Source organism: Pan troglodytes, chromosome 22 (genome assembly GCF_028858775.2).
Source record: "Pan troglodytes isolate AG18354 chromosome 22, NHGRI_mPanTro3-v2.0_pri, whole genome shotgun sequence".
NCBI classification, from domain to species: Eukaryota; Metazoa; Chordata; class Mammalia; order Primates; family Hominidae; genus Pan; species Pan troglodytes.
Genome location: NC_072420.2, coordinates 20,374,754 through 20,446,842, shown reverse-complemented (window position 1 = coordinate 20,446,842; position 72,089 = coordinate 20,374,754). Strand labels below are relative to the sequence as shown.

Sequence of the window (72,089 nt, the reverse complement as noted above, 5' to 3'; positions counted from 1 at the left end):
CAAGCAGGTACATATTAGCAAATAGAGAATGTTTGCTGGCATTTAAAGACAAGTCAATAACAACAGAAAGAAAATGAAAAATAATCAGATTTCAGATACAGAGCTGGAACTCTGACAACATCATATGAGCCTCTGGAAAAGGCTGACTGAAGCCAGACGTACTCAGGTACCTTCAAGTTACACTAGCTAATAAATCTTTCTCATAGATACTTGAGATCATTATAATTTGGAATAAAAAAGCATCTCCAGTATTTTACTTTGAAGCTTACTCCAATTATCTTTCCATATAATTATTTCATAAAACACTATTGGCTTTGTATTTGAGTTCTCCAGAGAAACAGAACTGATAGATAGATAGATAGATAGATAGATAGATAGATACATAGATTTATTATAAGCTATTGGATTCACAGTTATGGAGGCAAAAAAGTTGCATGATATGCTGTCTGTAAGCTGTAAGATTAATATTTCAGTTGAGAGAGAGAGAGAGAGAGAAGAGAGAGGAGAGAGAGAAAATGCAAATCCAACATTCCTCTGCATTTTTTTTTAAGGCCCTCAACAGATTATATGTTGGCCATTCACACTAGGGAGGATTATCTGCCTTATTCAGTTTACCAATTTAAATGCTAGTCAGCAAATACTCTCACAAGCACACCTGGAAATAATGTATAAGCAGTTATCTGGGCATCCTGTGCCTCAGTCAAGTTAACAGATACTATTGACAATCATAGGACTCTACTAGTAGTGATTAATGCAATGATTGTGCCATTTTGGGAACTTATTACATGTTCAAAGGAAAAAGTAAACATTGATTATAATAAGAACCATTTTAATTAAGATGTAGAGTTTCTTTATATATTTCAAAAGTGGAGTGTAATAAAAACAGATAAATATAATTAATAAACAGAGCTTTTAAAATTGACCACATAAAGTGTTTTTAATATTAAAGGTGAATATAATATAATAGAACACTGTACATAACTATTTGCTTATAAATTCAAATATGTGCATATATAAATTGTAGCAAAATTTAATGTGCCAAATTGGGGTGAAGAAGAGATAGAAAACTAAATAAATAACCATTGAAGTCATTGAAATACAATAAAAAAGTAAATACCAAGACCAACAATTTTGTAAAATAAGTTTTATAAAAGAATTTTAAACTATCTCAGAGCAAACAATCCCCAAATTAAATAAACTATTTGAAAAAGTGGATGGGCCAATAAACAACAAAAACATAAAGCTACTAATTAACCAATAAACAACAAAAAAGTAAAGCTATTAATTAAATTGCATAACCTTAATACCTAAGAGCATCACAGTATATAAAATGTAAACTAGAAACTAATCTTACAAGCATTAAATTAGCAATGTTGAATATAACTTTAAAGCATAGTTTTTTTGTAGCTATTTGAAAAATTATGATCAAGACGGGTATGTCGCAGGAATGTAAGAATAGCTCAACATTAGAATACCAATTCATATAAAATGTCATTTTAAATGAATAGAGAGAAATGATCACAGCACGAAAATAGTAAGAAATAGAAAATGTTCTACTAAGCCACAATTATGATAAAAAATAAACTATCACAAAATTCAAATAAATTTCTCTGGACAGATTACAAAAGTATAAACCATAAAGGAAAAGAACCTAAGACTACTCTTCCTGCTTATAGGGCGCCAGTTGGCTCATATTTGCTATTGTCAATATGGCTGCTAATAGTTATTATCTTTATTTACTTTTTCCTTTGGACATGAAATAAATTCCTAATATGGGACTGGTATTGCATTAATCACAGTAAAGATCTGCAATGTTTAATTTTATATGTCAACTTAACTGGGACCCAGTATACCAGATATTTTATTAAATGGCTTGATTATATTGCAATTAAAATATTTAGAAAAACAAAAAGAAAAAGAAAGCCAATATAAATGAGTAAATCACAGACTGGGAGAAATTATTGTCAGTTTCCAATTAGAAAATATATACAGAATAATACACTTCAAATCAGTAGCAATAAAATAAGCCAATAGAAAGATACACAAATGAATTGGACAATTTACAGAAGAGTTAATACAAATGCTAAAATAAAGTATATGCAATACTGAGCCTCAAAAAGTGCGAGGAATTTTGAAAGAAAAAAAATCATTTCAATCTCTTCAAAGCTACAAAATGTTAAGCCATAAACAATATCAAGCGTAATTAAGGACATGCAACAATGAGAATCAACACGCCCTTCTAGAAAGTGGGGTTCTATACAATTGCATTAGAGTTATGTATCTATTATATTTAATTTCTTTGAAAATTTGACATGAATTTCTCATAAGATTGAGAATCCACATGCCCTTCTAGAAAGTGGGGTTCTATACAATTGCATTAGAGTTATATATCTATCATATTTAATTTCTTTAAAAATTTGACATGAATTTCTCATAAAATTGAGATTTGGTAAAGCTGGCAAGTGGAAGTATGGTTGTTTCCATTTTTTTACAATAAATGAAACATTAAAAAATAAAAAGGAAAACTGATTTCAGAGTAAGACTGGCATTAATATCCATAGGGCCCTTTTAGGAGATGAGGTCATAGTAGGAATCTCTAGATAGCTACATTTCCAGAAGTCAGTCAAGCACTTAATTTCAAGGGATGTATCCCTCTCAGTATGGTTATAATCACTGATTGGGTGAAAAGAGAGGGATCACATCCAAAGAATGGAGAGGTGGCTAAATTGAAGACTGAGGAACATAACCTGGGACTACTGTTCCTGGTTATAGGGCCCCAGGTTGTTCTGTCTGCTACTGGCAATAAGGCTGCTGGTAGTCAGTGCTGCATAATGGCATTTCAGTCAATTATGGGCCACATATCTGGCCGTGGTCCCATGAAATTATAATACCATATTTTTAATGTACCTTTTTGATGTTAGATATGTTCAGATACACACATACTCGCCATCATGTTAGGATTGCTTCCAGTATTCAGTAGAGTAACATGCTGTGCAAGTTAGTGACCTAGGAGTAATAAGCTATACCATATACCCTAGGTATGTAGTAGGCTATGGTATCTAGGTTTGTATACGTACATTCTATGATGTTCGCGTTCAACAATGAAATCTCCCAACAAAGCATTCTCAGAATTTATTCTTATCTTTAAATGACACATGCCTAATTATACCCAGGCCTGGATATAATGGTTCAAGAGTAAGGAAGGATATGTCTATAAGTCAACTCTTAGACTTCACAGGTCGGCACTACAGTTAGAAATTTAAAGAAACAAAAGATACTGTGCTGATTCATGGAAAAAATAATTGAGTTCGTATAAAAGCTAATTACAATTAAAATATTTATATTGCTGACAATTATTTTGATAAATGGAAATTAATATTTTAGGTTGTATATTATTAAAGTGTTAGTATTTTAATCCGAGCATTACGAACCTTAAAGGGAAATAAAAATGGTATATATATATATATTTTTTTTTTTTTTTTTTGAGACAGAGTTTCACTCTTGTGGCCCAGGCTGGAGTGCAATGGTGCGGTCTGCACTCACCGCAACCTCCGCCTCCCGGGTTCCAGCAATTCTCCTACCTCAGCCTTCCTGAGTAGCTGGGATTACAGGCATGCACCACCACGCCCGGCTAATTTTGTATTTTTAGTAGAGACAGGGTTTCTCCATGTTGGTCAGGCTGGTCTCGAACTCCCGACCTCAGGTGATCTGCCCGCCTCATCCTCCCAAGGTGCTGGGATTACAGGCATGAGCCACCGCAGCAGGCCAAAAATGGTATAATTCTTAAATATGTGTCTGTGTATGCCAATGAACAATTGTAAACCATATTTTTATTTAGGTCATGCATCTCATATTTTCCATGAAAATTATATTATATCATAATGTTCCAAATAAAATAACTTCAGATTGCCCCATCTTCTATAGACATTCAGTTTTTTTCTACCTCTGAAGAAATAGAGAAGAGTATTTTATTCTTTGATTTGTGAGTCAAAGAATTATAAATTAATTCAAAACTGGCTTTACCTGAAATGCCTTTGAAATAATGCTATTAAAATCATATGGCATATAATATAGATGAATTGAACAGATCAGATATAATACTGTTTTATATTTCTAAAATTCTAGTGTGTATATGAGCCAAGTTCAGTGTGGTAAAACTTTAAAAAATCACCTACAGCAATAAGTCTAATAGATTTTAGATTTTGCAGGATTATTTTTTAATATAATATAATTCCTAAAACTGGAAGATTTCCACTGAAATCTATTTGCCTGTCTTATTCTAATGTAGTGTTCATTTCTGTGATACTTTGAACTTCTGCATAGCACTCATTTCACTGGATGATTTAGCTTATTCTTTTCATAAACTATGTGTTCTTGACATGCCTTTGATTAATTCAACTAACACATGGTCAGGTGTATAAGTTAATGACATGTATATGTGTGTGTATGTGTGTACATATGCATTTATGTGCACTCACCGATATGTTAAAATATCTAAAATAACTTACGAGAAATTGTATGTTTCACTACACATACACATATTTCATAGTATAAATATTTAGCTATTTTGTATATATAAATATTCAGGCAAGGGGAACCATTAATGGGTTGAATTGTGTCCTCTCAAAAAAAGGTATATTGGAGTCCTAGTCTCCAGAATGTAACCTATTGGAGACAGGATATTTATAAAGGGAATCAAGTGAAAATAAGGTCATTAGTTTGGACCCTAAACCAATATGACTAGTGTCCTTATAAATAGTGGTGATTTAGATATAGACACGCATCATAGAGGAAAAACTATGTGAACAGAGACCAGGAATACAACCATATACAAGCCAACGGGCCTGAAACAGACCTTCCTTTATAGCCCTCAGAAACAACCAACCTTACTAATGCCTTGATTTCAGACTTCTAGTCTCCAGAGCTGTAAGACATTACATTTCAGTTCTCGAAGCCACTCTCTTTGTGGTACTTTTTATGGCAGCCCTAGCAAATGAAAACAGAAACTTACAAAAACACAACAAAATATTATTTGTTTCTGTTCTTTATATCTAGAACCTCCAAGATTTTCATACACATGGAAAATGCAATAGCTATTTTTTCATAATTATAGCACATATATAAAATCATTTTATTTACATTATTTTATTGTTCAGCAAGAAGTTGAGAAGTTAGACATAAAACACATTAATTAAGTGTAAATATGGCACCAGAGTAGTTCATTTTGGGGCAAAATTATTGCATGAGAACATTATTTGTACTCCACAGAAGAATGGGATCTCCTCAACTTTTTCTGCCCGTAATATGTACTCATATAATATCTGCTATTCATTACATCACTATGAAAATACAGTCTAGATGTATATGGGCAATCTCAAATTTAGTACACGGTGAGAATTTAAAAACTGACCAGTTTTTCTTCTTTGATATATTCTTACAAATATTTCCAGAATTATTGCCTTTATAATCAAATAAAAACTTTAAAAATTATTTTCGTAAATCAAATGTGGTTATTAATAGTTAAGTATTTTTATGTGACGTGTACAACTACAGTCTTGAGTATATAATGAACCATGTCTTTATATTTCTATTACATTTTACAGAATAGTAAAATCCAATAAGGTGTGGGAATAGGAGCCGAGTTCTCAGCCTCTAAATATTTAAAATATAATTGTGGCCCTTCATTTTTATTTCAAAACTTAAACAAAATACTCTAGGTGGAAGAAATCTTAACCAAGTTGTAGTTGTTCCACTACGATGATTAGACTGCTTAAAATTCTTTAAAAACTAAACACTAAAGGTTTGCATAGGTTTGTTTGACTGCTTCTTGATTATTGGCACACTAAATCTGACATGGTTGCAGTAATAATATAGCACTGCAGTTTATTGAGTTTATTAAAAATAAACATTTCTCAAAATGTAATTGCACAAAAGTGAAATAAGGTCTTACAGAGTCCTGCCTTTCAAGAATTGTCATAAGTATTTTGTCATAAATATCCACATTTAATATATAACTATCTATCTTAGCAGACTTTAAGAATATTTATAGCATGGGTTCAAGAATCTTTACATATTCTAATTACATTCAAAATTAAATTGTACCTATATTATCTAAACTTTCTTCAAAAATAAGAGAAAATAAAAAAGTTTCTCATTTAACCTTTATGGAGAAATTTTATTTCACATGAGTATTCCAGTCCTTGGCCTTAGAGATAACAGCCCTTTTCAGCCTATTTATTTATTTTCAGCCTTTGTATTATTTTTATGATAATAGCCCTTGTGGAATAAAATCTCAAGCTACTATTGAATAATATATTATTCTTTAATATTTATTGAATATTCAATTGGAATAGCCGATAATACACTGAGACAAGAATTAGAGAATAAATATGTGTTTATATTTTAAATGGTAATTCTAGCAATGTAAAAATCGAAAGAACTGTAGAATTCATTAAGTGCAAACAAAAAAGCTAGGTTGAGAGAAATGTATCAGTAACAAATTAATTAATTTGAAGCCAGATACTTTTTATATATTGCCTTAGATTTCATGTTGAAATACATTTCCACTTGAATATATAGCAAATTCCGATTTATCCTTAATGGAGAGAGGGTAGTTTTTTGTTTTTAAATCAAAGATACCGATTATTTTCAGCTTACTTTCAGAGGAGGATACACAGACAAATGAAGTTAGTTTCAGTGTTTCTTACTTGGTCAGGCCTGTAGGAGTTACACAGTATTCTACGTGAGAAGGGAAGTAGGTTGCAGTCAGAAGGCATTTCTATGCTAGCATTTCTGCTGGATTGTAATCATTTGATGTGGTATTCATTTCTTATTTTAAATAAGTATTATATTTACTAAAAGTTTAATTTTACAATTTTATGTCTTTATTTCTTAAATAAGTCATCCCCAAAGTATATAAGCTTCATGCTCCACTAACTGGATCTATACTGGGTACCTGGTATTCACATTTTAAAAAATAATTTGATTGAAAAATGTTTAATACTTAACTACTCTAGTAAATAGAATTTAATTATATATAATTACTTTTTAATACTTTAAAACTTTCCATACCATTTGGTTACCGTTGTGAATATCATTATCATAGTAACATACTGAAAATTTTTAAAAAGGTGAAAACGTTTTGGTGATCTGTGATAAATTCACAGTCAAGAACTTGAAAACACACATACACATACACACACAAAATAACAATTAATTTAATTAAGCTTTTCATATACTAGTACAAAATAAAATTGTGAAATTGTTTTAATTCTAACATTATAATGAAAGGGTATTTGCGTGTGGTGGGAAAGGCAGCAATAGGTCAACTTGCAGTAATCAAAGTGAGGAATTCAACTTAAACAAAATTGTGCTGTAATTTGTCATTGGAAGTGACATAATTACATTTGCTAATGAGCATTACAAACCTAAAAGAAAAATGAACAACAAATATACATGCACAGTGCTCAAAATCCATCACTTAGGCCACACTGAAACACACATGAAATAAGGGCCAAGTAAACTTATAATTTCCTTTACAGATTCACCATATCAGAATCCTTAATGAACAAGAAATCTTTTATCCAGTTTTGCCAGTTTTTATCCAGATTCTATAAGTAAGAAAGTATAAATTGCACAGGTAAACACTAGCTGTGGTACACCTAACATGCATTTAACTGGAAGCACTTTTTTTGTCCTGATGGCCCCAGTGCTGAATATAAACAGGTAAGCCAAACAGTTGGCTAATTGTTTGGTAATTAAATGTTCACAAATCTTTATATGTGTGTATATATGTGTACATATGTGCACATGTGTGGTTTGTGTACATTTTCATCTATGCAGATACTTACTGACTCATGGAATTTCCCTGTAGCTGACATTTCTTAAAAAGGCAAAATCATGAGCATATTACATTGTGTTCGTTTTTAGTTTTCATTTCCCAAGGCAAATTGCTTTGATTATAGCAGTAAGAAGTTTAAGCGTTTTTCTGTTTCATAATACTTACATTTTATTTCAAGAGTTTTGGCTCAGCAAGAAACTATTTGCAGAAATAGAATGGAAAAAATATGCAATTTGCTCATCAGTTAGAGATGAATTGTCATCGTATATTTTTGATATTATAGCCATTCTCTCTTTCTTTCATACTGGCAGGATGACAGCCATTTTCTTTCTTTCTTACTGGCAAAGCCTTAACTTGTTCCGGTATATACATCACATGCATGTGATTCATGGGCAAATCCTAATTTTTTAAGTCAGTTATATGGTGATCTTGTTCCCTTGAAGGTACATGCTTATGAGATGGACTTGTTATCATTTTCTGACATGTGATATGTGATGGAGGTCCGCTGGGGGTGGTATGTCTTCTTAAAGTGTCTCCCACCACTTAAAAAACACAGGAACGTATAATCTTTTTCTTATCCCAGAAATTATGTCTTGATGCGGCATGTTGCAAACATTAAGGAAAATAGCCTGAAGATCAAACCAATGCACTAAGCATAAGACACTAGAAAGATGAAAAGCTCTTCTGATGATAGCATGATGTTGACAAAATGCCTAATTAGTAGACTGAATAATACAAATATTCTAGAGCTTTTTGTTATATGTGACAATGAATGTTGTCATTGTTTAAGCCACTTTAACTTGCATTTTCTACTACATGCAGACTAATGTTTTCTGATTGAAATGCTTCTTAAGTATGACCCAGTGTGTCTGTGTACACATTTCTATGAATTCATTCTCTACTCCTCCATTTTTTAAACAACTAAAAGTAACCAGAAAGAATGTTATTAAAAAAATCCTGAAAAATATATTTTTAAAATCAGAAAAAAATGATACATATTTGGCTTCATGACATTTTTAGACCTAAAAATAAATATTGAACAAAACCATGTTATTAATATCAAATAATAAATTTTTTCCTTAATGACTCCTCTTTTGACTTCCTCCCAAGCTCTAAAGAAAGATACCCCATGCCAAAGTTATATAATCTATGCATCTTTCAGAAGACTTTAATAAGAGTTCCCAAAATAAATTTTTTTTAAATTTCTTATATCACTTCTAGAGTAACAGTCCCTTAATAACTCCAAACACATTGTATCTATCTTGTTGTGAAATAGTTTCTTTTTCTTGTGGCCATATCATCAAGAAAGAAATCTTCAACATTTATTTTCAAGACTTCTTTTTTTTTTTTTTTGAAACAGAATCTGGCTCTGTTGCCCAGGCTGGAGTGCAGTGGCACGATCTTGGCTCATTGCAAGCTCCGCCTCTCAGATTCAAGCGATTTTCCTCCCTCAGCCTCCCAAGTAACTAGGACTACGGGCATGCACCACCATTCCCAGCTAATTTTTGTATTTTTAGTAGACATGAAATTTCACCTTTTTGGCCAGGCTGGTCTCAAACTCCTGGCCTCAAGTGATCTGCCTGCCTCGGCCTCCCAAAGTTCTGGAATTACAGGCATGAGCCACCACACCAGATCTATTCCCAAGACTTCTATAATTTGAATTTACCTGGCCTAGTGTATTTATTTACATGATAGTACATTTTTAGAGTAACAACCCTAGATGTTATACAAAATAACGTATGATACCATCTACAGCACCCATTGTCTAAGGAGCATGCATATTGTATTTGAATATATTCAGTAATGGGATACTATGTCCTTATTATAATGCCGTTTCTAATGTTTCACTCTATGTTATTTATTATTTTTACCGGAAACCAAATTACGTGTAATTCCTATCCAGTTGTTTTGATTTTTCCCTTTGGCATCATCCATAACAACCTAATTTTTTTCATTACAGTCCTTCACATGTTAATACCAAGTTTTGTATTTCTTCTTAATCTTATATTTCCAGAAAAACTATCAGTATTGTAACTAAAAATTATTTCACAGAAAAAGGGAATAAATATAATTTTAACTTTCACAAAAATTGCCTTATCTTCAATTTATTCCATATGATATCTAGATTTTCTTCACTATACTGATTACAAAAGTTTACATTTTCTTTGTAAAGCTTCAAATATTAAATTAAAAGTAAATATGAAAGTAAAAAATATATAACATAGTTGACAAATAGCACATCTGAGCTGGCTGCAGTAGGATGCCTAGAGTCCCAGCTACTTGGAAGATTGAGGCAGAAGAATCACTTGAGCCCAGGAGTTCAAGTCCAGCCTGGGCAAACATAGTGACCCCTGTCTCTAACGAATTTAAAATAATTTTAAAAAGTATTTCCTAGTAGTGCTGTGTCTCATACTGGCTTCCACATCATTCATTCAAGTAGCTTTCATTTCTGTTACTTACAAATTAATTTTTTTTCTACCTCAGCAAGTTTACTTATTCTCTTTACCAAATTGGAGGCACTTTATCTTTGCTCTCCAATTAAGTCAATTCTATATATCCCTAAAACTGGACTCAAGTCATATTTCCTCTATTAGCATTTCCTCTTTACTATACCTAGATGAAAATTCCCCTTTTTTGAAGACCCGTTATTATTAAGCTTGAATTACAAAATTTTTACTACTTGTATTCAATACTTCTTTCTCTCTTTTCCCTTCTCATCTCTACCCTCCTCCTTTGTCTCTTTTTTCTGTCTCTCTCAATGTCTGTCTCTTTACCTCTACTTCTATCTATCTTCCTTTTTTGGAAGCTTTTTTTTTAATTTTAAAAAATAGGAGCAGCCCCATGCTTCTTTGACCTACTTCATTTTCAATGACATAGCCCTAGGCCTCCGCCATATACTCAACAATATCAGTTACTGTAACAATAACTAAAACGTATTTGTATTTCTGAATCAAAGACAGTGTGATTCAGAAACAAGGAACATGAAAGAAAATAGACGTTTTCAAGGTCCTAGTCTGCTAAAACCCTGACATTTAAAGAATTCATTTATTGAACAAAATAGAATTACCTAATGCTTTGTAGCATAGTGATTAAACTCCAGGGTCTCTACAAACTGTAAAGTAAGACCTTTCTTCCTGACCTGAATGTAGGGCAATCGATAAACATGATGCCTAGGGACAAAGATCACTAGACTTAAGTACCCTTTCCCATTTATGCCATCATTTATGCAAGGAAACCTACTCTAATTTGCTAGATGGACCCAGTTAACTCTATCCTGAAGTGTAGCTGAAGAGCCAATTTTCCTAACCATGAGGAAAAAATCAATTTATATTCATAGAACAGGATCAGCTAATAAAGTATTTTCTGCCTGGTAGATGTCATGAGTTAAGTACTATATTACGTGTACCTCATTAAGTGCCACCACCTCAAATGTCATTTAGGTAAGTAGTGATATTGGAAACCCTCCAGAGTGTAAAATAGCTGTATGTGTCTCATAAGCTAAGTCTGGGAAATGCTAACATCTGTGCTGAATCTGCAAAAATGCTGATGCATTTGATCTAATTTTAAAGAAAAAAAATGTTTCATATCTGTGTTTTAGTTGTAGTCCTACTCACCAGAATGATGAGTTAAATGATTATGTAAGAGCACTCTTCCTTTGATTTTTGAAATTTGCTTCATTGTTCCTAAAATGCATACTTATGCTATTTCCAGAATTTCAGTCTAAAAGGAACCAATGAAAGTTTCATCTTGCTTGAAGAATGAGAGTATATAAAAACACGATTGTCCATATATTTCTATATCATTTAGAGACTGCATGTTATGAGTACGTTTTTATATATATTCAAATTAATTGTGAAGAGAGACAGTAACTTGAAATATTAAACTTTCTTATTTTCCAAACCATGTAGCTTGTAGGTAACCTTTTCCTGATTCAATACAGGGCTAGACAAGAAGAAGGGAGCATGGCATGATGGGAAATATATGAACCCTGGAGTTAGAGCAAATCAGTCAGTGATGCTTACATTACCTGGAGAAGGATCATTAAATCTGGAACCTAAAGGAGAAATAAAAACTGCCATTTAGGTTTTGACTTGCAAGAGAAACTGCTGAGAATTAAAAGGGACAAACTGAAAGAAACAAGCATTCAGTTTAATGTTACAAAAGTAGAATTGTAAATAAAATATAAAATGAACTAGACTTTCTGGTTTCAGGGAAAGAAATGATGGACTCTTTAGGTGTCGGTCTGCTTTAGAATTTGAAGCCAGAGACAAGAAAACTACACCTAGAAACATTATAAACACTTTGTCTGACCAGTGCCCCCAAGTGTAATAATGACCTATCATTACAAGCCACGTTCGCTGCGGGCTGCGTGTCTTCCATCAATGGCTTTCTATAATTTGATTCTAAATTTTTTAACAGAATAATGATTGTCAGTGCCCCAGAAATTGACTGAAACCCATCTGAAATGCTGTAACTAGACATGTATTTTTAATAACCTAGTCACTCAAATCTTTACACTTAATTTAATCCAAATTAAATGCTTAGCTACCTGATACACAGAAGATCAAAAGCAGTGGAGAAGGGACAGCCTTGGCATTAATACTGAGTGGAACTCCATGATGGCAAATCCTTTCCCCTGATGAACTATGTTTCCCCAACGTATTTGCATTCATAATTTTTACCTTAAAATATGTTTATTTTTAACCATTTAAAATATCATTGTTAATATTGAAAAAAATGATGAAACATTTCCAAAAGTAAATATTGAGCTCTTTTACTCAAAATCACTTTTGTGCATTTAAAAGAAAATTAGCCATATTACTAATGCATTTATCATTCAAAATGAATTTTTTGAGTTAATGCCTTCAACCTCACCCCCATCTCGAAATACATTGTAATGATAGACAAAAAAGAAAATATATCTGAATGGAAAATCAAAATTTAACTTCTTCTGAAATAAGAAAGATTGGGAGCTTAACTACTAACTTGCTGGATATATGGTTCAGAGACCATTCTGATTTGATTTGCTAGTAAATAAAAATTAAAACTGGTCTGAAAAAGGGGTCCCAGAAAAGACACGCATTCTCAAATTAAGATTATAAATTCAGAACAGGCACGGTGGCTTAAGCCTATAATCCCACAACTTTGGGAGGCTGAGGCAGGAGGATTGCTTGAAGCCAGGAGTTAAAGACCAGACTGGGCAACATAGTGAGACCTCATCGCTACAAAAAAATTAGCCAGGCAGGGTGGCACACCCCTGTAATCCCAGCTACTCAGGATGCTGAAGTGAGAGAATCATTTGAGCCTAGGAGTTTGAGGCTGCAGTGGACTGTGATAATGCCACTGCACTCCTGGCTGAGTGACAAAGCGAAAGCTTGTCTCTAAAATAATACTACTATTAATTAAGTTAAAAATAAATAAAATATGTTACATTCAGTTCTAGATGTGTGGTCATAATACTAACTTATATTAATAACAAGAAAGCATTAAAAACATGAGAATGATAAAAAGTATATTACTTATAATCAACCTTAACATACAAACAGAATGAAATGTTACTATCCACAGCCTTCAGTGGAAGAACTACCGAGTGTTGTATGTCAGCAAAAGTGAATCCAAAAGAAAAAAATTGCAGAGCAGGAAAAAAGAATAATTGTAGCCATCGATAAGTGAGTTTGTAATCTTAGATATTAGTTCTTATATCTATATGTCTTTACATATATTTTTTCTATACATAGTTATTATATCTATAGATAATATTTCTAGGAATAGATTTTAAAGTGTTTTAGAACAAGGAGGCCTGTCAATGTTGGGTCAGGACAAATTCACCAGTGTGGAGGCAGTAGTGACTGAGAAGTGTTGCCCTGCATATTAAGGAATATAATGGTTGTCAAAGATTTGTGAGTTCCCTGGTGTCCTCACCAATCCCCCAAAAGAAAAAAAAAATAGACCAAAAGCTTCATGTCCAAACCACCAATAGCAAAGACATATGATTCCATAATTGTACATCTATTCCACTAGAGATAGAGAAGAATAAGCTAAGCATTGGAAAGCTGTAAACTTGCTTGCTATTTGTAATTTTATTTGAAATTTCTACTAGAAAAAAGTGTGGATTATTTTCTTGCATTCCTTGTCATCCATTCCCCAAATTTATCTGAGTTTCACTTCAGTGTCATAGTCTCATCTTTCTTCAAAGGACCTGTCAAAATCAGGTTTTAAAACCCACAATTACATTTGTTGAGGAAATACGGTTGAGGCCATTGTGTTTTATGTCATAGATTGTCGCTGATGTAATGTGCACAAAAGAAAAACAAATCAGAAGTTATTCCAGGAAAGCTTAGTGTCCCCCAGAGGAATACAATGTTCTTACTCTATAAGCAAGGACATTATTTATTTTATTACTGCTTTTGTTAACCTTTTTATTTAGGTTGCCAGTAAGCTAAGATTCAAACATGTGACTCAGCCATGGTGTCTTTGTCTCCCTCTCTGTCTCTTCAGGTGTGTAACTCCTATTCCAATTTGTGCTTTGTGCCTTGTTTTGCTCTTCATGCATTCATTTTTATTCTTTCTACATAAACTCTTTAAATCATTTGTGACATGAAATTATGGTAGTGATTAGTTCATTTGCTTCTTAATTCACTTAACCAGAGAGTAGGAGACAAATAAAATTCTTATGTCAAAATGGAGTTTTCTTGAGGAGGAGGAGCTCAAGATGTGATTCAACAGCCTCGGTTGGTAGGACTTTGCAGGTGCCAAAACATCAGAAGCACAGTGAGTTGGTTGTTGTAGCTGCTGCTGGGTGAATCAAGTCAAGAAAACTCTAGATACAGGCAAGACCTGGAGAATCTGAGGCATCCTATAAGTGCAGTTGTATACAACATCCAAACAGTGACACATAAAATAATTTTTAATTGAAATATATTTTATCCCCCCCGAATGATTTTTCCTTCCTAACTTTCATTTACTTAAGTTTGGCAATTCTATATCAAATTCTATTCCTTTTTTTCCTCCACTGTGTCCCCTCCATTGTTCTTTTACAGCATCTCATGCCCTGTTTGGCTTCAACACAATCACCACATCTCCAAGTACAAATATTCTGCTTCCCCACCAGATTATTGCAATAGCCCTGTAACAAGTCTTTCACCCTTAATCTCCTCCAGTTCGGCTTCACACTATGTATTATTTCCAGGGCCATCTTTTAAAAAGACAAAACAAAGAAACTCCAAATTATTTCCATGAAACTCTGGAGGTTTTCAGCGTCAATCCATTGAATCTAGTCAGAATTCTTCACTCTTTCAGTCAAGGCCCTCTCCAGTGAGGCTGTAAATCCCTTTATAACTACATGGGCTACCACTCTTCTTCCCCACACATACTCTTTCTGATACTGATATAGGGGCCTTCTTTCTGTTTCTAAAATAAATTAAACTTGCTCTTGGCCCATCGTACAGCAGATCATTGCGTATTCTCTTTCTTCTCTTAGAAGATTATTCCCTCAGAGATCAGCATAGATCCATCTTTCACATTTTTTTCAGATATGTCCTTAAAATATGTTATCTGAAATATACCTTCCTTACATACTCAATCTTTCCTTCCAGGCTTTAGTTTTCTACAATGTTTGCCACCAACTGATAGGTTATATATTTTTGTATTTGTTTATTTTCTGGGTGCACCCACTGGAACTTTGTGTCCATGGTTCTTCATTATGCTTAATGAATTGAAGTTATTAATGCCATTGTGTCCTGGCTTATTTCTTTCTGTCCCCCTTTATAACATTTATTTCCAGGAAAATCTACATACTCTGTTTGTTCTCATTTAAATAGGCCCTATGCTTTCTTACATCTATACCTTTGTCATATTTTGTTTATGGTTTCTTCCACAGGCATAACATATAATTGAAATTATTTGAATTCTTCAAGTCCCATTTCTTTTCAAAAATTTTTCTGATTCTTTCTACCATTGTCACTATATACTTTCATAATTTTCAATAGGCGTAAATATTTTCATGACATATCATATTACTTATTATTTCATAGTGATTTCTGACCTTCCTTTATGCCATTAAGTAGATTATACATTTTGTAGTAACAATGCCAAGTATTAAATTTGGTTATATTTCTTGAAGCTTCTAAGACAAATAATAGGACTAAAAGGAATCTAAGATATTTGGGCATATGTTAGAAACAATATAGCTCTTTAATTGGCAACATTATTTTAAACACTACTAGAATATATTACATTGCTATTTCCATGTTAAACTGAGGATTCATTAAAAGTTGGCTATTTAAAATGTATAAAGCACATATTAATGTGCGCTGAATCTGAGCCAGGGATTGTGAAAAAATATATATGCACATGCTCACAAATTCATAACCTTAGTGGTAGGCAGGATAACGTACCCCCCGCACCACACACACACCCAAAAGGAACCATGTCTAAATTGTAATCCCTGGAGATTCAGAATATGTTATATTACATGGCAAAATGGACTTCAGAGATATAATGAGGGTTGTAGAACTTAAAATAGAGACACAATTGTGGACTACTGGGGTGGGCCCAAACATGAACTCAAAAGAAGAGAATATCCTCCAGCTGGAAGTGGTAGACATGAGGCAGAAGAAGAGGTCTGAAAGATTTAAAACATAAGAAAAACTCAAGCCACCAAGCTGGCATTGAAGATGAAAGTGGTTGTGATTCAGGAAATTAAAGGAAAAGAACCCTTGGTCTGACAACTGCATGCAACTGAAATCTTCCCACAGCTTGAATGTGTCTGAAAGCAGGTTCATATCTAGAGTCTCCAGAAAGAACGGCAACCTTGCTGGCACCTTGATTTCCACCTTATTAGACCCTAAGAAGAAGACCCAGCAGATCTATGCTACCCCTGGACTTCTGACCTGCAAAAACGGGCATAATAAATGTGTGGTGTTTTAAGTTGATAATTTTGTGGTAATTTGTTATAGCAGTGACACAACACTAGTACACCCTATAGACCTTACATTCTAATGGAAGAGAGAAAACCATACCACCTACTAAAAGAAAGCAAATAAATAAAACACAGATAGATGTGAGTAAGCACTATGGAGAAAAAAGAAAGCAGGAAAAAAAAAGGTATAGAGAGTAATGAGTATGGGGAGCGGTCAAGTACAGAGTTCAATTAGAGCAAAGAATGGTGCAGGAGTTAGGGGGAAGCCTACATGAATATTTTGAGGAGGGTTCCCAGAAAATTTGCAGCTGGTGAAAGCCTTGATATAGGAAGCAGCTGGCATATTCAAGAATCTATTCCAAGGCCAATGTGACTAAAATAACATGAGTGATAGAAAGAGTAGTGGTGTATGAGTTCCAGGAATGGAGAGGAGGCAAATCAGTTTAAACACTTTGGTTTTGACTGTGAGTTTGATAGTGGCAGAGGGTTAAAAGAAAAAGAATGATTTCCACTTTAAGGGCTCACTGTGGATGCTGGGGTCAGAATAATTGAAGGAGAAAAAGAAAAAAGGAGAGATCAGCTGTAAGGTAATTGTGTGATATAGGAAAGAGATAACGGGAGCTAGCAGCAGCCTGGAGGCAGTTGAAGAGGCGAAAGGTGGGGAGATTCTGTAAAAATATCCCTAGTATTTATGGAGAGATGGCATATGCGGTGGGAGAGAATGGAGTCAATGATGACTCTAATATGTCTGGTCTAAGACCCTGGCAAAACTGGCTTTTGATTAACTGAGGTAGGGAGCACTATGGTAAGAGAAGAATTTGTTGGGAGAAGGATTAGGAGCTGACTTTTGGACATGCTGAGTTAGCTATTATTTATTAAAATGGATATTGAATACACAATGAGATATATTAGTGGTATACAATGGAGATGTCAGAGCAGTAGAGAAAACTTGAGAATCACCAATGTAGGCAGAATACATAAAGTCACTAAATGTGATAAAACATCAATAGAGTGAAAATACATAGAAACGGGAGAGGTTGGTGGGCTGTCCCTTAGAGCAGTTGGGTGTTATGAGGTCAGGATGTGAGGAAGAGCCAACATGAGAGAGCGAGAAAGATTGGCCTAAAGGGTGTGTTTCAATTCAGAAAATGATCAATTGTGCTGATTTTTTTTCTTTCATTTTCATGAGTTTTTAAAATGAATATGTATTATTATTCACATATTTTTAAAAGTAATGCACTCATTTACTTATTACCAAAACCAAATTCAGTAGATAATTTTTTCTTGATTTGAAAATGTTGGACTTCTGAAAATGGTATTTGAGTAGTTTACAGAGTAATAATGTACTTGAAAAAAAATCAAAGCCAGGGAAATTTACCTACTTAGAAAAGAGTAAACAATTCCAAATAAGGAAATTTCTCCCCTTAAAAATGACTGTCCATCCTCAGTGACTGACTGCAAGTGTTGAGAATTTTTGTTTTCAGAACCTGAAGCCAATCTCTTCCACATGAGCCCTAGCTCCTTTTAATCCACATGAAGATTCCCAAGCAAGGGAAGAGATGTCATATCATAAGAACAGTATTATGTATGTGGTTAGTGATCAGTTGGTGATTCTGAAAATAATTATTTTGATTGCTGATCTGATTGTTACCTACTTTTTTATGATCCCAAACCACCTTTAATCTAACTAAGCTTGAGTTTTTCTGATCAGTGTTGTCGTCTTGAAAATATCTCATGTAAGAAATTCCATGACTCCACTTTCTCCTGGCTTCACCCCTAAATTTTTGGCTCATTCTACTTGAACAGTGTGTTTTCCAATTTTATTGGTTCTCATTCTAGGTTTACTCTGAAGCATTCGATATTGCTGGTAACAATTTTGTTTTGATTTCATTGATGTTTGACAGCCACATTCATGACAACCATTTCTCTTATCTTTTTTCCAAAATGACTGCCTCTTTCTTTTTCTTCTACTGCATTCTGTGAATTCTAATTTCCAAATAGTCTTATTTATATTTGTTTGGATGTTTATTTTTATTGAGAATTACTCCTAAATTATCTACCTCATTTGTGCTTTATTACCTGAAGTACAGTTCACTCTTTAACTACAAATGGGACATTTTAATTGTTTAATTTCTATTGTTTTAAGCTGAACGTTATGCATACCTGATATTATCACGTGCTATAATATTAAAACACATATTAAAGAAGTACTTGCTGCCATTTCTCTTTCAGTTTCTATCTTTATTACCACAAAAATTATTATTATTTTATGATTATTATGATTATCACTACTTTAGATGGGGATCTCAATGTGTTTCCCAGGCTGGTCTCAAACTCCCAGGCTCAAGAGCCTGCTCCTACCTCTGGAGTAGCTGAGATTACAAGCAAAATCCACAGTACCTGGCTAAAAATCACTGTCCCTGAAGGTATCTTTCAAGTGTATCACATTTTTTTTTTAACACCATGGTAGCTCCAAGAATCTTATGCAATAGTATGGTTGGTCTCTTCTGTTTCCAGGCATTATTTATTTCCAGTTATTTTCTCTTAAAATAGCTGGATATGTTCTCAAATCATGGTTTTAATCATAAAACGTTGTTGAGAGACCTGTTGTGGTTTCAGAATATTTATGTCCTTAAATGCAAATACAGCTTACAGTTTTTAAATGTCCCTCACACTCTGGCATGTTCCAAATTTTAAATATTTTCTTTTCGATAAACACCAACACTGAAGTGATAGGGATTTTTATTAAACTCCCAACATGCCATTCACACATGGATCTGGAAATCTAAGATCAAGGTGCCTGCATCTGGTGTGGGCCTTCTTACTGTATCCTCACCTGGCAGTAGGTGGGAGAGAGAAAGACCAACTCCCTCAGTCAAGTACCTTTTTAAGGATGCCTAATCCCATTCATGAGGGAGGACCCCTCATGGCTTCCTCACGTCTTCAAGGTCTCACTTCTTAATACCGTCACAATGGCAACACCTGAATTTTGGAGGGGAAACATTCAAGCCATAGCATTGTGTCTCAGCCTTTATGAATGGGACACATTTTTCTGAAGGTCATGTGGAGGGACCCGAATTAATTCTACATTAGGAGTTTTATGTCCACAAATTACTACTCTCTAAATTAATTTTAAAATATTGGAAACACTGATTTTATTTTGTGAAAGTAAAGTAAGGCATCCAAATTTGTATATTATTATGAATTTTATTTTTCAACGTGCTGAGACTTGTGCAAATGAAGCACATTTTAATTGTTTTATTTTCTTGAAATTTAATTTAAAAGGCTTAGACTCATTTTATAAATCTCTATGAAATAATTTCCTCAATTTTAATGCCATTATTCAGAAGGAAACTTTAATAGAAAATATTGAAATTATTTGACTAGATCAAACATTGAATAGCATAGGCAAAGGAGACCTCTTAATGATGCCTGAATGGGAATGGCATAATCAATAGCTCCTTTAGTTAATCACTGAAGAAAAGCAGAAGTGATAATTCTGCTATTTTTATCATCTTGATACAGATAAATATCTATTTGGCATGTATAGCTGATCTGAGAAAAAGATAAATACAGAAGAGTAGAAGTTTTTTTCTTGGGAAAGATGACATTTATTCTTGCCATTTGCTGATTCTGAAAATGGATTTGATCAATCAGAGTGATTATTGTCTATGATTCCAAGTTAGTTTACATTTTGTGTTTCAAAGCATGTGATATTTTATACTTTGAATAGAACCAAACTAATGTTTAGGAATAAATGAAATATTGAGCTCTAAAAAGTTACGCGAACAAAATTTTCAAAGTGATTTTCTCTTTTTGTTCTCTCTCTCTCACACACACATGCACATCTCATGTCATTATCACAAAAAGGACACAAATTATACCCATAGATGATCTCACGTTTGGGATTGATATCATGCCTTGATTTTGTGTCAGATGAAGTCAGTTTTTACCTCATTAATCATAGATTGTAGAATACTTTTAAAATAGTGTACTTTTTTTTCATTTAAGTGCCTCAATTTTCTAAAGCAAATCATTTGAAACATTTCAAAATCCCTATGAGAGACAGATTTAGCAATTGAGATAATGACAGTGAGTATACAGAAATCCCTTCCTAAGTTATTCCTTTTAAGTATCTGTAATAGAAATGATGTCACTGCCCTAGTACAGATAAAATGTGCATAGCAGATTTTGAGCAACAAAACCATGGAAGAAATTAATTAAGTATCAATAGCAGAATTGCGAGATCTTAAGGTCTCAAAGTATATGACTCTATCTATATAAATCTACCTCAGCATTTCTATAGCTGATGAATAGAAACAGGAATAAAATACAGCACAGCAACCTGTGCTAAGAGTAATGACTTTAAAATGGGTTTCAGAAAGAATATTATCTTTTTGCGGTACTTGAAAATTTTCAGGAGTGATATTCATTCTATTCAAATGTTTTGCAATTGCTTTGAGTGACACAAGGCAAAGCATGAGAAGTGAATTTATCTTTAGTTTCATCATTTATTTTAATTTTTTGTTTTTAAATGGCCTTTCATTAATTTTCCTCTCCTTCTATCCATTGTATAATTTTAGAATTTCAAATTACACTAATAATATTTGACCAGACATCAACGATAGAGGGGCCCTGTTCCTCAGTTCTTTTATGTTTCTTGTAGCTGCTTTGGTATGTATGAAAACCTAAGTAATAATTCCCAAGACATTGTTTCTGAACTCAGGTTCTGGCTCTGTTCCTCTCTTACAGCTTTTATCTGGTGCGTACCTCAAGTGATAACAAATTCTGGCATTAATTATATTCTATCACTTAAACATACTTACAGTGATCATGGAGAAATCATGCTCCAATAACATTGAAGCTTATAATTAAGTTAAAGTATAAATGTGTATTTTATTAGAGATTGGAAACTAAAACAGAAAAAAAGGCTTTTAAAACCCTCGCTGGCTTGCTGGATTGCCTGCAAAACAAATTCGTTCTCTCTGTTTAAATAAAGTTGGATTTTACTTTCACCATCATTTTCTGGTGCAGCAGCTGAGACTTTGGAAATTGACAGTTTTCGTTCACAACTACATTTACCTTTTTACTCTGCGACCTTTGACATATTACATTTTTGCTCACTATAATAAGTCCATTTAATACCTCATTAGGTTGTTTTGAGAAATATTAGATTTATTTAACCCTTGTTGTCATGGCATATAAAAATGGAATTGCTAAGTTGTAATAATTTTTAACACATAAATGAGAGTGATTTTAGTATAAAAATTGTAGCAAATTGACATATTCAGTGAAATACTTTACATATTTTCTTTCAGAAACTAACAACTTCAGACAATGGGGTTTTAGAAATCCTTTTATAAATTTGGAACAAACCATGAAAACCCCCAACATGTAGAAAAATAATATAAGACATGCTACTAAACATCAAATAAAATACTCTTACATTCCTTTTGTATCAGCTACAATCCAGCCCACAAAGCTTGGTGCTATGATGTGGTTGTATTCCATAATAAACTCAAACTCTATTGAATTAATCTAGGACAAGACAATAAGTATAAGTTAGTGTAGAATATAAACTCACTAATGAACCACAGCAGAAACAGGACATTTCAAACAGATAAAAGTGATCTACAGTAGAAACATATCAAAATACTTGGTAGGAGTCAAAAGAAAAAAATAAGAACATGGCAACAATAAAATAGCTCACATCAAGTACTATTTCTTTTCCTCCAGGATAATATGTCCACCTTTTTATTTGCTTTAAAATTATATGATTTAAACTGAGAAAAGTTGAAGTTTGTGCTTAATACATGCACAACAGGTGCCACACATGTTGTCTTTCCTACTGTCCCATATAACGTTGGCATATATAAATGCAGTAACTTTGATGTGTTCTATATTAGACATGTTTGTTTTTGTTTAGACTAGACACAGCAGAGAAACATTCAAACTCGTTTGTTATGGGAAACATTAGATTTTGCATTATAATTGTAGCTTAACAATATGATATTTCTGCCCCAATTATTATGAAATACACTAACATACCTAGATGAAAGACTGTAACTTATGTCAGATAAGAAGATATGTTAATATGCAAAGTTTTTCATGTGTAACATAAATATATGTCACATAAAAGCATCAGTTGGTAGCAAAAAATGCTCTAGACTGCAAATGGTACCAGAAAAACTGGATATCCTCAGCAAAAGAATGACGCGAGATCCTTACTTCATACTGTAAACAAAAATTAATTCCAAATGAATCATAGACCTAAATATAAGAGCTAAAACTATGAAACTCTTAGAAGAAAATATCAGAGTAAAACTTTGTCACCGAAAATTAAACAAACACAACTGACAAAAAAATCAATTAAAATTAAAAGTTTTATGTTGCAGAGAACATCAATAAAGTGAAAAGAAGCAGACCATACAGTGCAAGAAAATATTTGCAAATGATATATTTGATAGGAGACTTGAATCCAGAATATACAAGTAATATATAAAGAACAATGCAAAAAAAATTTAAATGTAGTTTAAGAATATGCAAAAGACTTGAATAGGCAATGGGATTTGAATATATATCCCAAAATAAACATATGCCCAAACACAAATTAATACATGAATGTTTATAGCTATACTATTCATAATAGCCAGAAACTTGAACAAAAACAAATGTCCCTGAAGTAATTACTGGAGAGACAAGAGGTATCATACTCATGCAATAGAAAATCATCCAGCAAAAAAGGAATGAAATACATTCTACACCATGAAAGAACCTTGAAAACATCATGCCAAGTGAAAGAAGCCAGTCACGTAAGTTTACATATTGCATCATTCTATTTATATAAAATGTTCATACTAGGTAATTCTATAGGAACAGAAAGTTGATTAGTGGTTTCCAGGGTCTGGGTCAAGAGAAGGGGAGAGATCAAGAGTGACTCCTCATAAGTATGGGTTTGTATTTTTTAGTGTTAAGAACATATTCTAAAATCTGATATTGATGATTGCACATTTGGGTGATATACTAAACACCACCAGAATATACATTTAAACTAGTAAATTGTATAGTAAAAATTATATTTCAGTGAAACTGTTACTAAAAATCGTGTCTAAGCCAGAGATCACCAACCCTTTAAAATAAATGACCATAAAGTAGATATTTTAGGCTGTGTGGGCTACATATGGTGTCTATTACATATTTTTCTCTTCTCTTTTATTTTTTACATATCAAAACAGTGTAAAAATCATTCTTTGCTTGGTAAACATATTCAAACAGGCTGTAGGCTAGATTTGGCCTGCAGGCTATAGTTATTCTACTCTTGATTTTTTAGACAATTGATTTTCAAACATTGTTGGGCACGAGAATCCCCAGATACCTAATAACTTAAAAGTACAGTTGCTGGAAGCTTACCCAGATATTCTTAACTAAGATGTGAAAAGATAGCCCTTGAGGGATCTTTATTTTAACACTATTTCTATAGAGTTCTTAAACACACATACAAAAAGAAGACTAGGAAAAAATTAATCTAGTACAATTATTACATTTATTATATTTCTGAGGGTTCATCTCTTTTAAGTCCTGTCCAAGATTCCTTTCTTAATTAATGATACAAGGGATGTTAGAATTATGTCCTCCTATATGCTGTCCGTATCACTTAATAGAAAGTGTTTGATATTTGTATTACAATATGTCAGTATATTTAAGTGCCTTTACTAATTTTCCCTATTTTTAGTGAAAAACCACACTTTTCTGATTTTTTTTGCCATTATATTAGCATTCTTCAAAACAGGAACTGGAGTTAGTAATATGAGGTATTGCAAATTTGTTTAGAAAATGTGAAATACTGTGTTTTCAACTGTATATTTTCAATACCCGTTAGCAAGTTAGGTTATTTTGTCTTTCTTGTGGAGAAAAATCTACTTAACTTTAACACAGAGTTTTCTACATTTCTGCACCCCCCGACCCCAACTGCCCTGGCCAGCTAAGGGCATCTCACTTTTTAAACACTTTTTAGTGAGTTTCTAAGTCATATACTTTGAGAACTCTTTTATTAAGTTATTTTATTAGTGATTTTCTATGCTAATCTATCTGCCATTAGCAAGTATGGATGCTATTAAGACAAAAGTTGTTACTTAGTATTAATGAAAGTGTGTGCTGAAAAACAAGAAGAGATTAATAGGGGAAAAGCACATTCATAAAAAATTAAAATATGAATATTAAAACTCTAAGGCCAGATCCAATTCATTTGTATCTCAATAGGAATCTGTGAATTTAAGAGGAAACTAAATGTTTTCTGCATCATTGAATAAGGACAGTTTCTACATCAAGACAATAATATGGAACTGAAATCTTAGTATATCTCATCTTATTAAAACAAAACACAATCAGTGAAATTATCTCAGGGATACTTCCTTATAAAGTGTGTTACTGCTTGAATACTTCCAATTTCATATAAAAATAATAGAGAAATTATATCTAAATTTGGAACAATGCAAACCATGAAATAAACTGGACGGTGCTATGAAACTTACACATATAAGTAACCGTTAGGATTTTTGGAGGCCAGATTTGAATTTTCAGTAACTCTAAACTAGTAAGGAACATAGTTAAAAAATGTATTTTGAAACACAGAAAATAGAGATATGTATCTGTCCTAATGTTATGGTGCCATTTATTGACTTTTTTTCCACATTTGTAGTATAGCAAGTTTTTTTATATTTATTAGTAAAAATAACAACTATTTCAAATCAAGTGTTTTGCCACATATAATTCACTAGTGTTACTAAATATAATATAATTGATCTAAAGATACTTTAAAAGTTCACACAGCTAGCACAGTGATGCATGTCTGTAATCTCAGGTACTGGAGAGGCTGAGATGGGAGGGTAACTTGAGCTCAGGAGTTTTAGGCCAGCCTGGGCAAATAGTGAAACCCTGTCTCTAAAAAATAAATAAGCTCCATGTAGAAATAGAAACCCTGATAACACATATTATTTCAAATTAGTAACCGTAATTACTCATTCTGTAGTAAATAATTTCACTACTGAAGTAGTGAAATGGATATCATATATTCTTAGTTTAGATTGAAAAGATCCCTTTCTGTAGTAGAGGTTATTGAAGAATTAGAAATTTTTATAATTTGTTGTCATACTTACTTAAGGAATTATATACCCTACAGAAATTTTGAAGATGAAATTTATTCTCCTTTCTTTACTAGTTATCATAGTCACCTACTGTTTCATCAGGAGTTGGAAATACAACAGATTTATAGGAATCATATCTGACTTATTATTTACCACAGTATGTAGCATACAATTTGCTCCATAAATATGATTTATATATTTTCTTACAATATGGCAAAGTAAAATGGACTGCTGGCTTCTTCTTCATAATCTAAGTCTGCAAAATCAAAATAGGGGCAAGGACCTGAAACAATAGTTAAAATATTGCTTGTGATGTTCTCTTACTAGTTAATACAATTGGCACCAGGCTGGTGGTTGGGTGGGTCACAAAGGCTCTGCATATTACCAGTTAATAACTCCACGGTAAAATGACTTCTTTGAGGAACATTACCAGACATGTAAGTATGCTATTTGTAAGATATAGATAAAATTAACAAGCCAGACAATAAAGATAAAAAGTCTTTTCTTGTAAATTTTTTTTTTCTTGTAAATTTGTTTGAGTTAATTGTAGATTGTGGATATTAGCCCTTTGTCAGATGAGTAGATTGCAAAAACTTTCTCCCATTCTGTAGGTTGCCTGTTCACTCTGATGGCAGTTTCTTTTGCTGTGCAGAAGCTCTTTAGTTTAATTAGATCCCATTTGTCAATTTTGGCTTTTGTTGCCATTGCTTTTGGTGTTTTAGACATGAAGTCCTTGCCCATGCATATGTCCTGAATGGTATTGCCTAGGTTTTCTTCTAGGGTTTTTATGGTTTAGGTCTAGCATTTAAGTCTTTAATCCATCTTGAATTAATTTTTGTATAAGGTGTAAGGAAGGGATCCAGTTTCAGCTTTTTACATATGGCTAGCCAGTTTTCCCAGCACCATTTGTTAAATAGGGAATCCTTTCCCCATTTCTTGTTTTTGTCAGGTTTGTCAAAGATCAGATAGTTGTAGATATGCAGCATTATTTCTGAGGGCTCTGTTCTGTTCCATTGGTCTGTATCTCTGTTTTGGTACCAGTACCCTGCTGTTTTGGTTACTGTAGCCTTGTAGTATAGTTTGAAGTCAGGTAGTGTGATGCCTCCTCAAAAAGTGGGCAAAGGATATGAACAGACACTTCTCCAAAGAAGACATTTATGTAGCCAAAAGACACATGAAAAAATGCTCATCATCACTGGCCATCAGAGAAATGCAAATCAAAACCACAATGAGATACCATCTCACACCAGTTAGAATGGCGATCATTAAAAAGTCAGGAGACAACAGGTGCTGGAGAGGATGTGGAGAAACAGGAACACTTTTACATTGTTGGTGGGACTGTAAACTAGTTCAACCATTGTGGAAATCAGTGTGGCAATTCCTCAGGGATCTAGAGCTAGAAATACCATTTGACCCAGCCATCCCATTACTGGGTATATACCCAAAGGATTATAAATCATGTTGCTATAAAGACACATGCACACGTAGGTTTATTGTGGCAGTATTCACAATAGTAAAGACTTGGAACCGACCCAAATGTCCAACAATGACAGCCTGGATTAAGAAAATGTGGCACGTATACACCATGGAATACTATGCAGCCATAAAAAATGATGAGTTCATGTCCTTTGTAGGGGCATGGATGAAGCTGGAAACCATCATTCTCAGCAAACTACCGCAAGGACAAAAAACCAAACACCGCATGTTCTCACTCATAGGTGGGAATTGAACAGTGAGAACTCATGGACACAGGAAGGGGAACATCACACACCAGGGCCTGTTGTGGGGTGGGAGGAGGGGGGAGGGATAGCATTGGGAGATATACCTAATGTTAAATGATGAGTTAATGGGTGCAGCACACCAACATGGCACATGTGTACATATGTAACAAACCTGCATGTTGTGCACATGTATCCTAAAACTTAAAGTATAATTTAAAAAAAAGTAGAAAGTCATCATAACTTAAAGCATTCCAAGATATATAAATAATGTAAAGCACAAAGGCATTTGTAAAGGAAAGCCAATTGAGATACTACACGTGAGAAATATGTTATAATAAAAATACAATAGTTGAGGTAAATAACAAAGTGATTTTAGCCAAAGAGCATTTCTCTAACTCTTCCTGTATTTATTAATTAAGTATACTAAAAAAAACATTTAAAATTAAGCAACTTACTATATAATTTAGAAATCAAACTAATCACTATGGTCTGAATGTTTGTATCACCCCAAAATTCATACCTTGAAATCCTAACCTTTAAGGTGATTGTGTTAGCTAGAGGGGACTTTGGGGGATAGTTAGCCTGACAGCAGAGTCCTTATGAATGTGATCAGTGCCCTTTTAAGAAGAGAGCTCAGGGAGATCTCTCACCCTTTCTGACATGTGAAGATGCAGTGAAAAGATGGCTGTCTGTGAACCAGGAAGTGAGCCCTCATCATCACCCAATTTGTCAGTGCCTTGATCTTAGAGTTTCCAGCCTCAAGAATTGTGAGACATATATTCATGTTGTTTATAATCCATCCAGTTTATGATATATTGTTATATAAGCCTGAGTGTACTAAGACAGCCTATAGTCAAAAAAATGCAAAATTGTGTTTGTTTATAGGGTGTAGGAAATGACTGACAAGGACATAAGTGTATTTTCAGGTAAGAGAAATTTTCTGTATCTTAATTACGATTGTGGATACATAGGTGAACATATTTCCTTCAACTCATTTAATTATAAACTTCAGATTTGTATGTTTGCTCTATGTGTATTTTAACTTGATACAATACAAATTAAAAACTCAAAACAAAATAGATAAATTAATGAGGTACTTAGAGAAATGAGAGATAAAATTGAATACAATATACCTTATTTTCAAGAGACAAGTAAATGAAAAATATGAAGGTGATCTTATAAGGAATGACAAATTGTAAGAAATCATAACAGGTCTACCTGGACTTACGAAAGAGTGGGAAAACGAGACAGAGGCATCATGAGAAGAAAAAAATGATGAAGAATGTTTAAAAATTTCAATTCAAATACATAAGAATACCTATAAATCCTGATCAGGGTAATCAAAGTAAAACATGTAAGGTAAAATTTTAGAAAACCTAAAGCCTATATTAAGTTTTAGAAAGAATATAAAGAAGAATATAAAAGTGTGAAAAAGGAAACAATAGTTTACCTTTAATGATAAATTATACTAATATTTCAAAACAAAAATAAAATTAGAAAAATGGAATTTTTTCTTCTGTAATAAAATTACATAAATGTCTAGCTAGAATTCTGTACCCAGTGCAAATATATCTTAAGAATATTAGCTAGACATTTTTACCAAAGGAAAACAGGAATAATTTTCTCTTAGCAAAATCTCATTGAATAGAAATGAATTAATTAAATAAATACATAATAACATTTAAAAAATAAAATTATTTCATATGGAAGGTCAGATTGAAGAATAAATAATAGAAAAAAATATACAGGATGACATAATCATTTTTAAATGACACTAATGATTTTGATATTAAAAATAAATTGAAATTAAAACATACAGCAAAAAAATACTATATGCATTAACAAGGGGTGAGTGAGATTAAAGTACTTTACTATTTTTTTGTTAATCAGAAAATTAGTGGAATACTAGCAGATCCAAAGCCACTTATTCACAAATATCGAAATAAGTGAACTCTAAAAACACGTATTTTCAACAAAATTAGTGCCACCTCATTTGGTGTAAAATCCTGAGCTAAACTGATATGAAGCTAATAATAATGTTTATCTATCTAATATAGCTGAATTTCTAGAGATTTCACTAGATATTAATAGATTTTAGAATTTTATATCTTAAGAGGTTAGAACTGTTAGAGTTAAGCTGATGCTCACCAATGTTGTTTTTGTTTTCCTTATGAAGCTGGGTGACTTTTCCACTCCTAGAATTGGCCATAGAATTGGGCTCACCACAGCAGACAAACTATGCTGGAGGAAGGAAAAAACAAAAAGCAATGATGCTTTTTAAATAATCAAAATGTTACAACTTGAGGAGCATCATCCACATGCCTAGATATCACCAGAAAATATTTTCTGAATCTTGGGACTGCTCAGGGGCTAAAGACCTAGAAAGAGCCTTTCTAAAGGTGGAGTAAAATTTCCTCCATTGTGCTCAAGGAATAAAGCAGAGGTTTCACCTACAGATATATGCCAATATTTATTCTGCACTGGATTAAGAGATTAGACATATAAACTAGAAAAATATCAAAGGATAGCAATGATGTTCTGTAGTCTTTCAGGGATGAGCTTGCAAACATCAGATAACCTCTCTCAATCAGAAGCCCAGGAGCCTATGCTTAAGGAATAGGAATGAAGCAGAGTATACCAAGTATTCCTCAAATTTTAGTCTAGTACTGATCCAACTATATCCTTGTTTGGAGAGAAATGATCATACTCTCACTCTATCTGCATGACAGAGGAAAAAAATAGCCTTTTCTAGTGAAAGAAAATATTTAAATTCTCTACAGTATAAAATTTAGAGTTCCATAAAATTACTAGAAACTCAAATAGACCAAAATATGACAGAAAATTTTGAGAAAAATAATACTAGGAGCTGTGAAAATTGTCAAGAAATTGGAATAGCAAGAAAAAACTGACTATAACTGTGCCAAATATGGTGAAAATATAGATAATGACTAGTGGCTAAAATAGATAACAGAAAGGAGAATTTTTCCAGAAATTTAACAGCTTTAAAATAATCATAGCCATATTATAGAATGGAAAAATACAATATCTGAAATTAGCTAGTGTATAGAATTAACTGTAAGTGGGCACATAAAAAATATAAATTAACAAGCTAAAAATTTCCCAACCTAAAGAAGCAAGAGAAAAAATATAATAGAAAAAAAACAGATAATGATGAAAGAGCATTCAAAAAGGTAATAGATGAGAAAAACAATTGATTCAGGGTCAGTAAACATACTATAGAATGAATTATTTAAAAAAAAAACACTTAAATTTTCTCAAAGAGTTTTCAGTGAGCCAAGATTGCACCACTGCACTCCAGCCTGAGCAGCAGAATGAGACCCTGTCAAAGAAACAAAAAATTAATGAAAATCAAAGTTTTGGCAGGGCGTGGTGGCTCACGCCTGTAATCCCAGCACTTTGGGAGGCCTAGGAGGATGGATTACCTGAAGTCACGAGTTTGAGACCAGCCTGGCCAACATGAGGAAACCCCATCTCTACTAAAAATACAAAAATTAACCAGGCATGGTGTTGCATGCCTGTAATCCCAGCTACTCAGGAGGCTGAGGCAGGAGAATTGCTTGAACCTGGGGGGCGGCGGCTGCAGTGAGTTGAGATTGTGCCACTGCACTCCAGCCTGAGTGACAGAGTGAGACTGTCTCAAAAAAAAAGAAAAGAAATTCAAAGTTTTTTTTTCTTTTTTTTTTTAATCATAAAAATAGCTAAGAGGAAATATGTGTTTTCACTGATGGCTGACTTCTTAAGAGAAACTGTGCAGACAAGACACAATGGAAAGTGTTCTTTTTCTTTCCCCTACCAACTTTTATTTTAGGTTCAGGAGCTACATGTGCAGGTTTGTTACATTGGTAAATTGTGTGTCACGGGGTTTGGTGTTCGTATTATTCCATCATCCAGCTAATGAACACAGTACCTGATAGTAGTTTTTCATTCCTCACCCTCCTCCCACCCTCCACACTTATGTATGACCCAGTGTCTACTGTTACCTTCTTAATGTGCATGTGTACTCAATGTTTAGCCCCCACTTATAAGGGAGAATACACGGTATTTGGTTTTCCCTTCCTGCATTAATTTGCTCTGGATAATGACCTCCAACTGCATCCATGTTGCTGAAAAGAACATGATTTTGTTCCTTTTTATTGCTCTGTAGCATTCCATGGTGTATATGTGCCACAGTTTCTTTATCCAGTCCACCATTGATGGGCATCTAGATTGATTCCAGGTCTTCGTTATTGTGAATGGCGCTGCAATAAATATACGTGCACATGTGTCTTTGTGGCAGAACAAATTATATTACTTTGGATATATACCCAGTAATTATCTTGCTGAGTCAAGTGGTAGTTCTGTTTTTAATTTCTTTGAGAAATCTCCAAACTGCTTTCCACCGTGAATGAACTAACTTACCTTCCCACCAACAGCATATAAGCATTTCATTTTATCTACAGCCACGCCAGCATCTGTTATTTTTTGAGTTTTTAATAACAACCATTCTGACTGGTGTGAGATGGTACCTTGTGGTATTGATTTGCATTTATGTAATGATTAGTGATACTGAGAATATTTTTCATATGCTTGTTGGCCACTTGTATGTCTTCTTTTGAAAAGTGTCTGTTCATGTTCTTTTCTATGTTTAATGGGCATTTTAATACTTTTAATGTTTAATTCTTGCTTGTTAATTTATGTTTCTTATAGTTTGTGGATATTAGACTTTATCAGGTGCATAGTTTGCAAATATTTTCCCTAATTTGTAGGATTTTTACTCCCTTGATAGTTTCTTTTGCTGTGCAGAAGTCCGTTAGTTTAATTAGGTCCCAATTTTGTTTATGTTTGCAATTTCTTTTGGCATCTTCATCACAAAATCTTTCCCAGAATCTATGTCTAGAGTGGCATTTTGTAGGTTTTCTTTAAGGTTTTGTATAGATTTGGGATTTACATTTAAGAGATAATGGAAAATATTTTTAAACATCAGTAGTGGAAAAAAGGCGCATTTAAAGTTGCTGCAGATATTTTAAAGATAAATGATACTTTAAAATTGTATGCCAATAAATGTAATAAGCCCTTCAGATCAAAAAGAAAAAGAATGCATTAGAACACAAAAAATGAAAAGTACAAAAATACAATAATTGATAAACTAAGTATTTATGATTATTAACATCTTAACATGTGTTACATAAAGAGAGAGCAAAATTTAAAAGACCAACTACAACTTGAGGGAAAATATGTCCAACTATTATACCACATAAATAACTACTAACAAAAGAAACTCATACAGTTGATAGAATAGATAGAATACCACAAGAATAAAATAAGCTAAAAATTGGAACAGACGTGACAAAACAGATCACATAAATGGTCCATAAATGTATAAAAACTTTTCCAAATGTTTTAATGACCAGGGAACTGATACTTAAGACCACATTCATTAGATTATAAGAAAAAATGCAAAAGTTAAAAAAATAAAAATGGATCAGTCTAGGTTTTTGTAAATAGTTTGAATTTTGGAATTCTCATCTGCTGAGAATAAGAATTGGTACTATCATTTTGGATTGTCTGGCATATTATAACCATCTCATATCTCATCACTCTGCAATTAAACTATAGGACAATACATGTAAACTTTGGTAAATGCTATATTGAAAGGCATTCACATATGCTCACGGACATGCATTGTTTATAAAACCATAAAAAGTGAAAACAGCTCATATGCCACAAAATAGAAATTACTAAAATAAGAGATATAAATGCATTGTTATATTCTAACCCTCCAAACTTTGAGTAGGTGCTGAATGAATGGGATAAGAAAGCTTTTCATATATCTTGCGGAAAAGCCTTCCAAGCAGAAGGATTAAGTGAAATAAAGACACAAATGAGTGACTACATTGAGTAAATCAGAAGATCTAGAAGTGGTCACAGAATTTCAGCAGAGTGTGAGGAATAAAACAGTGGAAGAGAAGGTCACAGTGGTAGTGAGGGAGAGAAATTTCATATAAATCTATGTTGCTTATTTTGAGAAGAGAATTCACTGTATAATTTTGAGCAGGAGTGTGACATTATCTGGCAAGTTTTAACAGAATCATTTCAAAACAAAATTATAATAGGAGAAAGGATGTAAATGTGTTTTCAAGAAAAGTATTTCTGCAGAATTGGAGTAATCATATTGAGTCATAACAGTCAGAACAGGATGATCTCTTACAACAGAGAAGTTGTAAAAATGGCTGAATTATGAATATAATTAATAAATATATTTGAGATGCATGATGATTCTATTTTCTGAAACAAATTCTAGCAATATCAAGGACATAACATTTGTACATTTCTTGCACGCATATTAATCTGCTGTGTATTTTCTTGGTCAGGAAAACCTCATTCAAGCAGAGAACGAGGAGTCCCACCTCTTTCTATATTATGGCTCTTCCTTTTCTGCATGTGGCTTCCAAGTTTGACCTAGGATGATCTCCATCCCAGCCACAAGAGCAGAAAGGAATAAGGAGGACTGCAAGTAGTGTTTATTTACAGGCTAGGACTTACAGTGATACACATCACTCCTGTACACATTCTAGTGGCTAGAATTAGTAACATGATCTCAGTTACCACGGTGGAAATTGTGATGTATTTTCTGCAAGAGGAAATGGTTTAGTCAGATGGCCAGTTTCTACTACAGCTTAAGTAACTGACTGAATGCAAGTGTAATTTACCAAGAAGAAGAATGCCAAAGGAGTTGGTTACTGTGAGAAAAAAAATTAGGACTTTCATTTTGAACAGGTAAAGCTTGAGAAACCTATTAGATGTCCAAGGGGACATTTTGAAAAGGCACTTGATGCATATGTCTTCAGTTAAGGAGGAAAGCTAGGCAGCTTATAAAATTGAGGAGAAACTAGCATCCAAATGATACTTAAAATAATCTACCCAAGAAACATTGGAAGGGATGAAGACTGAAGATGGCTCCGTGTTATGCTCCAATGTTTGAATCCTGAGAAATGAGGGTAAATCAACAAACAAATCTGTGATAGTAAAGGGTTGGTGGGGTCATTCACAATTTTTTTGTTATTCTTTTAAATCTTGTTGGTCAAACAGGAAGTACAATCATCAGTTGAGAACAAGGCTCAAGGTGGAGGCATTTGAAAAGGAAAGAGGAGCGTATAGGAGAATGGAAGGGTAAATGGGCTTGCAGAAATACAGTAAAATTAACAAGAATAGTTGATGCCAATCAATTAGCAAGGGCATAATTGGTGTTATAATTTCTAGATTCAAAATAAGGCTACTCAACAAGTTTTTAGATTTTATTCACCCACATTTATCTGCCCTGCTGTGGACATGAATTGGGATTTTTCAAGCCTGCATCATTAAAAGAGTGATTTGTGACAAGATAGTTGTACTGTTATGTAAAGTCTCAGAATTATGAAATATGGGATCCAAACTGGTGAGTGGAAAATTCAGGCGTTGAAGGAACTGTTGCATGAAACATTAAGTTAATAGGATTGGTAAATTTAAAACTTCACTGCTATACATAGAAGATGATGAGTAAATGAAGAGTTTTAATTCTTTACTGATGAGATGATTTAGCAATACAATTTTTTATTTTTTCCATATTGATCAACGTATGAAATGCAATAATGTATGTATATTCAAACTATTTACCAAAATCCTAGATTCTTGCAATGGCAGAATATTCATAAGAATTGACATAATTTGCAAATGCACCTGTAGTGCAAATATATTATTTTCCTTACAACACAACTGCGTTAGATTTATTGTTTTGTCCTTCTCTAACTTTAAAAATAAATAAAAATTTAACATGTTTCAAAAGATTTCCTAAGATCCTCTTGAGCTGTTATTCTATTATCTCTTATGTGTTTTTAAAATATAGCACTTTTCCTTTAACATTTCATTTAATAATGAGAAAGAGTCTGGAGCAGAGAGTGAGAGAAGTATATCTTGTGAACTCATATTTAAAATCAAATTTCTTTAAATCTTTAGTTTTTATACTGTAACAATTTCCTGCAAAACATTGGATTTAATATGAATTTAACAAATCAGTAAATTTGTGCACACTGATGTAGATTGTATTCCTAGTAGTTTTAAACTGCTGCCATCAATAGAAATATATATTCTTAACAAAGCACAAACTTTTTTCTTCTATGCAGTCAGTAAAATTTTAACCATATTTACATAGGTAGATTTACAGTTTATATGTATTTACAGTGATATATATATATATATATATATATATATTCTGGTGTGTGTGTTTTTGCTTAGAATTACCCTAAATAATGAAAGTTAACTGGCATTTTTCTTTTCCACTTTCAAACAGCTTTTTGTCTTGTCTTGAACTTGAATTTAGAAATGGCAGAATCTCAATAGAGGTAGAGGGTAATTTCCCGCAAGACCTGGCTAATTTATAGCTTTCAACACACCAATGACCCTTGCAATTTGGCAGTTGCTTCATTAATTCCTCTACACCTGCTCCATTTATCTTATTAGAAAAAAGACAGATAAAAGGCACAAGTCTCTTTCACTGCAGCCATTGTGAAAAACAGTTCTTCTTGTCTTTCTGAAGTAAATTGTAACCAGCCTTATGAAGAACAAAAAGACAGTAGTGTCAGATGGATGTTACCAGTTTGTCACTGAGATGGAGAAGCCTTTGAAAGGCCACATAGTTCTTGGAAGAACTTTTTTCTAGCCTTTGAAATGTTATGCCTTTCCAGAAAGACTGTAGTTCTCAACAGGGACTGCCATTTCATTCACACAATTTTAGAATTAAAAAAAATTTTAAAAATAGATTTTTAAATAATATTTTCTCATACATAATAATAAATTGTATAGGCACCTTGATGATTATCTATATGTCTATCTATCTATCTAAAATAGGTAACCTAAACATAGTTTTAGACTACCTATATTTTATATATCTATAATACCAAGCAATTTATTTCCATAAAATATTAGCTGCAATTTTAGTACTTGTAGTAGGATGAAAAACATACTTTCTACCAATAAGGGATTAGATTAATTAAAAACAAAACATTTTTCTGTCGAATTTAGTAAACAAGTTATTTAGCTAGTTGACTGTGCAAACATTTTTTTCCTTATGGTTTTTTTTGTAGTTATTTCTATCTTCATAGACTGTAGATTCCAAGAAAATAAATTTGCAATTTGTGCTTTTGATCCTCTTTTATGAAAAACAGCTTGAATTATTGGTGTCTAGTAGTCGAGAAGGGCATTTTGGAAAATAATTAAAATATTTATAAAACTGCACTTTAAAAACTTTCACAAATTTGCATTTATTGTCATATATTAAAAGTGGATAAAAACTTAACTCATATATACATTTCCTCTCTGATATTCTTATTTATTTAGTATAGATCATTGAGAATTGGTGATCATTACAGACTGTGAGTAGCTAATTCTTTGATAAGGTTTCCATGCCAGTGTTGCCAGGAAAAAAAAAGTTTAACTTACAAAGAAGCTATTTGCTTTCTTGTGTTACCAGAATATAGTATGCATCAAGCTCACAAACTCATTCCATTGCTATCAGCAGAGACTGAATAAGGAAATTTCAGTAAGTCACTTCGCATCCATAATCATTAAAACAGGAACAATTAAGAACACATCCTCCAAATTGATACAACATTGAGATTTTTGTATATTTTAGTCTATATTACTCAGTTATAAGCATCATAAAAACATAAATAACATGTTTCAGATGCTACTAAGTATTGCTTATGAGATTTTAAAAATAATTCATAAGTTTTAGTAAATAACAAAGGAAAAGTTTTAAACATAATATATATGCATGTCAATAATGCATTACTCTACTGTCTATTAATACAATTTCCTAATTTAAATTAAAATACACTATTAATTGTGGTGGATATCAACAGAAATAGAAACAAAGACTGAGAATACGTCTTTCATATGCAAAGTATAATAAGACATTGATACAACTATTGGCAAGATAGTGTTTCATTTTATGATTTAGATAAATCATTTTATTATTAAGGAAATTGTAATTTATATAAATGGAAACCGGTTGATGGGAAAATTGTCTTTCTGTGTGAGACTAGATGCTTTTTCAGAAATAATTACCATCAAATGATTGCTTTTGAAATAATTAAAATTTCAAATCGTTATTTCCAAACGTATGGAGGTTCTATTAAAATGTTCATAAAATACTTTTTGCCACTATAAAGTATGTAGTTAGGCCAAGAAATTCCATTGGCCTAATATTATGTCTAGAGGTTACTTTAGGTGTAGTGATTGTATAAAGAGAAATAATATCCAAAACAAATAGCTGAACTAGTGGACAGGAATGAAGACTAGAATCTTGAATTTAAAACAAGGGTGAGACTCTTGGCAGATAAGTTATCTATTGCTGTATAATAAATTATTCTACAATTTAATGGCTTGATGTCTAGAAGACATAGCGCATTGACAATTCTCTCTCAATTCTATTTTTTTTTTTTTTTTTTTTTTGAGACCAAGTCTCACTCTGTCGCCCAGGGCAGAGTGCAGTGGTGCAATCTCGGCTCGCTGCAGCCTCCACCTACCTGGTTCAACGGATTCTCCTGCCTCAGCCTCCCGAGTAAGGGGGACTACAGATGCACGACACCATGCCTGGCTAATAGTTGTTTTTAAAATTGACTTAACACTTTTGGAAACTTTATGTTTCCATGTCGAATTTAAAGTCTGCTTGTTTTAATTTTTGTTAAGATAATCGAATGTGATTTGTTCTCCTTCTATTTCGTTTAATTTGTTTCTGCTTTCATGATGGTTACCTTCCTTACATGTTTTGAATGTTTTAATGTAACAGTTCACTTTCTGCTAGGATTCTCTTCCCGAAGGTTTGCCAGTGAGATGACACAAACATTTTCCGTGACTTGGTTTTTCATTGTTCACAGCTCTTAAGCTGGTTTTGTGTTAGCAGCTAAGCTCTGGGCTCTGAATCATACACTCAGTTCATTTTCAGCCTTGAATTAACAAGAGACAAAGATCCAATTTTAGATTTTGTAGTAACTGTTTTTACCTAAAATTGTAAGGAATCAGCTTATTTCCAAATTCAAACATAGGCGAATACAATTGTCCCAGCCACCTAGAAACAGATCTAGGACCCTGTTTATCAGGATGATTAGAATTGGACCACAGTGATTCTCTGCTTGGTGGGTTGTAATATTTTAGGCTTTGTTCCTCATGAGTTTTCCCTTTGTGGACCACGAATGGAAATATTAATCTATATCTGTGTATCTATCTATGTATCTATCTATCTATCTATCTATCATCTATCTAATCTATCTACCTTCTGTGTTCTAACTTTTGAATGCATTTTTTCAAAAGGTAGAGGATCTTCTCTTTGAAAAGCGTTCATAAAAGGTCTTGTAATAAAGAAGTCACTTGATGTGAGTACCCATTCATTTATTACTAGATAAATAGTTGTGAGCTTACGATAGGCTTGGTGCAAGTGTTACAAACACTGGTTAGAAAATTATTTACTTTAAAAATTCTTTAGTTCTATCTTTCCAGAAGTAAACAGTAGTTTTCCAATGCATCTTCAGAAACAAATCTGTTGAAGAAAATAAAAATTACTACACAATTCAGACGGCTAAATTAGGATTAAATAATAGATTACCTATTGCCATACTGTTTTTTGTTTGTTTTTCATGTAATAGGGATTGATTCATAAATATGTAAATCAGAAACAATGGAAGTTATTTAAGTAGTTTAGAAGAGGAATAATGTGACATTTCCATTTATTGGAAAATGAAAAAAAAATTTTCTAGGAGCCAAGATAACTGTGACCTTAAAAATTCTTACTCAAATATATTTGTTGCATTATGAATCATGGGAAGTTATTAGCATCAACTAAACTTGGTTCAATGATAGCTTATACAGTTAGGTTATGGAACTATATGTTACTTATTATAAATAGCCTAATGATAAAAATGATTGAAGAAAAAACTTGAGTAGATTATATGTTAAAGTGCCTCATGGATGGCTGCCAACATTTTCAGATTCCATTTCTATAAAGTATAGTACAATAATTTAATAAGATCTATAAATATTACAAAACATTTTCATGGGGAAAATGTATCTAATGTTCTAAAGTTCAAAATATCAGTGATAGAATAGAAGATTCTAATACATGAAATGTTCAGCAAGTTCATGAACTTAAATGAATTCTTTTTGAAGCTAAAATACAGAATGTAAAGTAAAAATGGTATTCTGCTGAGTTATTTTTCCTTCATTATAGTAGGAACTGTTCTATAGATTTTAGTCACAAGTTTTAACTTAGTGTTATAAAATGCTTATTAAAATATTATACATTTAAATAGCAAATTAGGAAACATTTTAGTACATAGAATGATGAAAGAGCTAATTTACTTAATATCAATAATAAGAATACTTACACACTGTTGGTAGGAATGTAAATTCATTCAACCATTGTGGAAGACAGTGTAATCATTCCTCAGAGACTTAAAGACAGAAATATCATTCAACTCAGCAAACCCATTGCTGGGTATATACCCAAAGTAACATAAATCATTCTATTATGAAGACATATGCATGCAAATGTTCATTGCATCATTATTCACAATAACAAAGACATGGAACCAACATAAATTCCCATCAGTGCTAGACTGGATAAAGAAAATATGGTACATATAGAACATAGAATGCTATGCAGACATAAAAAAGAAAGAAATCCTTGGCAGGCATATGGATGGAGCTGGAGGCCATTCTCCTCAGCAAACTACCACAGGAACAGAAAACCAAATACTGGATGTTTTCACTTATAAGTGAGAGCTAAGTGATGAGAACACATGGACACATAGAGGGGAACAACACACACTGAGGCCTCCCAGAGGGTGGAGGGTGGAAGGAGGGAGAGGATCAGGAAAAATAACAAATGGGTACTAGGTTTAATACCTGGGACGCAAAATAATCTGTACTGTGAACCCCTGACAGAAGTTTACCTATGTAACAAACCAAACAAACGAATGTACTGCTAAACTTAAAAGAAAAATTTTAAAAAAAAGAAAAAAGAGAAATAAATGTCAATCTAAACAAACTATAGAAAAATATAAGGGCTTTTTTTCACACAAAAAAAGAAAGGCTGAGACAATTTAATGTATAATTATGTCTCCAGCTCCATTAGTAATTTAAGAATCACTGAATTTAAATTACAATTAGTAGGTATTAGGCGTTTTAAGACTACTTTAGATAAAGAAAACTCCTAGTCTTCTTACAGTTTCTGAGATTTTGATGAATAAACTAGAATAATTATTAATTTCTAAAATATTAACTTTATTGCTGTTAAAGTTGTGGGTTGTAGATTAAAGAAAAATACAAAGTGACTTGCAAGCTTCTCTCTCCTCAATGTCATCCTTGGGACAGCTCTTTAAAACAAGCCTGAGTTTACAGTGCAGGCCAGTCTACTCAGTTTCTGTCTCCTTTGCTCAACAGAGCAAAAAAATACATAGAAATGATGTGAATGTTTTCTAGATTAGATCCACTCAGCCAACCTACAGGGACTAACATCGACATGAATGTGCTTCGGAACAATTGCTTCTCAAGGAATCTGAGTAAAATAAATGTGTCACTGTCATATGTGCCAAAAAATAAAAGTTGATAATGCATAGTGCAAGGGGAAACAAAATGTACTCTTGTGCATTTCTGATAAGTGTACTACCTATTGGGGGATAATATTTATAGTATCAAACTCAAATATGAATGTATTCAATGACACTGATTATCCCACCAATAGATTATGTATGTGCTTATCCATTAGATATACAATTCTTTTGGACAAAATGCTTGAGCTTGCTTTTTAAAAAAACCAAACCTTTAGAATACACTTTGATAGAGATAATTAATTGTCTCAATCAAATTGTCTCTATTTAATTGTCACAAATAGAGACAATTTATATATATTTAAGTATAAAATTGTACTTTCTATCATTGGTCTGGGATTGACAAACACGTCTTAATAGCTAACTTTACAAAAATGTCCTTTATAGCATTGTTTGCCGATTTCAATTTTTCTTATTTTTATACACAGTTAAGTAGTTTCAGATACATATCAACTTCTGCCCATTTGGACTATTTGATATATAAAGTTTTTATTCAAGTAATTTCAAAGACTTCACGTTTGGTTTATTATGGAAACCAAAATAGTAAAATGTAGTTAACAGAATGAGATCCAATGAGTAGTTTAAGAGTTTCGGAATCAATAAAAAAAAAAAAAAGAGTCCATTGAAGCATACTGTGAATTCTAGAATTTTGACTTTAACTTGTGCTACACTCTTATCTTCGTAAGTATCCAGCTGAGCTGATCAGAGGACAAACTTTAAAAATGGCTGTACATTCAGATAAACTCCACAGGGAAGGAAGATTGTGAAAAGTGATTTCCTAATGTTCGAACTTTGAGACATACATATGAAATTGTCCTCAAAGAAATGTGACTATCCAGAATATCCAAAAACCTTTAAATTCTATAAAGGTCTTCTGCTTATTTATGAAAAATGTAAAAATATATGGCTAAGAAATAAATTTCAACCTTAATAAAAAGTTTCACTAATTTTCAGAAAATTTCTCTTCTTTTGCAACCAAGAACGTCAAAAATTGTGCCAAATATTAGAAAAATATAGTTTGAATTACAACCGAGACATACTAATGTATTCCATTATTCAGTTATCTTTTTAAAAAGTATTGTTACTTAAAATTACCAATGCATAATTGTTCTCTTTAAAGTGCAGTAATAATGAGAAAAATCAATCCCTATTTATTCTCATTTTCTCACCTATATTGTCTCTTTTACTAGTCCCATCACTCCCATTTCCTCTATAAATATTATACACCTCTCGTGATACCCCTTCAATTCACCAGTACTCCTTCAGTTCAATCTACATAATTAACTATTTTTCTATTATTCTATTTTTTTCTATTTAGATTGTATAATTGTTCAAAATTGTTACTGCCTTTCCCTGTGGTAGAAATTTATATCTATACCCCATGGGCATATGGCGTGACCATATGAGTTATAGTAAATAGGCTTTAATCTATTTGAAGCACTAAAATTTGAGTTATTTCACACTTTATGTATCTGTTTTAATTTTTACATTTAAGGCATTAGGATTAAATAAAATTTTCTTTTGAGACCATAAAAGCTAAAATATTTTCTTAAAAGACACTCAGCAAAAATGGGCAAATTCTAAGAAAAACACAGCTTTAATAAAAAAATATATTTCTATATCCAAAACTACAACTTCAATGTCAGAAATAAAAATTAGTACCTTAGATAAGGCTGACTGGAGGAAAACAATTATGGATAAAAAAGGAAACCATAAGGACAGGGCCAATAATCGGTTGGATTAAATAAAACTAAAACCTGGTTCTTGTACCCAATTTCAGTAAGTACATGGCTTCAATCATAACATAAATATATTCACTAAATTATAGAATACAGTTATAAATTGTGAATGACCAGTTTCAAAGGAGAGTGGATAATATAAAATATCTTTTACAGCCTTATGCAATTTAATCATACAAAGACATGTATTACTGTATCATTCCAATACATGAGTAAATTTAAGTTTCCGAGGAGACAAACTTAGGAAGATTCATCCTAGCTTCAAGGCATGTATTCATTACATTTTGTTGCCAACTGTCCTTACCTTCAATTTCATGAAGGAACCACTAACAAAAACAGTGGATTTTTTTTACAACAGAATTCTTTATGATTTTGGAATAAATGAAAAAAACATTGCTAAGAAATGATTGATCTACAGTGTTGGAAAAATCAATGTGTTTATTTGTTCCTCAGTTTTGCCATGGGAGAAAATGTGTTGGACTTTGTAAGATTATGATTTAGCAGAAGTTCACTTAAAGGAGACAGCAAGAACAAAATGCAAAGCATGTGAACTACTAGTTTTACTAGATAACGTTTGTACCTCTCTGATATCTTGTTAGTTTTATCTAAATCTACCAATATGGACTACATATTTAATAGTTTCTTCTTTTTAGAACAGTTTGAAGTAGCAAAAAACTAATGAAAATAAAATTTACAAGTGGATAAATGCAAAATTTATATGCAAAATTAAATTTGTTATTTTTCAAGTTGATAGGGTAATTCTTTGCAAATTTGGGTACAAAATTGTAAATTCTAAATAGAAGTACATAACAGAAATCCGAGAAAGTTAGAGTCATATTTTCATTATGATTTAAGCATATGCAAATTAAATCTGTTTCAATTAACTTGTGTTTTATGTTAATAATATGTTTTATGTTTTATGTTAATAACATGTCTTATGTTTTATGTTAATAACAATGCATACACACACTCACTCACACACTCACCACATCAAAGTCGGGTTCCGTAAGTGCTAAATAAGAACTGGCAGTGACACTGAATGAGATTTAGAGATGACTAAATATTGTAATACTTCAAATTCAACTAAAAATATAAAAATATACGTTTTTAAGTGAAGAAACATGTAGAGTACACATAGATCATTTTATAAGAGGACACGGATAATGATAATGTCAAATTAACAAGAGATTAATCATTTCAAAAAAAAAAATACCACAAAACCATATTTCTGGCAGCGCATTTAGAACTTACAAATGTATATCTTAATTATAAGAATTTACTTCTTCAGAATTTTTTTTTTACACTGAATGCCTTGAATTTTTGTCATATTTTTATTTTTCTCTGTTTGGATTTCCTTACCTGGGTTTAGCCAAAAGACAGAAGGCATTTTAATAAAAATATAAAACAATTGACTGTAAACTGCCTACTTTTTTCTTGTTCTCTTAGAGTTGCTTACTTTGGGAGGTATTTCCCAGAGTTGTTTGTTTAATGTATATAATTCACAGTGTGGAGATGTTTAAACGCTTGCCTTTTCTTTTTGAATTTTTGATGCTTAGTGGAAAATAAATCACATAGAATTGTTTTCCAAAACCAATCTAATCAAGTTACTCTATCTCAAACTTTCCATGTTTTCTTTGTGCTTAGACACAGAAGAGGAAAAAAAGGAAAAGATATTTAAAAATCTGGGTTGGGCGCGGTGGCTCACGCCTGTAATCCCAGCACTTTGGGAGGCCGAGGTGGGCAGATCACCTGAGGTCAGGAGTTCAAAACCAGCCTGTCCAAAATGGTGAAACTCCTTCTCTACTAAAATACAAAAATTAGCTGTGCAAAAATTGTGCCAACTATTAGAAAAAAATAGAGTGGTGGCACATGCCTGTAATCCCAGCTACTCAGGAGGCTTAGGCAGGAGAATCGCTTGAACCTGAGAGACATAGGTCAAAGTGAGCCGAGATCACGCTACTGCACTCCAGCCTGGGTGACAGAGTGAGACTCCATCTCAAAAAATAAAAATAAAATAAATTTAAAAACTAAAAATCTGTAGGGAATCACTGAATAACTTTCTATAAATCTGTCTTTCCATTAAACACAATTATCTTCACAAAACTGAAATAGCAATGCTCCATTGATCTTTATGCACAGCCTTGCATAATGACTCTGTAGCTTCATGACTAAAATAGCAGTCATAGAATTAAGAGAAATTCTACATTGGTTTGTGAGAGATGATAATTATATATTTAGTTTAATTGGATATATAAATTTTTAATTGACTTTAACAAGTAAACAACATTCTTAAAATAAATTGTTTGATGTGAATACAGAAATACTATCCTTGATTAGCAATACTTGTATTCTGTTCATTGCCTGGTTTTATGAAACTGACCAAGATACTAAAGTGGCTCTATATAAAGCTCTGTTTAAATTATTTTTTCTTTTATTGTAATGGTTGATTGATCCTTATTGACTGCCTACAGATTCTTCAGACCAATAATTATCAAGATACCAGCAGTCAGAGAAATGCATTGGACCATCACAATATCCACTCACTTACCCCTTGCCCGCAATCTCACAGTGGTTTTTAAATCTCTTTCCTTGATTTACAACTCTGGTAAACAAAGTCTAGAAAGTAGTGTCATAGTTTATAAGCTCACCTCTTAGAAGAAAGTTGTTTTTTATTGAGATATCTGGCCTCTAGTTCAGATACACTGTGATGACAATTTGACTACATGGTTCATAAGACAAAGAACAACGAGCATGCTTTAACTGAAGATGCTGGTTAGAGTAATTTATTCCCCTCTCTGCCTGTTTGGCCTACAGAAAACCACAGGAAAATGTGCTACCAAGTACAGGAAACAAAAGCTGTGTACTAAATGCTATAGATAGATAGGTAGATAGATAGATGATAGATAGATAGATATGTCATTTAATATTAACTCCAGGCATATGATATGACTATAGTTGTGATCTTTATTTTACAAATGAGAAAACTGGCAGATGAGGGAATACCTAGTCTCACACAACTAGTCAGTGACAAGGTCCCAAGTTCAATTTCACAAAGAAGCAATTAAGTAGTTATCAAGTATCTATATACTTAATTAATTATTAAGAATATATAATACGCTTGCACAAGGTCTAAGTTCAATTTCACAAAGAATCAAGCAATTAGTTAATTATTAAGTATATGTATACTTAATATATATACTTAAGTATGATGTTAGCTGTGGGCTTGTCATATGGTATTTATTGTGTTTAGCACCATTCCTTCTAAGGCTATTTTGTTGAGAGGTTTTATGATGAAAAAATACTACATTTTGTCAAACATTTTTTCTCTGTCTGTTGCAATGATCATATGGGTTTTGTCCTTTATCCTGTTAATGTGGTGGTTAATGGGTCTGCTTATTTTGAACTATCTTTGATCCCAGGGCTAAATTCCACTTGACCATGGTGAATGATACTTGAAATGTAATGTTGAATATGGTTTGCTGGTATTTTGTGAAGGATTTTTGCATCTATGTTCATCAATAATATTGACCTGTACTTTTCTCTTTTTCTGTAGCATCTTATATATTACTAATAATCATGTCTCATGTTTTGTTTTTCATTTTACTTATTTATTTGAGTCTTCTTTCTTTTTTAGTCTAGCTAAAGGTTTGCCAATTTTGTTCAACTTTTCAAAAAAGCAATTCTTAGTTTATCTTTTCTATTATTTTTCTGGTCTCTATTTTATTTATTTGTGTTCTGATTTTGTTATTTTCTCTCTCTTGCTAACTTTATATTTAGTTTGTCCTTGTTTTACTAATCCTTAAGGTGTAATGTTAGGCTGTTTATTTCAGATTTTATTATTTTTTGATGTAGGCATTCAGTGCTGTAAACATCCCTCATAGAACTGCTTTGGCTGTGAGAAATTTTCTAAATTTCATGTAAAGTAGTTACATAACATCTGGCAAAAACATCATTCTTGATTATGAATTATTAAAAATATTACTCTAAATGACAGAAATGAAATGAAATACTTGTAATTTCTGTCTTTATTCAATATTTTATTATAGGTTTTACTAAGAAGTATAAAATAAGAAAATAAAATAACAATACAAGGAACACAAAAGGAGTACTAAACCTATTATAATTTAATGCAAAATGATTGTGAATATATAGATACAAAAAAAAAAAAAACACACAACTAAACCCGACATATACCCAATTAAAAACAGGTGAATTAAAGGAGTTCCCTGAGATAAAAATCAAATTTTAAAAAATAAATGATATTCTATATACCAATAAAAACTTAAAATGTCAAAATGATGCCATTTGAAATAGCATAAAAATCAATACCCATAAATCTAATGAAAACTGTGCAGTACTTCCACTATGGAGATATAAAAAAATAAATTAAAGGAAGTGTAAATAATAGAGGAACATAAGATGTTCATAAATTGAAGAAACTCAACTTTTTAAAAATATATTTTTTTCGAACAGACATGTAGACCCTTATTATAAACCAATCAAAAGCTTAGTGGTTATTTTGGAGGAAATGGACAAGCTGATACAAAATTGTAAGTGGAAATGCAAAGGGAAATAACAACCGAGATGAGCCAGTTTTTGAAGTAGAAACAATTAGAAGATTTATAATACCAGATATTAATAGTAAATAGCTATAGTTGTAATAAAAATGTGCTACTCATGCAAGGGTAAACTAATAACTAAATTAAACAGAATACAGTTTAGAAATAGAAACACATATGCATGGACACGAGTTATAACAAAGTTGGCATTACAGATCAGTGGGGAAAGAGTCAGGTGAATTTCTCAACTAAGAAAACAATATTCACTCTTCCTACCAAAAGAAATCAGTTCTGAGTGGAATGAGTATAACATACTTATTGTGGCCAGGCACAGTGACTCACACCTGTAATCCCAGCACCTTGAGAGGCTGAGGCAGGAGGATCTCTTGAGGCTATGAGTTTGAGACAATCATGGGCAACATAGCAAGATCCTGTTTCTAAAGTAATATGGAAAAAAATTAGTTGGACATGGTGGTGTGCATCTGTAATCCGGGCCACTTAGGAGGCTGGGGTGGGAGGATCACGTAAGGCCAGGAGTTTGAGGCTGCAGTGAGCTAGGATCACACCACTGAACGCCAGCCTGCGTGACACAGCAAGACCCTGTATCTTAAAAAATTAATTAATTGAATAATTTAATTAAATATTCATCAAAATATTAACTTTAAAATTGTACATTCTCCAGCAGAAAGCTTAGAGTATTTCTTAAACTATGAGAAGTAAAAAATTATGAGCAAAACAAATAAATTGAATTATTAAAATTAAGAGTGTATGCATATCAAACACTTTTTAAGGGGATGAAAAATGCTATGAACAAAGCGGTAAAAGTTAGCTTTAACATATACCATCAATCTCCAGTATCCATAATGTGTAATGATGACTCTAAAATTCAACAAGGAAAATAGAGAATTAGGAAATGTGCAAAACCTTTGAATGCCATTTCCTTCCCCAAAAAACAGATATCTAAATTAACAATAAACACATGAGAAGTGCTTACCTCTTTAACAGGTAGGGGAATGCAAAATAAAACCTCAATGCTATATAACTACATGCCAACTAGAATGATTAAATATAAAATGGCTTACAATGCTAAGTGTTGGTAAGGGTATGGAGCAAACGGAATTCTCATACAATGCTGGTGGAAATTTTAATTTCCAAAACTGCTTAATGATACCCACCAAAGATAAATGTACACACATCCTAAAAACTGGAAATGCATGCCTGTATATCAGCTTTACAATTATGTACAGAAGTGATTATAACAACTGTATTTATAATAGAGTAATAGAAAAACGCTGGAAATATACATATATTCGTTAATAGGAGCATGGATAAATGTTCTATTTATATAACAGAATACTGTACAACACTGAGAACAATGAAACTTCTGCACTCTACAACATGGATTAATCCCACAGATTACTGAAAAAAATAAGCCAAACAAAATAATGGTATGCAGCATATGTTTTTATTCAAAAAATATAATACAAGTGATGTGAACCAATGGTGCTATGTCAGTATAACAATTAAATGATTGTTGGAGGGGGTGGATATTGCTGGGAAATAAAGGAGAGTGCCTCTTGGATATTTTTAATGTTCTATTTTTTTAACTAGAGCTTTGCATGAAATCATCTACTTGCTCTACATGGCAGTGTTCATTTAGTGCCAATTCATTGCATTGTAAACTTGAAATTTGTATACTTTTAACATACGGATATTTTACATTATTAAACATTTATATAAAAGAAATCTTCTATTGAGGTGAGTTTGTAAACTTTTTATATGGTCCTGTCACTTGTTGCATATATTTTTGAGCACATTTTTAACAAGAATAAATAATTTTTGTTATATATATCCTTTAGTTAACTGAATTATTATCTGAGGACCGTATTTATCCTCAATAATACTCCTGGTTTCAGTAAATTTCACCTGATATTAACAGCTGTATTAACTTCTTAGTATTTTCCTGATTTTAATTTTTTAAAATTTTTACTTTCAATCTTTCTGTATCCTTGTATTTTATGTGAATCTCTTATAAATAGAATATACATTTATATTAAACCCAACATAGATTTTTGTTTCAACTCAATTTTGCAGTATCTGCTTTTCACTGGATAATTAAGAAAATTGGATATTTATGATTTTCGCTATACTTGAAATATTTAAACCATGTTATGTTGCACTTTCCTTGTATGTCTCTGCAGATGATGTTGAACCTTGTGTAGGTTCCCTTAGATCCTCTTTAGCTCTTGTGTTTTCCCTTGGATTTAGCAACAGCCTGCATCTGCAGCTTGTTTGAAGGACTGTTTGGAGGACTATGCTCAGGCCATTGGAGCACACTCTGCCTGCTGTTGCAGAGCTCGGAGCACCTGGGAATTACTGAAGTGTAACTTACAACCCCAGAGCTCTCGTGAAAGATTACATTGAAGATACCTTTAATAAGGCTTTGCTTGAAATCAGATCTTTGCTTGGTTTCCTTCCTTTTTTTGTCTTGCTTCCCTCACTTACTTAAACAGAGTTCCTTTGATATTTAGAATATCACTTACACAGGAATATTCATCATAAGATCAGCTTCTGTGCAACTGGACCTGAGAAAATCGCTTATGTTCCTTTCTTATTTCCTCCCCTCCTTCCTTCTTTTTGATTGAGGGGTGTTTTGTTTTTTGTTTTGTTTTGCCTTATTTGGGTTGGTTTGTTTTCAAAATGATTTTTTCTCATTCCTTGGTTTGGAAAGAATATACTCCACTTCTCATTTTTTAGTGGTAACCCAAAATACAAAACTGAATGCCTAGTCTTACAAAATCTAAAATTAAAACATATCTTTGTCCATTTCTTAAATGATAAAAGGGAGAAAAAACAAACAAACAAAAAACCTTACAGGCCCGGCACAGTGGCTCACACCTGTAATCCCAGCACCTGGGAGGCCAAGACAGGTAGATCACGAGATCAGGAGTTCGAGACCATCCTGGCTAACATGGTGAAACCCTGTCTATACTAAAAATACAAAAAAATTAGCCGGCCGTGGTGGCGGGCACCTGTAATCCCAGCTACTTGGGAGGCTGAGGCAGGAGAATCGCTTGAACCCTGGAGGTGAGGGTTGCAGTGAGCCGAGATCTCACTACTGCACTCCAGCCTGGGCGACAGAGTAGGACTCCATCTCAAAAAGAAAAAAAAGATAAATAAAAAAACTTTACAAAGGGTAATATCAGGCACCACACTCACACCTTCAAGTGAGTTTTAAATTTTTTTTTAATTTCCATTTTATTTTTACTGTCTCTAAGTAAATAGTAATGCAGTATTAATATTTGAAATAGTCAACCTCTGGATTTCTTCACATGGTTTTCAATTTCTCTTCTCAGAAATGTTTATTGTTCAATTTTATGCCCTCCTTTTAGTAATCTTTTTCACTAAAAGACATCCTTTAAAAATTGTTTTCGTGAGACATTTTGTGAGTATTGTCTCTATCATCCCCCTTTGCTGAATGAGCCACTTCATTTTCTATTTTGATCCCTGACTGAGGAGATAGATTTCAAGATCACAAGTTTTATGGAAGTGTCTGATTGTCAATGCACAAGCTTGTGTGAAGTTTAGGCCTTGTCAACCTAAAACCAAGCCACTAAGAGCTAATAGATTGCAGCGATCTGCAAATCATATTAGGACTAGTGAGGTAACAACGTTTGCTTACCACTTTGTTAATATTGCTTTTTTTTTCTTTTTGTCCTTAGGAGATTTTTCTGTGTTTTCACAATTGTGTGCATGTCAGAGTTAGGTGTATTTTTGTCACGAACCATGTGTACATAGGTACCTAATGATTGCCTTTGTTCGTATCTGTGGCATGATTCTCAAGAAGCCTCACAGTGGCATTGTCGTTGTTTTAACAAATTTACCACAGTCTGTGTGCTTGCCACCAGTCCTAACATTTTAGCAGCACCAAAGTGTCACAGTCTTTTCTAACGGACAAAATCAAAACTCTATGATATCAGAATGCTTTTTTAAAAAATATTTTTACTGTGAAAGTAAAGTTCACTGGCACAGCCAATCTCACACGTATATGACGAGCTCATCCGCTTCCTAAAAGGAGCAATAGGTTGCTTGGTGTGTACGTATGTAAGCAAATTGAGTTAGCCTGTTTTCATATTTAGTGGTGGAGGCTAAGTCACATAAATGCATGTGTATCCTTCATAGGGTATGGCCAGCTAGTGACGCCAATTTGTTTAAGTCAATAGATTGAATTATCCTTTTAGAAAGGTCCTCTTAAATGAATGTTAACGATGCTTGTTCTTTTCCACGATTTTCTGGTTGAATAGTTCCCCTACTCTACCATACATTTCTGTTTCACATATTTGTTTCAGATTAGGACCCAGCACAGTTGCCTGGAAATTGTTTTATTTTAAAACATATATATTTTTAATCCAACTAAATATATTAATTTAAAAATTCAACTCTCAGAAAAAAAATTCACAGTTTTATTTTCTAATTCTAGAGAATATACCTTATAAAAATTATTTTCTTGCCCAGAAAGAACTGTCTAAATCTTTACATTTCTTATTGTGTATAGGTACTAAAGAAAAAGCAACTAGAACTAATTTAATGCCAATGATTTTCTGCATAGCAAAGTTATTTCATAGTACCTCCTTTAATCATTACTACATACAAATGTTGTTAATTATTTTTACTTTAGAAATTAAAGCATTCTCTAAGAGGCAAGAGTTCTATGATCAAATCAGCAAGTGTCATATGATCAAATGTAAAACGTTACTACAACTCATTCATGCAGAACACTAAGCAGACTATAGATTTCATAAGAAATTTAAATGGGTATTTCAAACATTTATCATAGCATCGCTGCTATTAAGAAATATCAGCAATAGTATTAGCTACCCCACATATTAAAAAACTATCAATTAGTGAAAACCCAAACACTGATAATTACTTCATTATCACTTTCATAGAAGATGTGCGTATTTGAAACATGGCATTGTTTTAGGACAACTGAAGGAAAACTGATTTACTGTATCACTATGTTTTGTGAGGCATTTGCCATAATGGAATAAAATGAATGTTTCTGGGTCATAATATACTGTTTCAAATTAATATTTACCTAACCACACAGCAAAAATAGATAACGGTAAAGATAAAATTTACAGCTATGTCATAAAAAATTTTAATTCCAGGATTTAATTACAATTTACACTGCACTCTGGAAAACTTTGAGTTAAAGGGTTACAATTTTTCTTCTTTAACAAGAGAGGTGACCTCAGCCTTCACTAAGTGCTTAGTGCAAACATTTAGCACAGCAAAATTGCAGTAGCTTCCCAGGAGAAAATGAACTGGCATTGATACCAATGCCCTTTATAAAAAAGGAACTTTGAAACACATTTTACTTTACTAAAAGAATGAAGATAGAACTGATTAACTCCAGACTAATCAAAAGAGCTGGCCAGAACACTAAGCAAGACAATCTCAAAGCTTTTTTTAAACAAAAGTAATCAAGAATCTGTATCATGCTAATGACTTTTATCATAAGGTTCTGAAATCTCTGTACACTTAGTCAAAGGTGCTATTTCAAGATATAGGTTGTCCTTAGTCTCTATTGTACTATGTACTTGCCTTACACAATGATACTGGTATGGAGTTCTAAAGAATTTTTTCAAAAGTTCTCAGCTTTAGAATTTCAGAGGATATAAAGGACTTTAAGTTTAAAAAAAAAGAGTAGCAAAATAACAAAGTTATATATAAACATACATGTGCATTTATTTATTTATTTATTCATATATTGATACATGTGGTTTGATAAAAGATCATAGGACAAAATAAAAATTAAGCAAGATCAGGACCAAGAAATAAGTTGAAATTATTTAGTGTTTAAGAGCCTCTTGAGGCTGGATGCTGTGGATCACGCCTGTAATCCCAGCACTTTGAGAGGCGGATCACTTGAGGTCAGGAGTTCAAGACCAGCCTGGCCAATGTGGTGAAACCCCATCTCAATAAAAATACAAAAATTAGCTGGGCAGGCATGATGATGGGTACCTGTAATCCCAGCTCCTCTCAATAAAAATACAAAAATTAGCTGGGCAGGCATGATGATGGGTACCTGTAATCCCAGCTCCTCTGTAGGCTGATGCAGGAGAATTGCTTGAACCCAGGAGGTGGAGATTGCTGTGAGCGGGGATCGCACCACTGCACTCCAGCCTAGGTGACAGAGCAAGATTCCGTCCAAAAAAAAAAAAAAATCCTCTTGCATTCACAATATGAAGTGTTCAGAATAGGTAGCTCAATTTCTAGTGTAATATTTTTCTAACTATCATCATATTCCTTAATGGTTACATCATGGTAACTCTCATATAACTAAATTTGATCCATGTTGTTCATTTAATAAAGAATTTCACAGAACAGATAGATGCATCCAAATGTAAGCTTCTAGTTTCCAACTAAAATGTTCTTAAAGAAAGATAATATGAGCATTTGTTTTAAAATGGTCATGCTAAATAGCCTAAAGCTATTCATATCCTTGGTTATTGTGAGGAAGGAGAAGGGAGAGGAGGAGGAGGAGACAAGGACGAGGATCAAGATGATGGTTTTTATGACAAACAAACGTGTCTGACTCTCTCAACCCCAGTTTCAAAATTGTAAGAAGACACATTGTATTGGCCGAGGTTAGAGAAAGTATATCCTACTTGTTATCTTTATGTTTTATTGTTTGTTTTGTTTTGCTTCTTTAGAGTTAAATTGCTCCTTTCTCTCCATTCCCAAAGTGGAAGTGTAGATGACTGATTTTCAATCCTTCATCTTTTTTAATATATGCATGTAATGCTATAAATATCTTCCTAAGCACTACCTTTGCTAAATCTTAGAAGTTTTGATAAGTTTTTATTATTTTTAATAGTTTGAAATATTTTTAAATTTCTCTTGAGTCATTTTTGATCCATGTATTATATAGGAGTGTGTTCTTTAATGTCCAAATATTTGGTGATTTTCCAGCTATCTTTCTGTAATTGATTACTAGTTTAATTCCACTTTGGTCTCAGAACATATTTTGTGTAATTTTCATTCCTCAATTGTTTTAAGGTGTTTTATGGTCCACAATATGGTCTATCTTGCTGATTGTTCCATGTGAAATTGAGAAGAATGTGTATTTTATTGTCGTTGAATGAAATACTCTTATCAATGTCAATTGGATGAAGTTAATTGATGATGCTGTTCAGGTCAACCACTATTATTATTTTCTACTTGCTTAATCAATCAATTGCTGAGAGAGGTATTGAAGTCTCAAATAATGATAATTAATTTGTCAATTTCTCATTGTAGTTTTGTCCAATTTTATCTCATATAATTTGATACTGTGTTGTTAGATACATATACCTTCAGGATTTTTTACAGTATTCTTGAAAAACTGACCCATTTATCATGACATAACACCCCCTTTGTCACTGATAATTTTTCATATTGTAAACTCTACTGTGTCTGAATTTAAGAAAGCAACTATAGGATTATTTTTATTAATGTTATGGTGGTATATCCGTCTCCACCTTTTTATGTTTACTCTACCTGAGCCTTTACTTTATAGTAGGTTCCCTATAGAAAACATTTAGATGGGTCTATGTATATATAAATCAAACCTCTCTTTGTAGTCACCTGGAGATACAAATCTCTAGAAAACTAGACAACCACTGTATCTTCATCTTCTCTCTCTTCTTTATTTCCAATATTTCTATTCAGTTAAATAGACAGTCTATTTTCTGCAGATATTTCTTCCCAGTGTGGGTCCCTGTCATCTTGGAAAGGTGTTTTTGTTGGATATTTTGAGGATTTTGCAGCATCTCCCCATGTAGTACTCTCCAAACTTTCTGTGGTAATTTTGGCATCATTTACACACTGCAATCTGTGCAATCTTTTTTCTGCTTTGGTTTTCTTTTTAAAATCTACTTTCTGAATCCTCCACTTTTATTTCTTGTGTATGTGCATGGGGAATGACTAAGGACCTGTAGGCAATTTCTTGATTTTCTTTTAAGTTCAGGACCAGCACAATAGCTTTTTCTTACTTTTGTGTTCCCCTGCACAGTTGTTAATCTTAACTAAACCTTTCTCATGTCAGGATCTAAACCTATGTTAATTTAGTGATTTTACGACAAGTTATTGAATTAATATTTCTTTTTTATTTTTATTTATTTATTTATTTTTGAGACGGAGTCTCGCTGTGTCGCCCAGGCTGGAGTGCAGTGGCCCGATCTTGCCTCGCTGCAACCTCTGCCTCCCAGGTTCAAGTGATTTTCCTGCCTCAGCCTCTCTAGTAGCTGGGACTACAGGAGCACGCTGCCATACGTGGCCAATTTTTGTATTTTTAGTAGAGATGGGGTTTCACCATATTGGTCAGGCTGGTCTCAAACTCCTGACCTCGTGATCTGCCCCCCTCGGCCACCCAAAGTGCTGGGATTACAGGCATGAGCCACCGCGCCCGGCCCATTATTGAAGTTTTTGTGCACATTCCTTGGAATTTTATACATATACAATCATATCATTACCAAATAGGGCAGTTTTTTTTTTAATTTTCAATCAATGGGAACGATACTATGGCAGGACAATGTTGAATAAGAGAAGTGATAACAGATATCCTTGCCTTATTCTTGATCTAAGAAGAAAATATAGTTATTAATCATTAAATATAATAGCTGTAGGTTTCCTATAATGTCTTTTATCAAGTTGAAGAGGTTTTCCTCTGTTTCTAATTTTTTCAGTTTATAAAATTATGTATTTTTTATTCTAATTTATTAATAAAGTGGATTATATTGACTGATTTTAAATACTAAACCAGCCTTGCATCTCTGGAATAAAAGCCCCTGGTCACAGTCTGTAATCAATTTTATATATTGGCATATTTTATTCGCTATATATTTTGCACCTGTGTTCATGAGGAAGTCTGGTCTGTAGTTTTCCTTTTTTATACTGCCTGTGTTTGATTTTAATATGTGGGTAATACTGGATTCATAAAATGAGTTGTAAATTGTTCTTTCTTCATTCACTTTCTAGAAGAATGGATAAAATCAGTGTTAATTTTTCTCTAAGCTTTAAAAGAATTCTCTGGCACAACTATTAGTAACTGGAGATATATTTTGGGAAGAAATTTTGAAGTACAAATTCAATTGATTTAATTGCTACAAGGGAATTTAAATTATTTACTTTACATTGGTTGAGTTTTGGTAGCTTGTACTTTTTAATAAATTGATTATCATCTCAGTGGCTGAATTTATGTCTGTAGACTTGTTCTTAGTGTTCTCTTCCTATCTGTTTACTGTGTGTTACATCTGCATTTGCATATATATTATATATCTGCGTATTATCTATATAGAGAAAGGTAAATATCTTAGGCCCCCAAGATATTTTGGGCCTCCAAAATCACTAAGCTAAACGGAAAATTCAAGCTGGGAACTGATTAGGGCAAACCTGCCTTTCTTTCTATTTTAAGTTATCTCTCTGCTCACTGAAATAAATACATATATGATTGCCTCCTTTGGAAAGGCTAACCAGAAACTCAAAAAAATGTAACCACTTGTCTCTCATTTATCTGTGACCTGGAAGCCCTTCCTTGCTTCTTTCTGCCTTTGCTTTGAGTTGTTTTGAATTGCTTTGAGTTGTCCCACCTTTCCAGACTGAACCAGTGTACTTCCTACGTATGTTCATTTGTGTCTCATTCTTCTTACATACTTCTGACATATATTGATTTGTGTCTTATGTCCCCCTAAAATATGTAAAACCAAGCTGTGCCCCAACCACCCTGGACACATGTCCTCAGGATTTCCTGAGGCTGTGTCACGGGCGTGTGTCGTCAACCTTGGCAAAATAAACTTTCTGCATTAATGAAGACCTGTCTCAGAGTTTCTGGGTAAATATATATATATATATATATATATATATATATATATATACACACATATATAGACATATATATAGACATATATAGACATAGATGATAGACATAGATAGACATATATAGACATAGATGATAGACATAGATAGACATAGATATAGACATATAGAGACAGATATAGACATATATAGACATATACATATATAGACATATATAGACATATAGACATATATATAGACATATAGAGACATATATATAGATCTATATATATATATATATAGGTCTGTATATATATATAAAAAATTCTGTGTCACTTGTGCTAAAATCTTGTCAGCTGTGTTGGTCTTTTTAAAAAATTCACTTCTTGCTTTATTGATTTTTCTGTTTTTTTCTTTTTTCAATTTTATTTATTTCTGTTATTATCTTTATTGTTTCCTTCATTCTGCTTGCATTGCGCTTATTTTCTTCTTTTCACACTATTTTTTAAATTAAAAAAATGAACAAAATAAAAAGCCAGAGGAAGGTATTAATGCAGTCCCCCACTACCACAAATTATGCAGTCCAGTTTTCCACATTGGGGGAAATCACAGGCGTGAGCACATCTGGAATGCAGTGGATAAGGCTTGCCCTGGGAAAACCACCTTTGTGATTATGATATCTCCTCTGCCATGTTAAGTATATATTTTTTTCCTTAGTTTCTTAAACTGCAAGCTTAGATGGTTGATTCATGATTTTTCCACCTTTGTGATGTAAGCGTTTAGTGCTGTAAATTTCCTTCTCAGCACTGCTTTACCTGCATCCCAGAAATTTTGGTGTATTCTCTTTTTATTTTCATTTACCCGAACATATTTTTTGTTCTTTGTAAGACTTTTTTAATCTCTGTATTTTTAGAAGTATCTTGCTTAATTTCTGAGTGTGAAAATTTTGTATGATTTCCCTGGTATTTAACTCTAATTTGATTCCATCAGCATCAGAGAACAGATTTGGTATGATTTTATTTTTATAAAAAATGTGTTGAAACTTGTTTTATGGCCCAAAATATGGGCAATAAATGATATAAGAGTCTCAGTAGAAAAGGAATGCTAAACAGAAATTGGCAAACTCAGATCTGAAGAGAAAGATAGAAAGCAATCAAGACATCTTTAGTGTCAAAAATTTCAGTATATCTTGCTAATTACCTGGGTTTAATGTGTTTCTTGTTCTGCATTATGCTGTTACAGTCTTTGTTTATCCCTTAAATAAAACGTTTTTGTTATTTCAAACAGCTTATTACACTTAAACTATGAGCATTTAAGGAGAATGCCTTTCCACATGCAGTGCAAGAAACAGAAAAAGAATAGCCACTGGATCCTACATAAGTACTAACTGGCTACTTAGAGCTGATAATTATACATAGTAAGTGACAGGAAAATGCAATCTCACACCACTGCATCAAGATCTATGGAAATTTGTGGTACTTGTTAACACATTATATGACATAGACTGGAACATGACCTGCAATCATCAGAACTTCCTAAAAGAAAAGAGCTTGAGACAGGTATGTCACATGTAAAGTGTAAAATAAAAGTATTAAGTTAGTGTTGGGTTTCCATTATAACATGTAAATACATTAATCAGTTAAATAGAAATTTAACAGTTGATTTGGCTTCTGTTTCCTTTGAACCTCAAATTAGTTTTGAAATATAATTAAATAACCTTCCATGGTAGAAGAGCTTTTGAACCTATATTGCATGTTTGCATTTTAAAGCACCATTTCTCAATAACATGTTTGAATTCTTGACATAAAGACACATAGAGAGGCCTCACATATACAACCTGCCATCCATCTATGAAAAAAAGAAGAAAACTTATTTTAGCCAGCATGCTATCAGAAAACCGTATTTCATACTGATGGGTCATAGCAGAAACACACTTTCAAAATGACTTTAAGGAAAACCCCAAGGCATGTTTTCTGTGTTTAAAAGGACTAGGAAGTACGAAAATGAAACAGGAGCCATAAAGTGTTTGATATACTTTATGAGGCCAAAATTCCTCTGTGGCATTTATTCCAATTTCTACAAAATAACTTAGAAATCAGAAAATCTTTGCTCTCAAGAAAAACTACAAAATGGTTGAAACAAAATAGAAAAATATTTTCTTGCCTTGAATATACTATTTTCCTATGTAAACCATATTTATATCTTTAATACCCTCATTTAACTTAATGTTAAACATATACCATGTGTCCTATTGTTGCTTAGAATTTTCTAAATTTAAGTTTGCCAATATTTTTCACTATTATTGAAATATTACCAAAATTACAAATCTTTTCAATATTACATGCAGTACAAATTTGTTACATTTGAAAAAGGATGAAGCCCTTCCCTGCTAACCAAATATGACCGGAAGCAGGGACCTATACGTCTACAATCATCCTTTCTCCTTGTATGTTCCTAATAGTAGGATTGTCCCTACAATTCATAGTGTAGGATTTCCCCCAGAAAATCTAATTTATTCTTCTTCCCCTGACTGGCAAAAACATACATTTAGAATAAAGTACACCATCATTATATTCACTCAAATTTGACTCCCACTTGCTTCTCACTCTTGCATCCAAATCTGTGATTAATACCCTCTTATTTTTGTTCATTTCAGTATGTGCTTCCCTTTATCATAGCATCCGTATCATTAACTTGTGAGTCAGTATGTCCATATGTTTGTATGTTTTATTTATATACTGTATTTTTTGACTCGTCCATCATTAGGTGTTTGACTTCAGCAAATGTGTTCAATACATTTATGTTGCTAGTGGCTTCAGGGTACCTGAAACATTGTAGAAGTTCAATATATTGGGGTAGAATGCAGTAATTTAAGTTTACTTTTTTCTTTAAGCATCGCTATGTGACAGCTACTGTGCTGGGTGACTTACGGATGTACTCATTCTACCGTGGACAACAAACTTACTATATTTGTAGGGTGTCTTTCTAATTATCTACCTAGCATCTATCCCTGCTTACTTGCTGCTGCCAGAGGCTCTAGTTTGTTTGGGCATCCACCACTATCAAGTCCTTACTGACCTCAGCTAAGCACTGTGGTTTCAGTACACCTACCAGAGAGACTGGATTAGATGTGAAATGTGTGATGCAGTTCTGTTCATGGAGTAATTAGTAGGAACTTTCTGTAGGGCTTCTGGGAAGGGTTTCTTTAACTTTACAAAATAGGAAGCAAAAAATCGAATGTCAAAATTGCTATCTCTTGTTGAATCAATAAATGTTACTAAATTAAAAGCCAGACGGAGGCTGGGTGTGGTGGCTCCTGCCTGTAATCTCAGCACTTTGAGAGGCTGAGGCAGGCAGATCACCTGAGGTCAGTAGTTCGGGGCCAGCTAGGCCAACACGGAGAAACCACATCCCTACTAAAAATACAAAAATTAGCCGGGCATGGTGGAGCACACTTGTAATTCCAGCTACTCAGGAGGCTGAGGTAGGAGAATTGCTTGAACCCAGGAGGCAGAGGTTGCAGTTAGCCGAGATGGCACCATTGCACTCCAGCCTGGGTGACAAGAGTGAAACTCCGTCTCAAAACAAAACAAACAAAAAATAGATGGAATGTTAAAATGGTGGTGCAAAAAAAAAAAAAAGTGAAAGCAAAGTGAGTCCCTGATGAAGCAGACAAGTCACAGCATTAAATAGCTCTGGAGCCACACTTAGTTCAGGTATTCCTATAACAACAAGACAATAATTTCCCATTAGGTTTAAGGCACTTATGTGATTATTTTTTTTTTATTTTTGCCAATACAGGCAAAATTAATCATTGTAGTATTTTGGCCGACATTTTATATTTGGAAATATTGAAGTCAAGTAAGTTTCAGCGAATCATTAATCCTTAGGTTAGTAGCAGAATAAGAATTCAAATTTCTCTCTTTAAGCAAGGATTTTCCATGAGGATATAGAAATTGTGAGAGATCTCAACAACTAGTAAGTAGCTGCACATTTCCATTGCCACAGGCTCTGTTTTTATAGAATAGTTACACAAGACAAACAAAAATAGTGTGTCTCACACATTCGATTATTTATTGATCAATTGATGCATAGTAAACATACATACTTCCAGGGTACACGTGTGTCACATATTTGTAAAAATCTAACAGTTACTGCATTAAATTGATACCAATATAAAAACAAATCCAATCATCAATGTTAACAATGTGAAGAGCATCCCGATTTGTAATTTAATAAATGATATAGCTTTTTTTTTTTTTTTTTTTTTTTTGAGACAGAGTCTCACTCTGTCACCCAGGCTGGAGTGAAGTGGCATGATCTCAGCTCACTGCAACCTCCACCTCCTGGGTTCAAGAGATTCTCCTGCCTCAGCCTCCTGAGTAGCTAGGATTACAGGTGTGTGCCACCACGCCTGGCTAATTTTTTTGTATTTTTAGTAGAGACGTGGTTTCACCATGTTGACCAGGATGGTCTCGATCTCCTGATCTCGTGATCCACCCACCTTGGCCTCCCAAAGTGCTGGGATTACAGACACGAGCCACCACACTGGGGCAATGATACAGCTTTTATATTTGGCTAGCCTAGGCATAAATGGCTTACTCAAAAGGAATAATTTTGATAATAACCTTCAACTTTGCAAATAACGAGGTTAATAATTTACTATGTAGTATGCTAAGATTTCCAAAGTTGATTTATTGATAACAAATTGAGTTGACACAATGTAACAAAAGGGAAACGTGGGCATGATCACTTGGATTTTGTATATAAAGTATTGTTCATTCCAATACAGAGTTATTAACAGTACATTACTCTGTATGGGTAAGGAAAATGATGCCCTATGGAGAAGAATATACAAGCACTAAAAGAGTATATTCATAGAAGAAAAAAAAGCAGATGAATTACTTCACATTTTAGAATGATAAAATATTAAGAAAAATGAATTTGAAAATTAAAGACTCATTAGAATTTAAAAAAATAAGCAAAATGTATCAAGAAAATATATGTAATAAAGCATTCTAGACATATCTCTTTTTCAAGTGATCATAAATCAAATACTAAGAGGAAGATCAGAATGTTTAGTGGAAGTACATGCCAGACTGGTTATAAATTTGGGATATACATCAAATAAGGAAGAAAAGGAAGACAATTTTACACATAGTTAACTGTATGAAAAGGTCTGCTTCTGGAAATGATATTAACTCCACAGCAGTGCTTATCACTCTGTAAATGGATCATCCAGAAAGCAAAGGGTTTCTATTAGACTGTTGCTGGCTTCAAACTTCCAAGCAAGAAGCAGAAATTACATTTGCAGTATTCCCCAGAGCATTTCCTACTTCTATCACTTGGGTCTTGGCTGCACTGACAGTGCAGCTTTGCACAGTCCTTTACTTTATGAAAAGCTCAAAGAGGGTAATTGAGTACAAGGAAAGAAGAGAATTCACTTCAAGGTTATGTTCAAACTATTTAACATTGAATTCTACCAATGATAAATCTGCTGGTTTGAAGCAAAGTCGAGCTAAGCAAAATAGATGAGTTCTTTGAGGTAAATGGGAGAACTCTCTATAGGCACTAGAATTTCATGAAAGAATAGTTAGTACATGCAGGCAAGGGATGGAAATTGTTCTATTTAGCCTGAAGAATATTCAGTAATAGTACTACAGCCAGAATAAGAACTCAAGAAAATTATGTGTCAAATTGTAAATAAAAAATTTTCAATGAATATATATGGCTAAATCCCTTACATATATGAATCAGCTGTGAGAGTTTATCTTTCCTTCTACATAATAAATAGAAATTCAATGCAATAAACAGTAACCCATGTTTAGCTAATAGTTGCCCTACCACAAATATACTAGTAATACCAACAGGGATGCCAGTCAATCTAATAAAAAAAGAAAACTTGATAATTAAGGGACACATTAATACTAAATTGTTGACATTTATTTGAGAACAAAATGCTGAATGCCTCTTCCAAACTCCCATCAAACACTTAGCTTGTCCTAGAAGCAATTTTTCATATGGACTACTGTCAGCTTCTTGATGATTAAATGAAAATATTTAATTCCATTTGTTCCATATTACTTGGTTATTGAAATAATTCAATTTTTAAAGAATTTCACTTTGTATTAAGCATCAAATGAAGACATTTTGCATCTCACCTAATGGACACCGCAATCTGTTGTATTATGTTTTCAGGAGCAACACAAATAAATCTGCCCTTACAGAGAATTTTACACATTAAGAAAAAGCCAACTATCAAAACAGAACTCAATGGCATTCTACTTTCAGAGGAATAAATAATTGCCTGCACTAACAGTGCAGACTGCGGAGCTCTTGCAAGAAATAGATGTGGGGCAATTATAATGAAACTTTATCAATAGGTTCCAATAAGGTGGTATAGCCTCATGAGTACTGCTATTAAATTAATCCAGATTGAAATAGTAAAGCTTTCCATTACACCCAAAATCATTAGAGTTGAGGCTATAATCTGTCTGATACATTGATTTAGTAGCAACATAAAAAGGACTGAGGAAAACTAAATAAACAAACATAGGAACACCAGAAATGTTTAACTGGCTTCCTTATTCTTTTGTTGCAACTTCTTTGATCCTGACATATTCAAAGAGATTAGTACCACATTTGTGTGCTCACACATGCCTACGTGGGTATGTTGCACAGGCTTGTAAGTTTATGACATTAATACATCTTCAGTGGCTACAATTTGAAGGTTTACACTGTTTCAAGTGAAAAAATATTAAATTTTCGAACATAAAGATATTTTTCAACCTCATATAATTTAATATGCTTGTTTCAGGGGGGTGTGCAATAGGAGAGAGATAAAACTGGATTTGTCGTCAGTCTATCTTGTAATAGTACTGAAGTTTCAACTAGAGGGCATGCTAAATTCAGTACCTTTAGATACGGAAAAGACTTAAATATAAGAATGTAATTAATGTTATTCTTTAGTTTGCATGGACAGCATTTTATATTACGCAATGAAAATATTTAAATTGCTGGCATGGTTTGATCACAGTAGTAAGAAATTCAAAGTAATTAAAGACATATTAGATTATATCACTGGAGCATCAACCTGTTCCATTTTATCTCCATTAAAGCATATTGATTCAGTGACAGATTTATAGAAACACTATTTAAGGTTAGAATTACTTTTGTGGAGAAAAATGGGTATAAAAAGAAGTGAAACATTCTTATTGTTGTGTGTTATTCACAATCTAAATGCTCCATTAATCACAAAACTGCACTTTTTCCCACCATAAACAAACTTGAGTGTTCACATTTTTAAAAATACACATTTCATGTCCTTAAGAAGTGAAATACTCACAACTCCATAACATTCCCAAATAACCCTATTGATGTTTCTCATGTGTAACTTATAAGAATTGAGAAGGAAAATAAGAAAAACATCGTTTTATTTTTCTCTTATTCTTGCTGCTGTATGTATGCCTCATCACAGCTGTGTCAGTGATTTATAAAATAATTTGTCTGATAACTGAAACCTTCAACACTTTCCTAATTTCAATCAAAAGTCACACAGGTGGTAATGCAGCTGTAATTCCATAATAATACCTCTTAAATTCAATAAATAAACACTGTGCAATTTGGGAAATAGTTTAATGTAACATTCGACACCACTCTTCCAACATCAACCAAATTTAATTAAATGTCTGTAATAGTAGTAGTGTATTTTAATACTGAATAGAATGAGAATATATGTTACAATGCTCCTAGAATTGCCATACATTTTACAGAAATTTCCTGGCATGAAGTCCCCTTGCCTCCAATAATTAAAGAAGTAGGATTTTAAAAAGAACAGCCCCTAACTATCTGAGTAGATTTGCAGAGTTTATACTTCTTCTTACATTTAGGAAGTCAATATGTATCTTCTTCTTCATAACAGAACTCTGATGATTTAACATAACTTATTTTCCCAACAACATTTGCATACCAGCCCACCAACTTTTCCAAACAAGCCAAATTATGCTAAAATATGTTATTTACCAGCTTAGATTTCTCAAATTTGAAGTCAAACTTTTGGACATCCATACAGTAATTTTCCAGTTATGTACAGTCATGAAACATATTTAACAAATTCTGAGTCTCTTGTCCTCCTTTACAAAGTGTCTATTTCTGTGATATATATTTAAAGTAAATTTTAATACTCAAAAGTGTTTTCAGGAAGGAAATTTCATCACTATTGTGAAGGGCAACATTGGAGAGCAAATGAATGGTGGATTTGTATTGAGAAGTTGGAGATTGTAATTTGGCTTTCACGGTTGGAGTATCTAGATAGAGTGCCAGGTTTACATTCATAAAATGGACATGCTCTCCCTATAAGAAAGCCATATAGTTTAAAAATGAGTAACAAAGACTTCAGTATTGAAATCACAAATAAATTCATTGCTTTCTCCTCTAATATTTTAAATATTATCTGTTAGCTTTTTTCCTCTAAAGTAAGGTATTAATGTTAGCAATATCTGGTTTGTATTATCACAAAGCGGGATTATGCTATGAGGATTACCACAAAAATAGGTGTTAAAAATACCAGAGTTTGTTGCTCTTATGCATTCCTTTGGGAGAGATAAGACGAGGAAATCAATTAACATCAAAAGTAGTAGTTTAGTTTAGGTTTGTCAAAGAATAGGTAGTTCAAGTCATTATTTGGAATTAAGAACATAAAGTAAGATCTTGGTCAAACCTCTAATATTGTAACATGTATAAGATGAGAATGTGTTGAATAATTGAAAAGTTACCTTATTGCTAAGAGTAAACATGTATCTGAATTGAAAAATGAATCAATACCATAAACCTTGTATTTATGGCTTTCTTCCAACCTATAAGAATGCAAGTTTGTTTATACCAGAATATTAAAAATATAATCTTGTTGTTTATTTTATACAGTATTACTGACAACATAGCGTTCATGTTTCACTTACAGGAAGAGCACATTGTGTCAAGTGTTACAAACAGAATGTTATTAAAAGAAGCTAAGGGTATTGTGTTACATTATTAAGTACAGTTTTGTTGAAGAAATGTGTTTAATGTTCATGTACAGGAGAGGTGAGTTGTGTTTAGACTAAAGATCATTATAAAGCTTATAATTAATTATATAGCAGGCAAATGTTTTTTGCTGGAGGGGGGTGATGCCTTTATATATTGATTTTACAAAAGCAGAAAACTCATCTATCCATAAAAGGAAATCAGTAAATGGTTAGAAAAACCTGCCTGAAAGCTTAGAAAAACCTATATGATATAATAATTGCTGTTAAGATTCTACAAATAGTTTTTTTAAAAAAGATATTGCTGTGCTTCTAATTATACTTGAGGATATCTTATTACATGCTACAGAGCTTCTGAATAATTAAATGTAATCGGATATAGTATCTAACTTTAATAATAAGTGTCAGGCGCTAATATGCTTTCCACTTGGTGCATGAACTTCATTGCCATTGGAAGATGTATTAACAAAAGTTGACTTGCTAATCTTATTATTGAAATTAAAATGTATTTTTCATATAATATTTAAAGGCTTTAACACACTGTAGGTTGCATCTCCATTTAAAAAAATGCTTATACCATCAATCTATGTATATTTGATGTCATACATCACATTGATGTGCTTAAATGTATTACATGAGTCATTGGTCATTGATAGGGCTTCACTCTGTGTCCCAACACAAATCTTACCTTGAATAGTAGCTCCCATAATCCCCACATGTCATGGGTGGAACCAGGAGGAAGGTAATTTTTAATCATGGGAGGCAGTTACCCTCATGTTGTTCTGGTGATAGTGAGTTCCCATGAGACCTGATTTTTTTTTTTTTTTTTTGAGACAGAGTCTCACTCTGTTGCCCAGGCTGGGGTGGCGCAATCTTGGCTTACTGAAACCTGTGCCTCCCAGGCTCAAGCGATTCTCCTGCCTCAGCCTTCCAAGTAGCTGGGATTACAGGTGTGTGCCACCACCACCCAGCTAATCTTTGTATTTTTAGTAGAGATGGGGTTTCACCATGTTAGGCAGGCTGGTCTTGAACTCCTGACCTCAAATGATCCACCTGCCTCGACCTCCCAAAGTGCTGGGATTACAGGCATGACCCACCATGCCCAGGTCAAGATCTGATGGTTTTATAAAGGCTTTTTCTCCTTTTGCTTGGCACTTCTTCCTGCCATTACGTGAAGAAGGACATGTTTGCTTCTTCTTCTGCCATGATTGTAAGTTTCTTGGGGTCTTCCCAGCCATGCTGAACTGTGAGTCAATTAAATTTCTTTCCTTTATAAATTACCATTATAAATTATTAGCAGCATGGGAATGCAGTAATATAGTCCTACTCCTGCTGAAGCTTCCCATATGTCCAAGCAGTAGAAGTATGAAAGCACCTGGTATACCCAAGAGATAAACCACCGAACAATTTAAATGTACTGATATTTCATGTACATTTGAAAAAATAGCTAAATGATTATATGACACTGTTTTAAGTCTACAAAGTATATGAAATACAAACAAGTTGCTCAGTCCGGACCCTATGAGAAGCAGGCTCAAACTCATTTTTATTTTGATGTGTTTTTTACTTTAGCAAAATAATAAGATAGTATTAGAACCAATTAACACCTTCTTCTCAGACCCCAGTTGACTCATCTGAGTTCTTCTTATATTGAGGCTAAATCCTGACCAATATACTTCCAAAAACTTTCTGAAAGTCTAGTTTGTCTTGGAAACAAATAGAATCCTCTTCCTGCCTTGGAGTACAATTTGTTGCAGAAAAGTTTGCTTCAGTTCAGAGACCCACCACTTAAGTCCATTGGGATAACATCATTTAGTTGTTGAGTTGTATTATACGGAAGTCTATCTTGCAGTTTCACCTGTTTGTTTCCACAATTCCCAATCAATTCATTCCTGGTTTTCTTATTTATTTAGAACAGAGGATTGAGCAAATTTGCTGGAGTTTTGACAAATATAATGCTGAATGCCTCCTCTTTATATTTGTTGCCTAATCCTATTCTAATTTACAAAATTCATATTTATTTATCTATCATGGTATAGTACATAATGTTTTGTTCTTTTTCCATGCTGAAGATACTGGAAATAGACTATTTGTTAAATTGTTCACTGTATGGCTGAATCATGGATAGAGATAGGGAACATCTGCTGTTGATTGAAAGGTTAATTGGTTAATTTTAATGATAATTTAGTAAATTGTAATAAAAGCAGGCTCTTTAAACATGTTTGCTAAAAAGCAAACATGAAGATAGATTTAAAAATACTTGTGTTCAGTAAAAACAGAACTTGGGCAAGCTGTTCTTTTATAAAAATCTAATGTCTTCGATTCTATTTCAAATATCGTTTTTAAAATATGATTTATTTTTCTCTTTCATTTCTTCAGACAGTTAATACACTACTGCTAATATAACAGCAAAGTTTTTACTTTTCTAAATTGGGGTTTTCCTGTAGCACTGTGAAAGTAAATTTTTTTAATGTCTTAATTAGCATCTTGTCTTTCAAGACACAAATTGAGCAAATCAAATCAACATAATAATCACCTAATCAGATGCTTAATTCAACTAGAAGCATATGCACACTTTTGTAACTGTCATTTAAGTGTGCATGTATATCTTAGCAGCACCACCTTCTACTCTTTTCAATTGATTCATCAATTTTCTCTGTTTAATTATGCTGTATGTTGTAGTTTATGGTGCCTCTCCTGGAATGGTGACTGTCTGAGCATCAGTTTATGTCTTCAAATGTAACTGTGTGCCTCTTGGAAGGAAAATCTTCTATCCCCATCTTTCTTACTATGTTAATCTCAATCACAAAGAAAACAGTTGATTTTTTTTCAGAACCTATAATTATTGCTATATACTTATTCGGTATTATTAATGCCAAGGAGAATAATGAGATAGTAATGTTAAAAGGTTACTATAGTTTCATGACTTCAGTTTCAACAGGTAAAAACAAAAATTACAAGTCATCACTCTTGTCCTTGCAAGAAAAGACAAAACATAAGGAAAATATGTGACTTCTTAGACCCCTTGGAGAACTGAGATCACAGGGCAACTGCCATCCTGAAAACTGGAGAGATAGCTGATTCCAAAGGGCCGTATCCAATATCTGTTGAACTCAAACAGAGGCTGGTGGAGCTCTAAACTTGTGGAAACAATAAAATAGTAAATTTTAACAAATTGTTGAAGATTGAATATGGGCTAAAATGTGAGCGCAAAACTCTGGGATCCTCAACATACGGGCTGCCAAAGTTTCACCAGTTTTAACTTCAGGAACCCCTGGGAAGGGGTACACGTTCTAACTAGGAAGAGCTGAGAGACATACCCTGTTGCTTTGGTGGGGAAGAGGAAGAAAAAAATATTGTGAAATGCCCCCACGGTGTTGTCAGTAACAAGGGTCTATGATGTAGGGGAGAAGATATAGCTAGAGCCTTATCCTACCAGGAAAAGGTACATTTATTTACTCCAGTCATCTCTAGATTTCCTATCTCAACAAAAATAAAATAAAATGAGAATTATTTATGAAGGTCACAGAGCCACTAAAAGAGAGATTTAATCACAAGATTATAGCATTTTTCTCCTACTGCCCAGTTTACCACCATATCAACAGGGATCCAGTATTATAACAGGATTTACAGCTAAAAGAGCTGAGAGACGCACTTTCTGAGCGTAGAGCTTAAAGAAACCCAAATTTCACAGATGAAACAAAAATAATACTAGAGAAATTAAAGCCTTTGTCACCTGAAATGATTGCAAATATTAAACACAGCTAACTCCTAGTCAGAGGAGCCTTTATTATTTTAAAGCCTAAAATTCTTTTTTTTTTTATTATTATTATTTTTAATTTATTTTTTTATTGTTATACTTTTAAGTTTTAGGGTACATGTGCACATTGTGCAGGTTAGTTACATACGTATACATGTGCCATGCTGGTGTGCTGCACCCACTAACTCGTCATCTAGCATTAGGTATATCTCCCAATGCTATCCCTCCCCCCTCCCCCCACCCCACAACAGTCCCCAGAGTGTGATGTTCCCCTTCCTGTGTCCATGTGATCTCATTGTTCAATTCCCACCTATGAGCGAGAAAATGCAGTGTTTGGTTTTTTGTTCTTGCGATAGTTTACTGAGAATGATGGTTTCCAATTTCATCCATGTCCCTACAAAGGACATGAACTCATCATTTTTTATGGCTGCATAGTATTCCATGGTGTATATGTGCCACATTTTCTTAATCCAGTCTATCATTGTTGGACATTTGGGTTGGTTCCAAGTCTTTGCTATTGTGAATAATGCCGCAATAAACATACGTGTGCATGTGTCTTTATAGCACCATGATTTATAGTCCTTTGGGTATATACCCAGTAATGGGATGGCTGGGTCAAAAAACACATGAAAAAATGCTCACCATCACTGGCCATCAGAGAAATGCAAATCAAAACCACAATGAGATACCATCTCACACCAGTTAGAATGGCGATCATTAAAAAGTCAGGAAACAACAGGTGCTGGAGAGGATGTGGAGAAATAGGAACACTTTTACACTGTTGGTGGGACTGTAAACTAGTTCAACCATTGTGGAAGTCAGTGTGGCGATTCCTCAGGGATCTAGAACCAGAAATACCATTTTTTTTTCTTTTTTGAGACGGAATCTCACTCTGTCTCCCAGGCTGGAGTGTACTGGAATGATCTCGGCTCACCACTGCAACCCCCGCCTCTCGGGTTCAAGTGATTCTCCTGCCTCAGCCTCCCAAGTAGCTGGGATTACAGTTGCCTACCACCATGCCCAGCTAATTTTTTTTTTAATATTTTAGTAGAGACAATATTTTGCCATGTTGTCCGAACTGGGCTTGAACTCCTGACCTCAGGTGATCCACCTGCCTTGGCCTCCCAAAATGCTGGGATTACGGGAGTGACCACAGCACCTGGCCAACCCTAAAATGCTAAAGGCCTATCTACTTCACTTCCTATTGCCTGAAACATTATGACTTTCAACAAAAATTAGAAAGCATGTTAATAGACAAGCACAAACTGTCCAAAGAGATAAAACACACCAGAAACAGACTCAGATATGACACAGATTTTGGAATTACTAGATAGGAAATTTAAAATATCTATGATTAATGCCTTAAAGCCTCTAACAAAGTATTGGACACCATGCAAGAACAGGTAGGTAATGTAAATAGAGAGAAGCCAATTCTAAGAAAGAATCAAAAAGAAATATTTGAAATAAAAAACACTCACAAAATTGAAGAATAGCTTTGATGGGCTCATCAGGAGTCAGAGAGTGGCCACAAAAGGAATGAGTGAGCTTGAATGTAGGTCAATATAAACTTCTCAAACTAAAATTTAATTACAAAAATAAATAAGTAAATAAACAATTAAAATTAAAAGAAAATGAACACTGAAGACTGGAGGGACAATTTTAAAAGGTTTTCTTCTGCATATTGGCCTATAAGAAAGAAAAGACAGAAAAGTAACAGAAGAAATATTTGAAGTAACAATCCGTTCGAGACCAGCCTGACAAATATGGTGAAACTCCACCTTTACTAAAAATACAAAACTTAGCCGGATGTGATGGCATGTGACTGTAGTCCCAGCTATTCAATAGGCTGAGACAGGAGAATTGCTTGAACCCGGGAGGTGGACGTTGCATTGAGCCAAGATGGCGCC

At 33.1% G+C, this 72,089-nt stretch overlaps 1 non-coding gene across 1 annotated transcript; it reads right to left on the bottom strand.

Annotated features, from left to right (window-relative positions):
• Positions 1 to 57,938: 57,938 nt before the first annotated feature.
• On the bottom strand, positions 57,939 to 58,103 carry LOC112206663 (U1 spliceosomal RNA). The gene has a single exon (XR_002941101.1). It is a non-coding gene; the product is annotated as a U1 spliceosomal RNA (small nuclear RNA).
• Between the last annotated feature and the right edge of the window lie 13,986 nt (positions 58,104 to 72,089).